The sequence below is a fragment of the Hyla sarda genome, chromosome 1 (assembly GCF_029499605.1).
Source record: "Hyla sarda isolate aHylSar1 chromosome 1, aHylSar1.hap1, whole genome shotgun sequence".
In the NCBI taxonomy this organism is placed as follows: Eukaryota; Metazoa; Chordata; class Amphibia; order Anura; family Hylidae; genus Hyla; species Hyla sarda.
Window position 1 is genome coordinate 309,533,303 of NC_079189.1, and position 72,089 is coordinate 309,605,391.

The 72,089-nt window shown below is 42.2% G+C and overlaps 1 protein-coding gene across 1 annotated transcript; it reads left to right on the top strand.

Annotated features, from left to right (window-relative positions):
- The first annotated feature begins 14,876 nt into the window (after positions 1-14,876).
- On the top strand, positions 14,877-42,182 carry TINCR (TINCR ubiquitin domain containing). Its single transcript, XM_056518252.1, has 4 exons — positions 14,877-14,970; positions 35,996-36,301; positions 38,134-38,204; positions 41,774-42,182. Exons 2-3 carry the CDS (start codon positions 36,039-36,041, stop codon positions 38,144-38,146), a joined length of 276 nt encoding a protein of 91 aa, XP_056374227.1. The 5' UTR covers positions 14,877-14,970; positions 35,996-36,038; the 3' UTR covers positions 38,147-38,204; positions 41,774-42,182.
- The last annotated feature ends 29,907 nt before the right edge of the window (positions 42,183-72,089 follow it).

Sequence of the window (72,089 nt, forward strand, 5' to 3'; positions counted from 1 at the left end):
ACAGGGCAATTCCATAAATATTCCCCTCCACCTAGTAATCTTGTAGCTGTCCAGGCTGACATTCACCCTCTCAATCATTCCAAAATTGTTGGCGATCATTTGTTAGGGGTGAGTTAGAGATCCCCAATTCCATCTGGAGTGGAGAGAGTTGCCTCTCCGAATCTATCACAAAGATAGCGATCCCTATTACATCAATCATGTCTAAATCAATGGATGTGATCGAACTCACCCCGATAATGGAAATGAAAAGCCAAATTGTACGAATCTCATCATCCAAGATAACTCATTTTTTAAGCCCAAAGACACTGTCCAGGAAAAGAACCATAGAAGAAAGAGGGGACAGAGAGGGGGAAGAAGAAAAAGGAACACAAAAGAAGAAAACAAAGTTAGCCCTAATGGAGTTCCATCTGATGCGGATATTCAAAAGAAGGGAATTTTTTTTTTGTCTAAACACATTCTGTCTATCCATGAAATAGAAGTCCTTGAAAAAGGACTTTGGTTTAGCCCTAGTAATGGGCCCAATGTATTTTAATTATATGTAGATTTAAATAGATATATCAGAAAACTAACTTTAAAACGCCATTATGCCTTAACCCCTTAAGGACACAGCCCATTTTCACCTCTAGGACGCAGCCCTTTTTTGCACATCTGACCACTGTCACTTTAAACATTAATAACTCTGGAATGCTTTTACTTATCAATCTGATTCCGAGACTGTTTTTTTGTGACATATTCTACTTTAACAGAGTGGTAAATTTTTGTGGTAACTTGCATCCTTTCATGGTGAAAAATCCCCAAATTTGATGAAAAAATTGAAAATTTTGCATTTTTCTAACTTTGAAGCTCTCTGCTTGTAAGGAAAATGGATATTCCAAATATTTTTTTTGGGATTCACATATACAATATGTCTACTTTATATTTTCATCATAAAATTGACATGTTTTTTACTATTGGAAGACATCAGAGGGCTTCAAAGTTCAGCAGCAATTTTACAATTTTTCACAAAATTTTCAAACTCGCTATTTTTCATGGACCAGTTCAGGTTTGAAGTGGATTTGAAGGGTCTTCATATTAGAAATACCCCATAAATGACCCCATTACAAAAACTGCACCCCCCAAAGTATTCAAAATGACATTCAGTAAGTGTTTTAACCCTTTAGGTGTTTCACAGGAAAAGCAGCAAAGTGAAGGAGAAAATTCAAAATCTTAATTTTTTACACTTGCATGTTCTTGTAGACCCAATTTTTGAATTTTTACAAGGGGTAAAAGGATAAAATTTATACTTGAATTTGTAGCCCAATTTCTCTCGAGTAAGCACATACCTCATATGTCTATGTAAAGTGTTCGGCGGGCGCAGTAGAGGGCTCAGAAGCGAAGGAGCGACAAGGGGATTTTGGAGAGTACGTTTTTCTGAAATGGTTTTTTGGGGGCATGTTGCATTTAGGAAGCCCGTATGGTGCCAAAACAGCAAAAAAAAAAAAACACATGGCATACCATTTTGGAAACTAGACCCCTTGAGGAACATAACAAGGAATTAAGTGAGCCTTAATACCCCACAGGTGTTTCATGACTTTTGCATATGTAAAAAAAAAAATGTGTGTTTCCCCCCAAATGTCACATTTTTGCAAGGGTTAATAGCAGAAAATACCCCCCAAAATTTGTAACCCCATCTCTTCTGAGTATGGAGGTACCCCATAAGTTGACCTGAAGTGCATTACGGGCGAACTACAATGCTCAGAAGAGAAGGAGTCATATTTGGCTTTTTGAGAGCAAATTTTGCTCGGGGGGCATGTCACATTTAGGAAACCCCTATGGTGCCAGGACAGCAAAAAAAAAAAAACACATGGCATACCATTTTGGAAACTAGACCCCTTGGGGAACGTAACAAGGGGTAAAGGGAACCTTAATACCCCACAGGTGTTTCACGACTTTTTCATATGTAAAAAAAAAAATATTTTTTTTACACTAAAATGCTTGTTTTCCCCAAATTTTACATTTTTACAAGGGATAATAGCAGAAAATACCCCCCAAAATTTGTAACCCCATCTCTTCTGAGTATGGAAATACCCCATAAGTGGACGTGAAGTGCACTGGGGATGAACTACAATGCTCAGAAGAGAAGGAGCATCATTGAGCTTTTGGAGAGAGAATTTGGCCATGTGCATTTCCAAAGCCCCCCGTGGTGCCAGAACAGTGGACCCCCCCACATGTGACCCCATTTTTAAAACTACACCCATCACGGAAGGTAATAAGGGGTGCAGGGAGAATTTACACCCCACTGGCATTTGACGGATCTTTGGAACAGTGGGCTGTGCAAATTAAAATTGTAATTTTTCATTTTCACAGACCCCTGTTTCAAAGATCTGTCAGACACCTGTGGGGTGTAAATGCTCACTGTACCCCTTATTACATTCCGTGAGGGGTGTAGTTTCCAAAATGGGGTCACATGTGGGTATTTATTGTTTTGCACTTATGTCAGAACCGCTGTAAAATCAGCCACCCCTGTGCAAATCACCAATTTAGACCTCAAATTTGCATGGTGCACTCTCCCTTCTGAGCCTTGTTGTGCGTCCCCAGAACACTTTGCGCCCACATATGGGGTATCTCCGTACTCAGGAGAAATTGCGTTACAAATTTTGGAGGCTTTTTTTCTTTTACCGCTTGTGAAATTTTAAAGTATGGGGCAACACCAGTATGTTAGTGTACAAAATGTTTTTTTTTACACTAACATGCTGGTGTAGACTTTAAAACGCCATTATGCCTTAACCCCTTAAGGACACAGCCCATTTTCACCTCTAGGACGCAGCCCTTTTTTGCACATCTGACCACTGTCACTTTAAACATTAATAACTCTGGAATGCTTTTACTTATCAATCTGATTCCGAGACTGTTTTTTTGTGACATATTCTACTTTAACAGAGTGGTAAATTTTTGTGGTAACTTGCATCCTTTCATGGTGAAAAATCCCCAAATTTGATGAAAAAATTGAAAATTTTGCATTTTTCTAACTTTGAAGCTCTCTGCTTGTAAGGAAAATGGATATTCCAAATATTTTTTTTGGGATTCACATATACAATATGTCTACTTTATATTTTCATCATAAAATTGACATGTTTTTTTACTATTGGAAGACATCAGAGGGCTTCAAAGTTCAGCAGCAATTTTACAATTTTTCACAAAATTTTCAAACTCGCTATTTTTCATGGACCAGTTCAGGTTTGAAGTGGATTTGAAGGGTCTTCATATTAGAAATACCCCATAAATGACCCCATTACAAAAACTGCACCCCCCAAAGTATTCAAAATGACATTCAGTAAGTGTTTTAACCCTTTAGGTGTTTCACAGGAAAAGCAGCAAAGTGAAGGAGAAAATTCAAAATCTTAATTTTTTACACTTGCATGTTCTTGTAGACCCAATTTTTGAATTTTTACAAGGGGTAAAAGGATAAAATTTATACTTGAATTTGTAGCCCAATTTCTCTCGAGTAAGCACATACCTCATATGTCTATGTAAAGTGTTCGGCGGGCGCAGTAGAGGGCTCAGAAGCGAAGGAGCGACAAGGGGATTTTGGAGAGTACGTTTTTCTGAAATGGTTTTTTGGGGGCATGTTGCATTTAGGAAGCCCGTATGGTGCCAAAACAGCAAAAAAAAAAAAACACATGGCATACCATTTTGGAAACTAGACCCCTTGAGGAACATAACAAGGAATTAAGTGAGCCTTAATACCCCACAGGTGTTTCATGACTTTTGCATATGTAAAAAAAAAAATGTGTGTTTCCCCCCAAATGTCACATTTTTGCAAGGGTTAATAGCAGAAAATACCCCCCAAAATTTGTAACCCCATCTCTTCTGAGTATGGAGGTACCCCATAAGTTGACCTGAAGTGCATTACGGGCGAACTACAATGCTCAGAAGAGAAGGAGTCATATTTGGCTTTTTGAGAGCAAATTTTGCTCGGGGGGCATGTCACATTTAGGAAACCCCTATGGTGCCAGGACAGCAAAAAAAAAAAAACACATGGCATACCATTTTGGAAACTAGACCCCTTGGGGAACGTAACAAGGGGTAAAGGGAACCTTAATACCCCACAGGTGTTTCACGACTTTTTCATATGTAAAAAAAAAAATATTTTTTTTACACTAAAATGCTTGTTTTCCCCAAATTTTACATTTTTACAAGGGATAATAGCAGAAAATACCCCCCAAAATTTGTAACCCCATCTCTTCTGAGTATGGAAATACCCCATAAGTGGACGTGAAGTGCACTGGGGATGAACTACAATGCTCAGAAGAGAAGGAGCATCATTGAGCTTTTGGAGAGAGAATTTGGCCATGTGCATTTCCAAAGCCCCCCGTGGTGCCAGAACAGTGGACCCCCCCACATGTGACCCCATTTTTAAAACTACACCCATCACGGAAGGTAATAAGGGGTGCAGGGAGAATTTACACCCCACTGGCATTTGACGGATCTTTGGAACAGTGGGCTGTGCAAATTAAAATTGTAATTTTTCATTTTCACAGACCCCTGTTTCAAAGATCTGTCAGACACCTGTGGGGTGTAAATGCTCACTGTACCCCTTATTACATTCCGTGAGGGGTGTAGTTTCCAAAATGGGGTCACATGTGGGTATTTATTGTTTTGCACTTATGTCAGAACCGCTGTAAAATCAGCCACCCCTGTGCAAATCACCAATTTAGACCTCAAATTTGCATGGTGCACTCTCCCTTCTGAGCCTTGTTGTGCGTCCCCAGAACACTTTGCGCCCACATATGGGGTATCTCCGTACTCAGGAGAAATTGCGTTACAAATTTTGGAGGCTTTTTTTCTTTTACCGCTTGTGAAATTTTAAAGTATGGGGCAACACCAGTATGTTAGTGTACAAAATGTTTTTTTTTACACTAACATGCTGGTGTAGACCCCAACTTCACCTTTTCATAAGGGGTAAAAGGAGAAAAAGCCCCCCAAAATTTGTTAGGCAATTTCTCCCGAGTACGGCGATACCCCATATGTGGCCCTAAACTGTTGCCTTGAAATACGACAGGGCTCCAAAGTGAGAGTGCCATGCGCATTTGAGGCCTAGATTAGGGATTTGCATAGGGGTGGACATAGGGGTATTCTACACCAGTGATTCCCAAACAGGGTGCCTCCAGCTGTTGCTAAACTCCCAGCATGCTTGGACAGTCAATGGCTGTCCGGAAATGCTGGGAATTTTTGTTTTGTAACAGCTGGAGGCTCCGTTTTGGAAACACTGCTGTAGGATGCGTTTTTCATTTTTATTGGGGGGGGGGGTAGTGTACATGTGTATATGTAGTGTTTTACTCTTTATTTTATGTTAGTGTAGTGTTTTTAGGTTACATTTACACTGACGGCGGATTACACTGAGTCTCCCGCTAGGAGTTTGAGCTGCGGCTGCTGCAGCTCAAACTTGAAGCAGGGAACTCACTGTAATCCGCCGCCAGTGTGAATGTAACCTGTACATTCACATGGGAGGGCAAAACTACAACTCCCAGCATGCACTGACAGAACGTGCATGCTGGGAGTTGTAGTTTTGCAACAGCTGGAGGCACACTGGTTGGAAAATACTGAGTTAGGTAATAGAACCTATTACCTAACTCAGTATTTCCCAACCAGTGTGCCTCCAGCTGTTGCAGAACTACAACTCTCAGCATGTACTGATTGCCAAAGGGAATGCTGGGAGATGTAGTTATGCAACATCTGGAGGCACGCAAGTACAACTCCCAGCATGCCGAGACAGCCATTTGCTGTTCCTGAATGCTGGGAGTTGTAGTTTTGCAAGATTTAGAGAGGTTCAGGCTGGAGATCACTGACAGTGGTCTCTAAACTGTGGCCCTCCAGATGTTGCAAAACTACAAATCTCAGCATGCTAAGACAGCAAACTGCTGTCTGGGCATGCTGGGAGTTGTAGTTTTGTAATATCTGGAGGGCTACAGTTTAGAGACCACTGTCAGTGATCTCTAGCCTGAACCCCTCTAAATCTTGCAAAACTACAACTCCCAGCATGCCAAAACAGCAAACAGCTGTCAAGGCATGGTGGGAGTTGTAGTTTTGCAACATCTGGAGGGCCACAGTTTAGAGACCACTCTCCAAACTGTCGCCCTGCAGATGTTGCTAGGCAACAGACTCCCGGACACGCGGCGCCATACTCACCTCCACCGCCGCCATGATCACAGCCGCCACCGGCTAAGTGACCGCCGATGCCGCTGCCGCCGCTGCTACACGGTTCCCCCCGCTGTGCCCGGACACCGATGGGTGGGCATAGGGGGGGGGGAACCGAACTTTAACCCCCCCCCCCCCGCCCCCAGTCTGCTATTGGTCGGTCGCTCTGTCGATCAATAGCAGGGATAGGAGGGGTGGCAACCCTGCCATCTCACTCCTATCTCTTCAAGGGGGATCGAGGGTGTCTTGGACACCCCCGATCCCCCTTATTTTATCGCGGCGCCGCCGTTGATGGGCAGGGGGAGAGCACTCCCCCTGCAAACACCATAGATGCCGTGATCAGAACTGATCACGGCATCTATGGGGTTAATGCTGCCGGGACCGGCAGCTGCGGTGGGACTCCGGCTGTGATTGACAGCTGAGTCCCACCCGCGATCTCCTGCGCTGCCCGCGGCAGAGCAGGAGATCGCTTGGACGTATGCATACGTCCATTTGCGCAAACGTGTAGTTCGCCTGGACGTATGCATACGTCCAATAGCGGGAAGGGGTTAAAAAGCTTACACGAAACTCCAGGAAGAATTCCTATTATAGTGGATAAGGAAGATAAGGTGTATATGGATGTAGAAGACCTACTGGGAAATATTTTAGAGGACCCTATTTCTACCACTCTTAAGCCACGCTCTACCTTATACCCTCTGGAAAGTCAAGGTCCCTTTTTAGAAACCTTTTATAACAATGTCCTAAAGAATTTTGGAGAAATGTACAAAAAAAGAGAAAAACATAGATATTCTTTAAATTTAAATGAGGAACAAAAAATAGCCCTAAAATCCCTTACTGATAACACTAATATAGTAGTGAAGGGGGGTGGGGGGATTATTATAATGGACTACGAAAATTATCATAAGGAGGCATATACATTTTATCGGATAGTAAGTACTATAAAAAACTGGAGAATAACCCAACTGATGTGTTTAGTAAAAATCTAAAATTAATCTTGGATAAAGCCCTTGAGGATCGTTGTCTATTAAAACATGAGAGGAATTTTATATATAACCCTAATCCTAGTATGCTTTATTTTATTTTTTGCCAAAGATACACAAGGATAGAAAAGAAAACCCTGGAAGGCATATTGTTGCCAGTATGGATTCTATCACTGGTGGTCTATCAGAATATATAGACCACCAGCTTCAGAGATTTGTAGTTAATTTGCCAGGATATCTTAATGATACTGGCCCTTTGTTAACAATATTAAAATAAGTTACTTGGGAAGATGGCTTTATATGGGCCACACTCGATGTAACAGCTTTTTATAGTAACATCCTCCATTTAAAGGGAATAGAAGCTGTGAAATATTTACTGGAGGAAGACCCCTTGATGCCAGATCAACAAAAAAAATTATTTTGGAAGCGATTAAATATACGTGAATGCACAATTATTTTATCTACGATGGGGAATACTACGTACAGATCTGCAGTACAGCCATGGGGCCTAAATTTTCCCCATGCTACGCAAACCTGTACGAAGGGGCTGTTGAAACGCAAATCCAAGACCCACGAATTATGTTCTATAGACGATTCATTGATGACATCATCATGATATAGAATGGCTCAGAAGAGTCCCTTTTAGGTTTCATAAGAGAATTAAATATAAATGATTGGGGTCTTACTTTCACCTCCCATGTTAGTTCTCGTGAAATTGTGTTTTTGGATCTCAAAATATATCTCCAAGATGGCTGTTTGCATACCACCACCCATTTTAAGGAGGTGGATGCGAACAGCTACCTAAATTATAACAGCTGTCATAATAAGAGTTAGAAAAATAATGTCCGTTATGGACAGATGAAGAAGATTAGGCGTAACTGTTCATCTGATTGAGTTTCAACAACAAATTTCTTTTCTATATAATCGTTTTAGACAAAAGGGTTACCTCAAACCTCTGATAGATGGGGCTCAAAAACGCGTTCATACTCTATCACAAATAGATTGCCTTACAGAGAATACCAAAAAAGTATTGACCACAGGAGATGAACAGGGTTATGATATAGCTTTCATCACTAGATATAATACTTCACACTCCGAGATAAAGAAAATACTTCGTACTAATTGGAATCAAGTTAAGGGAGATCCTCTTTTGAGTAAATATATGACAGATCAACCCAGATGCATCTTTAAGAGGAGTAAAACTCTAAAAAATATCCTAGCCCCCTCGAAAACAACGGGTAGGGTCAAAACAACTAAAAGTAAAAGATGGTGATTTGAGAGAAATTAGTGGGGTGTATAAATATGGCATCAATCGATGTAAATGCTGTGAAAAAATATGTAATAAAAGAAGGGAGGGTGAAGTTCCGGGTGCACTTAAACCTTATACTATCTGAGAACGTCTTAATTGCAGTAGCAGTTTTATTATAAATATGACTGAATGCCTGTGCAGATTACGCTATATAGGAAGAACCATAAACAGCTTGAGAGTACGTATTAATAAACATAGATCTAATATTAAAAATGGATACACATTACATAGTGTATCACACAAATCCAATTGACATTAGAGTGACTCCACTGGAGAAGATTGCCAACGGGAATTATACGATGCTCTGTAATAAGGAGATGTTCTGGATTTTCAGGTTAAATACTTTAATTCCTCAGGGCTTGAATGAAATTTTAGAACAAGTGTACTAGCCTAGATATCAGGTATATATATGAATAGGCCATGGTGCATATATGGTAATGAATTGTTGTGGATACACACACAAGATTATATATAATACTAGCTGAGTACCTGGCGTTCCTGGTTTTTCCTTCCTAATCCTTGTTGGGGAGGAAAATCAACAAAGGAGGAAGCTTTTGACTTCATATCCCATCCTCATATAGTGTTGTTATATCCAGTCCTCATATCCCATCCTCATATCTTGACCTCATATCCTATCCTCATATCCTGTCATCATATCTCGACCTCATATCTTGACCTCCTATCCCGTCCTCATATCCCGACCTCCTATCTCGACCCCATATCCTATCCTCATATCCTGACCTCCTATCCCCTCCTCCTTTCCCGACTTCATATCCTGTCCTCATATCCCGACCTCATATCCCATCCTCATATCCCATCCTCATATCTCGACGTCCTATCTTGACCTCATATCCTGTCCTCATATCCTGTCCTCATATCCCGTCCTCATATCCCGACTTTATTTCCTGACCTCCTATCCCCCCCTCCTCTCTCAACCTCATATCCCATCCTCATATCCTGTCCTCATATCTCAACCTCCTATCTTGTCCTCCTATCCCGTCCTCATATCCCGACCTCCTATCTCGACCCCATATCCTATCCTCATATCCCGACCTCCTATCCCCTCCTCCTTTCCCAACTTCATATCCTGTCCTCATATCCCGACCTCATATCCCATCCTCATATCCCATCCTCATATCTCAACCTCCTATCTTGACCTCATATCCTGTCCTCATATCCTGTCCTCATATCCCGTCCTCATATCCCGACTTTCTATCCTGACCTCCTATCCCATCCTCCTCTCTCAACCTCATATCCTGTCCTCATATCTCAACCTCCTATCTTGTCCTCCTATCCCGTCCTCATATCCTGTCCTCATATCCTGACCTCCTATCCTGTCCTCATATCCTGTCCTCATATCCCGACCTCCTATCCCGTCCTCATATCCCGACCTCCTATCTCGACCTCATATTTCGACCCCATATCCCATCCCCATATCCCGACCCCATATCCTGTCCCGTCTTTGTGAGATGGGGTGTGGCTTGCAAGCTGGACCGACACATTCACCAGGAGATGCGGAGCTTGTGGAGTAAGGTACTGGAAGTCCCATATACTTGCATGGGACTTAAAACAAAAACCCATCTTTTATATAAGGGTGTAGGTAAGGGTTAATTTAGTTATCATATATTTTTACCTGACATATAAGTAATATGTGCACCAGGTATTATTGAAATATATCCAGCCGTACGGAAGTTATGTGGGAACATACATTTCCCATTGATTTGCATGGGACTTTAAACAAAAACCCCGACCCTCACAAATGGGGGTAGTTAAGGGTTAAATTAACTATCCTATATTTTAAGTGGACATATAAGTAACATGTGACAAAGTATTTTCGAGATATCTCCAGCCGTTTGGAAATTATGCAGTAACATATATTTCCCATAGACTTGTATGGGACTTTAAACAAAAACCGCAACCCTGGCAAATGGTGGTGAATAAGGATAAGATGACCTATCCTGTGTTTGTTGTTGACATAAGTAACATGTGTGCCAAGTTTCATGTTAATATCTTTAGCCGTTTGGACATGATGCTGGAACATACCCACATACACACACACACACACACACACATACATACACACATTGGGGGGAATTTATCAATGCATATAGAGCTGTTTTGTGTCAATTTTTTTGGGCAAAAATATGCGCAAGTGTTTTTTTCCTTTTTTTTTTTTTGGATAGAATTTTTCATCACCTTTTCTGTGGTTAAGTTTACCATAGAGCATTTTCTACTGTAGAATCAATTTACTCACTGCGGTTTTTTTTGCGCAAAAAGAATGCGCAAATTGCATTTTCTTGCGCAAATATACACCACCTCGGATGACACGTACCAAAGTGTCTATTTTGGCACAGTAAGGACTGCTACTCCCATCATGGGACAGACTCTGCCCATGATGGGAGTTGTAGTCCAGGGGCTGAGGTGCAGATCGCACCGAGTCATTATCCAGAGACTCGCTGTGATCCGCATTTATTAACTGTAAAAGCCGGCGGTACATGCGGCTACACTGCACTGCCACCGGCTTCTATATACAGCTGTCATATTTCATAATCCCCGCCGCCGGGAGAGGGGAGCTCTGATTGGTGAAAAGCTATTAACCAATCAGAGCTCCCGTCACCCAGCGGGGATTATGAATTATAAGAACTGTATATAGGAGTAGGCTTGCAGCGCAGTGTAGCCGCATGTACCGCCGGCTTGTATAGTTAATAAATGCGGATCACAGCTGGTCTCTGGAGAATGTTCTGTTGCGATCTGCCCCTCTGCCCTTGGACTACTACTCCCATCATGGGACAGAGTCTGTCCCATGATGGGAGTAGTTGTAGTATCGCGGTGCTGCTTAGGGATGGCACTTGCACATCCCCCGGCTGCGGGACATTTAGAACTACTACTCCCATCATGGAAAGACTCTGCCCATGATGGGAGTTGTAGTCCAGGGGCCGAGGTGCAGATCGCACGGGTCATTCTCCAGAGACCCACTGCGATCCGCATTTATTAACTGTAAAAGTTGGCGGTACATGTGGCTACATCGCGCTGCCACCGGCTTCTATATACACTGTCATAATTCATAAACGCCATCGGGAGAGGGGAGCTCTGATTGGTCAATAGCTATCCACCAATCAGAGCTCCCATCTCCTGGCGGGGATTATGAATTATGACAGTGTATATAGGAGCCGGTGGCAGCGCAATGTAGCTGCATGTACCACCGGCTTTTTAATTTAAATACGGATCGCAGCAGATCATTCTGGAGATCTGCTGCGATCCGCATTGCATAATGCCGTTGACGGCGGATTGCGAAGGTCCTTCACGCATTCCGCCGTTTATAAACGGCATTCAGTTAACCCGGCGTCTCATGGGTTAACTGGCAGAAGTCCCGCTGTTTCCCGCAGGGGACAACTTCTGCAACAGTTGTCGATGGTCTGTCGATGGTCCTGGTCAGCGATCACTGTGATTGGTCCCTGTGGACCAATCACAGTAAATGAGCTGACTGGGGGGTAAAGTTCATTTCCCTTGCTCTGAACGCCACTAGAAGTCCGGGCAGAACAAGGGAAGATGACGCAGAGAGCTGCGGCGGGGACCGCGGCACTTACCAAGTACCGGCGCGACAGTGGGGACCGGCGGCAAGCTCTCAACAGCTGGAGGCACACGGGTTTGCGGCTGCAGCGGCGGGTAAGTGGAGGAGGCGGCGGCATCTGCATCAAAGGCAGCAGTGAAGCTCTTCATTGCTGCTTCTGGTAGTTTCAAAACTACAACTCCCAGCATGCCAAAGGCTGTCTGGGCATGCTGGGAGTTGTAGTTTTGCAACACCTGGAGGGCCGCAGTTTGGAGACCACTGTGCAGTGGTCTCCAATCTGTGCTCTTCCAGATGTTGCAAAACTACAACTCCCAGCATGCTCAGACAGTCCAGGCATGCTGGAAGTTCTAGTTCTTTAACATCTGGCCCTTCAGATGTTGCCAAACTACAATTCCCAGCATGCCTTGGCAGTCTGGGCATGCTGAGAGTTGTAGTTTTGCAACATCTGGAGGGCTATAGTTTGGACACCACTACTTAGTGGCCTCCAAACTGTTCTTCTCCAGTTGTTGCAAAACTACAACTCCCAGCATGCCCTTCGGCTGCCTGGGTATGCTGGGAGTTGTAGTTTTGCAACAACTGGAGGCACACTGGTTGGGAAACATTGTCTGTTTCCTAACTCAGTGTTTCCCTACTTGTGTGCCTCCAGCTGTTGAAAAAACTATAACTCCCAGCATGCACTGACAAACCGTACATGCTGGGAGTTGTAGTTTTGCAAAAGCTGGAGGTGCACGGGTTGGGAAACACTGAGTTAAGTAACAAACTCTGTGTTTTGCAACTAGTGTGCCTCCAGCTGTTGCTTAAATACAGCCCCCCCCCCCCATGATGGGAGTTTTAGTTTAACAACAATTTGAGGCTCCCTGTTTAGGAACACGCTGCATTATGTGCGCTCTTCCCACGGGAGAGCACAAAATATGTACTAACCCATATTTCTTGTTTTTCTTTTCTTCTCATTTCAGATATGTGAATGTGGAGGACTACGTCAGATTTGGTGGACTGCGACGATGACCAGCATTTTTTTTAATTTAAATAAAATGGTTAACGAGGGCTGTGGGGGAGTGTTTTTTTTAAGTAAATTTTTTTTTCAATGTGTCCGTGTTTTCTATAATTGAATTTTCAGGCTTAGTAGTGGAAGCCGTCTTATAGACGGAATCCATTACTATGCCAGGGCTTAGTGTTAGCCCCAAAATCAGCTAGCACTAACCTCCAATTATTACCCCGGAACCCACCGCCACAGGAGTGCCGGGAAGAGCCGGTACCAACAGGCCAAGAGCACCAAAAATGGCGCTTCTGGGCCTAGGCGGTAACAGGTTGGCGTTATTTAGGCTGGGGAGGGCCAGTAACAATGGTCCTCGCCCACCCTAGTAACGTCAGGCTGTTGCTGCTTGGTTGGTATCTGGCTGATACTGAAAATAGGGGGAACCCTATGCGTTTTTATTTTTTTATAAATAAATAAATAAAAACATTCAGTATCAGCCAGATACCAACCAAGCAGCAACAGCCTGACGTTACCAGGGTGGGCGAGGACCATTGTTACTGGCCCTCCCCAGCCTAAATAACACCAGCCTGTTACCGCCTAGGCCCGGCTCTTCCCGGCACCCCTGTGACGGTGGGTACCGGGGTAATAATCGGGGGTTAGCGCTAGCTGATATTGGGGCTAGCGCTAAGCCCTGGCATAGTAATGGATTCCGTCTATAAGACGGCTTCCACTACTAAGCCTGAAAATTCAATTATAAAAAACACAACAAATTGAAAAAAATGTATTTAAAAAAACACTCCCCCACAGCCCTCGTTAACCCTTTTATTGACATTTAAAAAAAACACTGTTCATCGTCGCAATCCACCAAATCTGATATAGTCCTCCGCATTCAGGTATCAAAATTTCCAAGAAAAAAAACAACAGAAAGTTTAGTACATTTTTTTGTTTCCAAACACGAGCAAAAACGCTAGAAAAAAATGCAAGAAAAACTGACAAAATGCAGGAAAAAGCTGGGACAGTTTTTCTGGCATTTTTGCTGATGGACAAAAAACCTCAATGGCCTCAAAGAAATAGAACAAAATCCCTACGTCCTCTTTTCCTGTGAGGTAGAGAAGGAGTGTACGGTAGAGCCAGGGGGGGGGGGGGGGGCGTTTCTATATTTGCACAAGATTTATCAAAGGAGTGTACAGCCTTAGTAAATTCTGAGCACGAATGTACAATAGACAAGAGTGTAAAGGGGTAGAACTGTGTCTACAATAGACAAATAATGATAAATTCCCCCCATTGAGTTTTTATATATATATATATATATATATATGTATATTGTTACTAACTATAGTTTAAACATACTATATACCTGTTAGCTAGTGCTAGACGATAATTTTATATTTATTTGTACAATACAGTTGTATTTTAATATCAAGCATTGTTTTAAATTGTATAGTTTATTGATAATGTTATTTTGTAATATTATGGCTTTTAAACAGTTTATAATAAGTAACGCTAACTGAGCTCTGTGTTCCTGATGCCGGACACTGGGGTCCTTATGCGTTCCACCTTTGCAAGAAGGGACATCAATGGAACGCAGGAGAACGGACCTGAACCGGAAGTCATGTGATCCAACATGCACTGGTCATGTGACTACATGCGAACCGTAAATACACAGGAACATGCAAAATGCCAGACGGGACACAGAGAACAGAAGCGGGATTTATTCCTAAATGTATATAAGTTGTGTATTTTTTAACATTTGTTATGCCTGACGAAGGAGGTGGAGGAAGTCATATTTTACCTCAGGAACGCGTCGCAATAAATACTATGATAATTAGCCTTGGATTTCCTGAAGCAAGCTCTTTGGACACCGTTTTTGATTGCCCTACTTGCAACCCGGTGGAATATTGATACGCTAACCTGGAGGGGGGTATGTGATATTTCTACTACATCCCCCCATTGTGGAGTAAGTTAATTTTCGTATATAGTGCATTGTATGTCTATTATGGTAATCCTCTGGGCGTTGGTATGTATTTTTACCTACTATATTAACTAGATATCCCATTAGGTAGATATCCCTTTAGGTAGGTAATTTCTCTCATTAGGTAGATGTCCCAGTAAGAATGTAATCCCCTCTAGTAGATTTCCAGTACCCTCATTCCACTCGTTTGCTGTTTTCAGGCCCACTTTATCCTCAGCTCTGTGCCCTGGAGTGGTGCATGCCTTATTCTGCGGACTGTGCACAATGAATTTACCTAATTCTGATGGCCTGCTGTTTAATAAAGGAAAAGTTAGTCCAGACAGGAACCCCTGCTTCTACACATACACTGCTCAAAAAAATAAAGGGAACACTTAAACAACTCAATGTAACTCCAAATCAATCACACATCTGTGAAATCACACTGTCCTCTCAGGAAGCAACACTGATTGACAATCAATTTCACATGCTGTTGTGCAAATGGAACAGACAACAGGTGGAAATTATAGGCAATTAGCAAGACCCCCCAATAAAGGAGTGGCTCTGCAGGTGGTGACCACAGACCACTTCTCATTTTCTATGCTTCCTGGCTGATGTTTTGGTCACTTTTGAATGCTTGCGGAGCTTTCACTCTAGTGGTAGCATGAGACAGAGTCTACAACCCACACAAGTGGCTCAGGTAGTGCAGCTCATCCAGGATGGCACATCAATGCGAGCTGTGGCAAGAAGGTTTGCTGTGTCTGTCAGCGTAGTGAGCAGAGCATGGAGGCGCTACCAGGAGACAGGCCAGTTATTTTTTTACATGACAAGCTGTGCTTTTGGCAGCCTTTATTTTACTATAAATATTTAGCAAAACAAAAAGTATTTATGGTATGGGTTTGATAAACAACTTGATAAAAAGAAGACCCCAAAATCCAATGTGGCGTTCCTTTATTTCTGAAGCTTGTGTGTGAGTCAAGCAGCACACTAGGGCCACATATGGGATATTTCTAGAAACTACAGACTCATGGTAATAAATATTCAGTTAATTTTCTGTTAATACCTGCTTTGTTGCAAAAATTTGCAAAAAGTTGAAATTTATTAATTTATTAATAATTTCTGTGAACCACCAAAGGTTTACAAAGTTTCTAAATCATGTTAGGAATTTCTTTGAGGAATGCAGTTTTTAAAATGTGGTGATATAAGAGAATTTCCAGCATCCAGGCCTCTCAAATGTACTTCATGAAAATTTCAAAATTTGCTGCAATGCTTTTAAGCGCTTTGATATTTTTAAAAGTAAAAGGACTTACCCCTACGGTGTCCATTTTAGGACATCGTCAGTCGTCAGCCATACCTCCGTCCTCCGTCAAGCAAAACAGCGTCCCGCCTTCTCCCTCAGACCAATCTCCGTCAGGCATCAGCCGCAACTCCCTCCTTTGTCATCCTAAAGTCTCTCATCCAAAACTCTATCATCCTCAAGTCTCTCATCCAAAACTCTGTCATCCCTCAGAAGAAAAACCTTCCTGCCGTGTAGCAGAGCCGAGTCGGTGTCGGCTCTCTGCTATACGAGTTCTACTGTACATGCTATTCAATGTCGGCTCTGCTATATAGTGCTGTGCAGTGTCGGCTCCGCTCTGCGGTAGGAAGTTGCAACGGAGGGAGAATCGTCTGAGGTATGACAGCTTTTTGGATTAGGGACTTTCGGATGAGGAAGTTGTGGCAAAAGGATGACAGCGATTGGTGTAAGGGAAGAGGTGGGACGCTGTTTTGCCTGACAGAGGACGGAGTTGCGGCTGATGACTGACTGCGATTAGTCCGAGGAAAGAGGCGGGACGCTGTTTTGCCTGATGGAAGATGGAGTTGCGGCTGACAACTGACAGCGATTGGTCCGAGGGAGGAGGCGGGACGCTGTTTTGCCTAAAGGAGGACGGAGTTGCGGCTGACGACTGACGGCGATTGGTCCGAGGGAGGAAGCGGGACGCTGTTTTGTCTGACGGAGGATGTAGTTACGGCTGACGACGGACAGCGATAGGTCCAAGGGAGGAGGCGGGATGCTGTTTTGCCTGACGGAGGAAAGGCACCGTATACGACACCGTATACCCCAAATAAATTCAACATAAAGAAGATATATTGTAAATGTGAATTATTAGCTAAATTATGTGGAATGACTATCTTTCTTAAAAGTGTAGAAAATCAAGGCAAACGTTTCCAAATTTTGCCACACTTTGGAATTTTTCACAAATTATAGCTGAAGATATTGACCAAAATTTATCACTAACATAAAGTTTTGCTGGTTGTTCTTTTTCGTTTAGTGACCTGAAGCTCTGTTCTACTCAATTCACCGTCACTGCCTTAAGATGACTGCTAGACTGTATTTAACCAGTTCATTAACCGGATGGACTCTCTCCTCATGCTCCAGAATGACTACATCTCCTCTGCATTCATCCCAGTTGAATTTTCCTGAATATTATACTACCTGTCCCTCCCTCCCCTATATGTTCCTTATGTTTCCTCCCTCCTCCTGTATCTGTCTCCTGTCAGTCAAACCTTGTTAGTCGCTTGTATTGTCCCTTACTGTTTTGTTCTCATATTTGATGCTTTCATGTTAAAGCGCACCTACTACAACAGACTGAGGTGTTGTCAGCTGGTCTGCGACAGACCCTGTGAATTACACCACTTGGCGACTTCTTCCAGAGGCTCTTGTGCATCTACAATCTGTTGAGTATTTTATGTCACTGCTGTCTGCACATGCCAGATCTTTTTATACAAGTCTTTCTTTTGTACTTAATTGTTTGCCGACGAACTTCTACTTTCTCACTAGCTTGCCTTTTCCTTTACTTTGCTTCTGAAGTTCTACTTTCTGTTTTTCTCTCCTTTTTCTCTATTCCTCTTTGTTCTCTCTCACTTTTTGTGGGTTTTTCTTCTCCCTACCCATTGTACTGCCCTCTAACTTTCCCCGCCCCTACCTACCCTTCCCTCACGCCCTTCCTTTGTAGCATCCCCTTTATTTTACTTTTGCCTACTTTTGAAGCCAGACCTCCTTTATTGGCATTTAGTGAAGTTTTATCTTTCACACTTATTTCAGTGGGGCCTCACTTGACACTGTATCATGACCTCCTTTAAGTTCTCCAGGCAAGCGGCATGGCCTCATCTCCTTGTTAAAGAAGGAAAATATGTTGGTGTTGTTTCTCCAAGAAACGCATTTCAAGACAGGTCAGATTCCCTCTCTCCCTAACTATTTTCCCGCTTGGTTTCACAGCGGGAGCACAAACTCATCATCTAGGGGAGTCTCCATTGCTCTACACAAAGACATCCGATTTACCTTTGATTCCAGTTATGAAAGTGGGGACGGCAGGGCTCTCTTTGTGAAAGGTAAGATTGGCGCTGTGACATACACCTTGGCAACTTCATATGCTCCAAATAGACGACAGGTCCTGTGGCTCCTCCGAACTTTGGAGAAACTTTGCTCCTTTGCTTAGGGCCCCATCATTTTTGGGGCAGACCCGAATTTGACTCTTGATCCTGCACATGACTCCTCCATGGGCAAGTCAGTTACTCCCTCATTAGCTCTTCGAACCCTTAGAAATAAATTACAAGAACTGGGACATGTAGACATTTGGCGCACCTTCCACCCCCGAGATAGGACTTACTCCTTCTTCTCTGCACCGCACCACTCTTCACAATGTTTAGACCATGTATTCTGCCATGACCGTATCCTACAGGCGGTTGATGCAGCGGATAATGGTGCTAGAACACTTACAGACCACTCCCCGGTGCATGCCATAATTTCCCCAGCTCACTTGCCTAGGAAAGACTGGACATGGTGCCTCAATGAGTCGCTTTGAGACTAATCTGAAACCCGATGTTTACATTCCAGTGGTATGGGAGACCCACAAAGCATATATGAGGGTATTGTTAATTGTTTTGGGCTCTAAAGTAAAAAAAGGAAAAGGCTGCTAAGATCTCTCACTTGCTGACCAAAATCACAGTCCTGGAGAGATGGTAGGCCATTGAGGGAGCTGTATTTGATGATAGTTAACTTATCTTGACTAGAAATCAATTGAAATATGCAGATAATGTCATTAGATTTAAACAGAAATTATTTTTACATGGAGATAAGGGAGGTAGGTTAATGTCCGCAATAATTAAAAAAACGTAAAGAAAAGACTTTCATACATAAAATAGTCAATGGGAATGGTCTTAATTATTTAAACACACCGAACTCCCCCCTCTCATGGCTCAAGGGCACAGGCAATCAACACCTTTCTTGAGTCCTTACATTTACCTGCTATTTCTACTGAGGATGGTCTAGACTCTAGAGCTTCTGAGACCCTGTACTGAGGATGAGGTCCTACTTGTCATCAACTCATTCCCTATTGGAAAAAGCCTGGGTCTGGACGGACTGAGCCTACATTACTATAAAGAATTCCAATCAGCTTACTAGTTGGTGCAACTTCTGACAGGCTCTCCCCTCCCCCCCACAAGCTTTGAAGGCTCATATCACTATTTTGCCTAAGTCATGCCCTAGCTATAGGCCGATCTCTCTTTTAAATCTTAACGTTAAGATCTGGGCTAAGCAACTCTCTTTACGGATGAGTGCCTTCCTTCCCAACATCATTCACCCAGACCAGACAGGATTCGTGAAGGGCAGGGAGGGGAAACATGCTCTGATGGTGATGCATGCTGTACATTATGCCCTACTTCAGGAACACCATTGCTCCTTCTCGGCACTGATACCAAGAAGGTATTTGATAGGTTAGCGTGGGACTACATGACATCTACAGTTAGCAAATTTGGCTTCCCACAGCCTTTCATAGAAACCATTATGACCTTATACCGATGCCCTAGTGCCAGTATCAGGGTCAAGGGCACTCTATCTTTTTCTTTTAGAATCCAAAATGGCACAAGACAGGGGTGCCCACTCTCTCCTTTGCTCTACAGCATAGTCATGAAAACTTTGCTCCAGGCATTGAGACAAGATGAGATTATACGTGGGCTAACCATTTCGGGATACACACACCTTACAGCCGCATTTGCGGATGACTTTTTATTACTAATAACTAACCCAACTGAATCTCTACCCAAAGTGCAGGCTATTATTGAGCATTATGGGTCCCTTTCTAATTTCAAAGTGAACTATACCAAATCCGAAATATTGAATGTATCTGTTCCCAACACTAGGCATTTAACTTACAAAGGACTTCCCCTTACCGCTGGCCCTCACCGGGTATTACATATCTGGGAATCACTATCCCTACCTCCTTGACTGATTTATTTTCACTTAATGATGTCCATTTGTTACATAAAATGAGGAAACAAATCATGAAATATTGAAGAACCTCCTTCAAACATATATAGTCTTGTCAATTCTATACATACTAAGACATTTTCCCAATAGCTCTATCAACAAAATATCTCTTACAATGGAGGCGGCTTTTTAATTGCTTTCTGTGGTCAGGAAAGAAGCCCAGGCTTCCTTACACTCTACTCATTCGATGGAGAGACAGTGGTGATATTGGTATGCAGAGCGTCTCGCAACTGTATAAAGTGAACCACCTACAAAGATGGATGTAAATTGTCTCCAACAAGAGCCTCCTACAAGGTAGTGCACTTGAAAATGCCCAGATGGGTGCCACACCAGTTTTGGCTGCTTGGAATGCCTCGCTAACGTTACGCTTGGCCCTTTCGCCTATCACAAATTCCCTGCTGAAGGGAACATTACTCACTAAGCTTCACTATGATGAGTACATATCACGACACACAGATGGACCCAAAATTATCCGACCAACTCTCCCATTCTCACAGTTCCCGATAGTATATGCGAGAAACTAGATACAATACACATTAAAGAATTGTGCATTAATCAAGAACCTCCCTCCCCCAGAGCACCTGCACTCACTTCTCCCTACAGCTCATTTTAACTTTATCACTATCTGATTAGGAGAGCATTTGCGGAGAAGCTCAAGGTGTGTGTCATAGCAGCGGATCCCAATTGGATGGAACGTGCGCTACAAACGACTTCCACAAAAAAAATCCAGCCTCTCTGTTTTCCGCTCTCATTTACTGGAAAGGGATGGATATTCCACCCCATTATTTTTGCTCTCTTGGGAGAGGGAATTAGGCATTTGATTATCAGAAAAAGAGAGGAATCTGGTCCTATGCAATTCACATGGTTTCTCGCGCTGCATCATTCTTCAAGAGAACCACTATAAATTGCTTACTCGGTGGTACAAAACACCAAAGCTCCTTTATCATTGGGGACTGACGGCTTCAGCCGCTTGCTGGAGATGTGGTGAAGGGACGTGCTCATGGCCACACATATGGTGGTTTTGTTCTGCTCTCAGGCCACATTGGCAAGTGGTGGGGAAGTTGATAGATACCATTGTGGGTAGCCAGATTAACCTTATTTCTTCTTTAGTACTGTTAGGCCTTCCAAGCAGGGACTGTCCTCTCCACAAACATTCACTGGTGGCACATCAAGTGTCTGCTGCTAAGGCACTGGTTCCTTTGCTCTAGATGCAAGCTGAACCCCCTCTCAATGGCTTCTCAGGGTTGCACATATTTGCAGGATGGAGGAATTGTCCATCTGGGGTAGTAGAGCATAAGATCAATACTATAAAGTGTGGTATCCATGGCTTGTGTACAAGGTAAGAGACTCTAGCTTCTTATAGATATAAATGACCCTCCTTTAACCCCTTAAGGACCCAACCAATTTTCAGTGTAGGACCCGGCCATTTTTTGCACATCTGACCACTGTCACTTTAAGCATTAATAACTCTGGGATGCTTTTACCTTTCATTCTGATTCCGAGATTGACTTATTCTACTGTATATTAGTGATAAAATGTTGTCGATACTTGCATCATTTCTTGATGAAAAATTCCAAAACTTGATGAAAAAATTGAAAATGTAGCATTTTTTTAAAATTTGAAGCTCTCTGCTTATAATGGAAAATGGATATTCCAAATAAATTATACATTGATTCACATATAAAATATGTCTACTTTATGTTGGCATCATAAAATTGACATGTTTTTACTTTTGGGAGACATCAGAGGACTTCAAATTATAGCAGCAATTTTCCAATTTTTCCAAAAAATTTTAAAATCGAAATTTTTTAGGGACCAGTTCAATTTTTAAGTGGATTTGAAGGGCCTTCTTATTAGAAATACCACATAAATGACTCCATTATAAAAACTGCACCCCTCAAAGTATCCAAAATGATATTCAAAAGATTTGTTAACCCTTTAGGTGTTTCACAGCAATAGCAGCAAATTGAAGGAGAGAATTCAAAATCTTCATTTTTTACACTCTCATGTTCTTGTAGACCCAGTTTTTGAATTTTTACAAGGGGTAAAAGGAGAAAAATCTTCCTAATATGTGTAACCCAATTTCTCTTGAGTAAGGAAATACCTCATATGTGTATGTCAAGTGCTCTGTGGGTGCAGGAGAGGGCTCAGAAGGGAAGGAGCGACAGTGGGATTTTGGAGTGAGTTTTTCTGAAATAGTTTTTGGGGGGTATGTCGCATTTAGGAAGCCCCTATGGTGCATGAACAGCAAAAAAATAGCCACATGGCACACTATTTTGGAAACTACACCCCTCAAGGAATGTAACAAGGGGTACAGTGAGCCTTAACACCCCACAGGTGTTTGACGACTTTTCGTTAAAGTTGGATGTGTAAATGATTTTTTTCCCTTAAATGTTAGTTTTCCCCCAAATTTAATATTTTTTTTTACAAGGGGTAATAGGAGAAAATGCCCCCCAAAATTTGTAACCCCATCTCCTCTGAGTATGGAAATACCTCATGTGTGGACATCAAGTGCTCTGCTGGTGCACTACAATGCTCAGAAGAGAAGGAGTTACATTTGCAAATTTTGCTGAAATGGGGGGGCATGTCGCATTTAGGAAGCCCCTGTGATGCCAGAACAGCAACAAAAAAAAAACACATGGCATACTATTTTGAAAACTACACCCCTCAAGGCACGTAACAAGGGGTACAGTGAGCCTTAACACCCCAAGGGTGTTTGATAAATGTTCATTAAGTGGGATGTGAAAAGGAAAATTTTTATTTTTTTACACTAAAATGCTGGGGTTACCCCAAATTTTTCATTTTCAAGTGGTATTAGGAGAAAATGTCACCATAAATTTGTAAGTACATTTCTTTGGAGTAAGGACATGCCTCATAGCTGGACGTTAGGAGCTCTGTTGGTGCACACCGGTCTCAGAGGTGCAGGAGTGCAGAAAGGGGCCTTGAGCTTCTGCACTGCTGCCTATGGAGCCAGAACAGTGGGACCCCCCTCAAGGGGCATTACATGGGGTAAATAACTGGGGTACACTGAATAACTAAAATGGGGTACAATGGGAAGTATAATCATAAAAAGGGTATACAGTCCTTAACAGAGATAACCAGGCACTGCTACTTCGCTATCCACTAATCCGCTAGACCTTCCCGGTGCTCACACAGAACAGTCCAAATACATATTCCGTAATAGGCAAGAAAGAAGTGGAGCACTCACCAGGTTAATCGATGTCAGCAAGCTTCTTTATTTCATATTAGCTTGGCAGCATACAAACATGCATGGGAGAGCGGACGGAAACAGAGGGGTGGGGGAGAGGGTTGTGCGATGGCCCGTATCTCGCAATCAGCGCTTCTTCAGGCCCCTAGTTAATCCACATCTACAGGTGTGTTATAAAGGTAAGGAATGCCATAACCATGGATACATAAAATGCACGTATGGTTTTACCCACATAAAAATATCCACATTCACATAAAATGGCGTATACCACAAAGTCTGACATGCAGGTTATAAATTGGTTAATTTTAAATGTGTAACCTCCTAGTTTTAATTCTTTAGACCTGGAATTGTAACTACAGAAGGAACACGACCGACAGGCATGATTGCCTATTGGTAGTCCAGACAACCAGTGCATTTTTTACTTATTTTGTTTTTTTTTTTCAATTTTTTTCTTTAGTTTTTTTTTATATAATTGCTAATGGTAGTGCTTCTTCAGTAAGTCACAATGGGGGCATCAGAAGTGAAATCCTGTAGGTCTTTATCTTGTGCAAAATAAACCAATTTTTTATTTTGCTTTTCTAACTGTTTCATTCATAGGTGTATTTGCAAAAACAAAAGTGAACCTATCATTATTTTTTTTCAGGTGGGGTTGTAATAGAGTTTTTCGATCTATTTTTATCTGCCCTACTTCTGGCTTCTACCAGGACTTTTTTTTTGGATAACCTCGTTCTTGAAGTCTCCCCTCTAGTTCAGTTACTTGCTTCTGATAAGTTGTTTTTTCTTTTTAAGCGTATCATCTGGCTAAAGGGGATGATGTTTTTAGTGGCAGTAGTGTCGGATAAGGCATAATGTAAAAGAGCATTTTTTGAAGTTGGTTTACAATAACCGGAGGTAATAATTTTACCATCCTTATGACTCACTAATACATCTAAGAATTTGAGTTTGGTATCTCCATAGTGGGATGTGAATAGCATATTTACCGTATTGAAAGTATTCAAATAGACTATAAATTCATCAAACTGTTCTCTTTTACCTGTCCAAACGATAAATATATCGCCCACATAACGTCATATGGTTTTTATGTATTTGACAAAAGGGTTAGTGGATGAAAAAAATTTTATTACGTTCAAACACTGCAAAAAAAAATATTAGCAAAGGTGCAGCAGATGGGAGTCCCCATCACTGTACCATTGATTTGTTTGTACCATTTTCCTTCAAACTGAAAAACATTATTAGCTAGAACTAATTCACAAGCTCCCACTACAATGTCAACAAAATCTGATGATCTTCCAGAACACAAAATAAACTCCCTTAGGGCCTGTATACCCGCATCCCAGGGGATGCGGGTATACAGGCTCTCTACATGAATATACCGATTGTAGTCCAGAATACAATCGGGCTTGAGGATCGGTGTTGTGGTACCTCGCACAGGGACAGGTGAGCTGCCGTTACCATGAATTGTGGTCAGCATAAGGACATCCCTCTTATCCTTATACTTGACCAGCAACAGGTTTCATGGGTAAGGGCACGGGACTCACCCTTGGGAATAGGTGTCAAAATTAAGAGGAAGGCCTCTCTGGTTTTTCCACACAGTCCCACAAGCGGACGTGGATCTGGCGGCAAGGGATGTGAACAGAGGGATGCTGGAATAAAAGTTGTACACGTACACGTGGTAACCCTTATCAGCAATGGGTGCACAAGATCCCAAACGAGTTTCCCAGAGTGGGGGAACAATCTGGGGGTTCAATACGGGAATCTCGTCCCTCATATACTCTAAACTTGTAAGTGTACCCGGAGGTACTCTCACAAAGTTTATAGAGCTTCACACCATACCGTGCCCGCTTCGAGGAAATATACTGGCGGAATATGAGTCTCCCCTTAAAACTGATAAGAGACTCATCTACCGAGAGTTCCCAGAGCGGTACGTAGGCCTCCAAAAATTTGGCCCCAAATGGGAGCTATAGCACTGCAAAAAAAAGTGAAAAAAAAAAGTTAACAAAGGTCATTTAACCCCTTCCCTAATAAAAGTTTGAATCACCCCCCTTTCCCCATAAAAAAATCTGTGTAAATAAAAATAAACATATGTGGTATCGCCGCGTGCAAAAATGTCCGAACTATAAAAATATATCATTAATTAAATCGCACGGTCAATGGCGTGCGCACAAAAAAATTCCAAAGTCCAAAATAGTGTATTTTTGGTCACTTTTTATATAATGAAAAATGAATAAAAAGCGATCAAAAAGTCTGATCAATACAAAAAACTTCAGAACACGGCGCAAAAAATGAGTCCTCATACCAGCCCGTACGTGGAAAAATAAAAAAGTTATAGGGGTTAGAAGATGAGAATTTTTAACATATACATTTTCCTGCATGTAGTTATGATTTTTTTCCGAAGTACGACAATATCCAACCTATATAAGTAGGGTATAATTTTAACTGTATGGACCTACAGAATAAAGATAGGGTGTTATTTTTTGTGAAAAATGCACTGCGTAGAAACAGAAGCCCCCAAAATTACAAAATGAAATTTTTTCTTCAATTTTGTTGCACAATGATTTTGTTTTCCGTTTCGCCGTGGATTTTTGGGTAAAATGACTAATGTCACTGCAAAGTAGAATTGGTGGTGCAAAAAATAAGCCATCATATGGATTTTTAGGTGCAAAATTGAAAGCGTTATGATTGTTAGAAGTGATGAGGAAAAAATGAAAATGGAAAAACGCTGAGTCCTTAACCCCTTAACGTGATATGAAGCGGGATCGCGCCGCGGCCGGGACCCGCGGCTAATACCACACATCGCCGATCGCGGCGATGTGCGGTATTAACCCTTTAGAAGCGGCGGTCAAAGCTGACCGCCGCTTCTAAAGTGAAACTGAAAGTATCCCGGCTGCTCAGTCGGGCTGTTCGGGACCACCGCGGTGAAATCGCGGCGTCCCGAACAGCTGATCGGACACCGGGAGGGCTCTTACCTGCCTCCTCGGTGTCCGATCGACGAATGACTGCTCCGTGCCTGAGATCCAGGCAGGAGCAGTCAAGCGCCGATAATGCTGATCACAGGCGTGTTAATACACGCCTGTGATCAGGATGAGAGATCAGTGTGTGTAGTGTTATAGGTCCCTATGGGACCTATAACACTGCAAAAAAAAAGTTTAAAAAAAAGTGTTAATAAAGGTCATTTAACCCCTTCCCTAATAAAAGTTTGAATCACCCCCCTTTTCCCATAAAAAAAATAAAACAGTGTAAAAAAATAAATAAATAAACATATGTGGTATCGCCGCGTGCGTAAATGTCTGAACTATAAAAATATCATTAATTAAGCCGTACGGTCAATGGCGTACACGCAAAAAAATTCCAAAGTCCAAAAAAGCGTATTTTGGTAACTTTTTATAACATTAAAAAATGAATAAAAAGTGATCAAAAAGTCAGATCAAAACAAAAATCACACCAATAAAAACCTCAGATCACGGCGCAAAAAATGAGTCTTCATACCGCCCCGTACATGGCAAAATAAAAAAGTTATAGGGGTCAGAAGATGACATTTTTAAACGTATAAATTTTCCTGCATGTAGTTAGGATTTTTTCCAGAAGTGCGACAAAATCAAACCTATATAAGTAGGGTATCATTTTAACCGTATGGACCTACAGAATAATGATAAGGTGTAATTTTTACCGAAATATGCACTGCGTAGAAACGGAAGCCCCCAAAATTACAAAATGGCGGGTTTTTTTTCGATTTTGTCGCACAATGATTTTTTTTTCTGTTTCGCCGTGCATTTTTGGGTAAAATGACTAATGTCACTGCAAAGTAGAATTGGCGACGCAAAAAATAAGCCATAATGTGGATTTTTAGGTGGAAAATTGAAAGGGTTATGATTTTTAAAAGGTAAGGAGGAAAAAGCGAAAGTGCAAAAACTCCTTAAGGGGTTAAGGGGTTAAAGTAACAGGAGCTAACAAAGAGGCTGCTGAATGGATGCTATATAAGGAAGTTGCAGAGAAGAGAAAAAGAAGATATAAGAGAACCATGTAAATATTCTTCACATCAGCTTATTGATGTAAATTATAAATCAAGTGATAAAAATGAGAAAATTCCTTAACTATTTCTGCAGTAGTGATGCAAATCGTACTATTATGAGAAATAATATTAGAAATGGATCTTAACCTGTTGGGGACGGGGGTGTACAGGTACGCCCTCGTGTCCTGGTACTTAAGGACGGAGGACGTACCTTTATGCCCGTGGGAATTTCGGTCCCCACTGCGTGCAGGACGGGGACTGGACCGGGGTGACTGCTGATATCTATCAGCAGGCAGCCAGTGGCAATGCCTAAGTGGGTCCTGAGACCCCCCCCATTTCGGCGATCTGGCCAATCGGGTCACTGATGACCTGATCGCCCAGAAAATAAGAAGGATCGGAGCTGTCAGAGACAGCTCCGACCATGCTAAAGAATAGGAGCGAGGTGGCAGTGTTGCCACCTCCTCCTATCCCCTGCCATTGGTCGGTCTGCCCACCGATCGAAGTCCAGGCAGAGCGGTGGGAAACCGAGCAGCAAGGGGGGAACATGGCTTACCAGACCAGTGGCAGCATCATCGGAGCAGTCTGGGCATGCTTGGAATTGTAGTTTTGCAACATCTGGAGGGCTACAGTTTGGAGAACACTACTGTTCTTCCCCAGTTGTGGCATAACTACAACTCCTAGCATGCCCAGACTGTCCAGGCATGCTGGGAGTTGCAGTCCTGCAACATCTGAAGGGCCAGATATTGCATAACTACACGCCCAGCATCTCTGACTGTCTGGCCATGCTGGGAGTTGTAGTTTTGCAACAGCTGGAGGCACACTGATTGGGAAATACTGAGCTAGAATCTGTTTCCTAACTCAGTGATTCCAACTCGTGTGCCTCCAGCTGTTGCAAAACTACAACTCCCAGAATGCACTGACAGACCGTACATGCTTGGCATTGTAGTTTTGCAACAGCTAGAGGCACACTGGTTGGAATCACTGAGTCTGTTTCCTAACTAAGTGGTTCCCCACCAGTGTGCCTACAGCTGTTGCAAAACTACAACCCCCAGCATGTACAGTCTGTCAGTGCATTCTGGGAGATGTAGTTTTGCAACAACTGAAGGTTTGGGTGCTCCCCCATGTGAATGTACAGGGTACATTCACATGTGCGGGGGTTTACTGTGGGCTGTGGCAAATTTTCCGCCGCAGCTCATACTCCCAGCGGAAAACTCATTGTGAACCACCGTCCGTATTAATGTACCCTAAAAACACTACACTACACTACCACATAATAAAAAGTAAAACACTCCAGATACATAAACACCCCCTTACACGTTCCCCCCCCCCTCCCAGATAAAAATGAAAAACGTCTCATACAGCAGTGTTTCCTAAACGGAGCCTCCAACTGTTGCAAAACAACAACTCTCAGTATTGCTGGACAGCCATTGACTGTCCTGGCAGGCTGGGAGTCTTGTAACAGCTGGAGGCACCCTGTTTGGGAAACACTGCTGTAGGGTTTTGGTGGAGACAAGCCCCATCCTTGTATCCAGGTCTGCCCCTATTGGAAATTCCTCATTTAGGTCTCAAATGCGCATGGCCCTCTCTCACTTCAGAGCCCTGTCATATTTCAAGGCAACAGTTTAGAGCCACATATAGGGTATTAACGAAATTGTGTTACAAATTTTGGAAGGCTTTTTCTCCTTTTACTCCTTAGGAAAAGGAAAAGTTGGTATATTATGAACAATTTTACACTAACATGCTGGTGTAGCCCTATACTTTTCAGTTTTACAAAAGGTAAAAGGAGAAAAAGACCCCCAAAATTTCTAACGCAATTTCTTCCGAGTACGGAAATACTCCATATGTGGACATAAAATGCTCTGCTGGCGCACAACAAGGCTTAGGAGTGAGAGCGCACTATGTACATTTGAGGCCTAAATTGGTGATTTGCATAGAGGTGGCTGATCGTTACAGCAGTTCTGACATAAACGCAAAAAAAAAAACACCCACATGTGACCCCATTTTGGAAACTAAACCCCTCACGGAACATAACAAGGGGTAGAGTGATCGTTAACACCCCACAGGTCTTTGACAAATTTTCGTTAAAGTTGGACATGAAAATTAAAAATTTGTTCCCCCCCCCCCCCCCTGAAATGCTGGTGTTCCCCCAAATTTTTCATTTTCACAAGAGGTAATAGAAAAAAAAGCCTCCAAAAATTTGTAACACCATTTTTTATGAGTATGGAAATACCCCATATATGGATGTAAAGTGCTCTGCGGGCAAACTACAATGCTCAGAAGAGAAGGAGTGCCATTGGGCTTTTGAAGAGAGAATTAGGCTGGAATTGAAGGTCATGTGCGTTTACAAAGCCCCCACGGTGCCAGAACAGTGGACTCCCCCACATGTGACCCCATTTTAAAAACTATGCCTAATGGAATGTAATAAGGGGTACAGTGAGCATTTACACCCCACAGGTGTCTGACAGATTTAATTTTTCATTTGCACAGCCCAATGTTCCAAAGATCTGTCAAATTCCAGTGGGGTGTAAATGCTCACTGCACCCCTTATAAATTCTGTGAGGGGTGTAGTTTCTGTGAGGGGTGGCACTCCTTCTCTTCTGAGCATTGTAGATCGCCCGCAGAGCACTTTTCATCCACATATGGGGTATTTCCATGGGGTTACACATTTTTAGGGGCTTTATCTCCTTTTACCCCTTGTGAAAATGAACACCAGCATTTTAGTGAAAAAAATCTGTTCTGACATCATGGGGGCTTTCGAAATGCGACATACCCCCGAAAACCATTTCAGCTAAATTCGCTCTCCAAAAGCCCAATGTTGCTCCTTTCCTTCTGAGCCCTCTAGTGCACCCACAGAGCACTTTACATCCACATATGAGGTATTTCCTTACTCGAGAGAAATGGGGATACAAGTTTTGGGGGGAATTTTCTCCTATTACTCCTTGTGAAAATGAAAAGTTTGGGGTAACACTAGCATTTTAGTGTTAAAAATCAAATTTTTTATTTTCATGTCCCATTTTAACAAAAGTTTGTCAATCACCTGTGGGGTGTTACGTTCCTTGAGGGGTGTAGTTTCCAAAATTGTATGCCCTGTTTTTTTTTTTTACTGTTCTGCCATCATGGGGGCTTCCTAAATGGGACATGCCCCCAAAAACCATTTCAGCAAAATTCGCTCTCCAAAATGCCATTGTCGCTACTTCCCTTCTGGGCCCTCTAGTGCACCCACAGAGCACTTTACATCCACATATGAGGTATTTCCTTAAAATTTCCTGTAAAATTAAAATTTTTCTTCTCCATTATGCTGCTATTCCTGTGGAAAACCTAAAGGGTTAACAAACTTTTTGAATGTCATTTTGAATGAGGGGTGCAGTTTTCAAAATGGGGTCCATTATAGGGGATTTCCAACATAAAGACCCTCAAATTCACTTCTTAACTGAACTTAACTGAAAAATTCTGATGTTAAAATCTTTGGGAAAAATTGGAAAATTGCAGCTATGCTTTGAAGCCCTTTGATGTCTTCAAAAAGTAAAAGCATGTTAACTTTATGATTCAAACATAAAGTAGACATATTGTATTTGTGAATCAATGTGTAATTTATTTGAAATGTCCCTTTTCCTTACAAGCAGAGTGCTTCAAAGTTAGAAAATGCTACATTTTCTAATTTTGGGGGAATTTTTCACCAAGAAATGATGCAAGTATCGACGTAAATTTACCACTAACATCAAGTATAATATGTCACGAAAAAACTATCTTGGAATCAAATTTGTAAGTAAAAGCATCCCAGAGTTATTAATACATAAAGTGATAGAGGTCAGATTTTCATAAAATGATCCCATCCCTAGAGTTATAATGGGCTCCGTCCCCAAGGGGTTAATTTAGATCTTGTTATTTTCTGGGCAGAATCCAATATAATAAATTTTCCTCTCATAACTAACTTAGACTCTAGTTTTCTCACAGAATCCCAATCCCCAAGAAGCATTTCATTCAGCTACCAGTGGTTTTAGGGGGAAGGCATGAAAGTGACATAAAGAAAAAAGTGGGGGCGTGGTCTCAATCACTACTTCATGGACTCTCGGAAGGTTTCTACATGGAGTAAATAAGAAATCTATTTTATAATATTAGTTATGTGGAGTCAAGTAGAAAGTATAATGCCTGTCACTTGGATAAAGTGTGCGCCAAACATCTAGTAATCTCAATTTAGCTAGAGAGCTCTTAAGATGGCTTACCCTCACCTGGGATTCAGGTTCTATTATAGTGTTTAAGAAACCTCCTTACAACTATAGTTCCTTTAGCAAATTGTCCAAACATGTCAACTTGGTGCGCAAAGATTAACGAATGAAAAAATCTCATAAGAAAACGTTACTTTCAGAAAGAGAAACCTTCCATTGGCATCTATTCTTTTTGCTAAGGAAGTACAGGGTACAGACCTAGAGACTCCAATGGTAACTCCACCAGCTGCCTTAGTCGGATATGGACTATGGAGAAAAATATCCAGAGCCAATTTAGAGAGGGCACCACATGGGAGATATACGAAAATCTGTGCAAAAGAAAATTGAACCAGTTTCCCATAACAACCAATCAGATAGCTTCTTTCATTATAAAAAAAAAAAAAAAAAAGCCTTTGAAAATTAAAGAAGCAATCTGACTGGTTGCTATGGGCAACTGCTCTAATTTTCCTATGCACGCTTTTCATATGTCTCCTCCCATGAGCACATTACTCGGGCATTTCATGGAAGCATAGATTTTTGCAACAACCTACCTCCATTTTCTTGGCCTCTTAACTGCTAAGAGAGCTTAGTTAATATGGGACCTGAGTGAATGAAATTGCCAGGGTGGTTCATTATCTCTATCTGCTTCTTTTCAAGAGACTCTACTCAAAAGCAGCTCTGATGGACATCAGCTCCAATCTCCCTGAGTTCCTTCAAATAGATTCTATTAATTTCCTCATAAAGTTTCTTACTGTTGAGTAGTGTTGAGCAGCATAGGCCATATTCGAATTCGCGAATATTCGCGAATATATGGACGAATATTAGTCATATATTAGCGAATATTTGCATATTCGGAATATCCTCGTTGTATTTTCGCATACGCGAAAATTCGCGTATGCGAAAATTATCATATGCGAAAATTAGCATAAATAAAAATTAGTATAAACGAAAATTCGCATATGCGAAAATTTGCGCGCCAGTCTCACACAGAGCCTTCTTTACACCACACAAGCTGGAAGCAGAGAGGGATGATCACTGTGATGTGTACTGTGGGAAAAAAAAAAATTGTGAATATTCGTAATTACGAATATATAGTGCTATATTCGCGAATTCACGAATATGCGATATTTGCGAATAAAATTTGCTTTGCGAATATTCGCGAGCAACACTACTGTTGAGACAGCTAAAAATTCTGCATTGAATTCTGCAAGAATTTATTGCTAAAACAGTGGGGCAAAAAATGATTTAGTCAGCCACCAATTGTGCAAGTTCTCACACTTAAAAAGATGAGAGAGTAATGTAATTTTTATCATAGGTATACCTCAACTATGAGAGACATAATGAGGAAAACAAATCCCTAAAATCACATTGTCTGATTTTTAAGGAATTTATTTGCAAATTATGGTGGAAAATAAGTATTTGGTCACCTACAAACAAGCAAGATTTCTGGCTCTCACAGACCTATAACTTCTTCTGTAAGAGTCTCCTCTGTCCTCCACTCCTTACCTGTATAAATGGCACCTGTTTGAAGTTGTTATCAGTATAAAATACACCTGTCCACAACCTCAAACAGTCACACTCCAAACTCCACTATGGCCAAGACCAAAGAGCTGTCGAAGGACACCAGAAACTAAATTGTAGACCTGCACCAGGCTGGGAAGACTGAATCTGCAATAGGCAAGCAACTTGGTGTGAAAAAAATCAACTGTGAGAGCAATTATTAGAAAATGGAAGACATACAAGACCACTGATATTCTCCCTCTATCAGGGGCTCCACACAAGATCTCACCCCCTGGTGTCAAAATAATCACATAAACGGTGAGCAAAAATCCCAGAACCACATGGGGGGACCTAGTGAATGACATGCAGAGAACTGGGACCAAAGTAACAAAGGCTACCATCAGTAACACACTACGCCACCAGGGACTCAAATCACGCAGTGCCAGAAGTGTCCCCCTGCTAAAGCCAGTACATGTTCGGGCCCATCTGAAGTTTGTTAGAGAGCATTTGGATGATCCAGAAGAGTATTGGGAGCATGTCATATCGTCAGATGAAACCAAAGTAGGACTTTTTGGTAAAAACTCAACTGTTTGGAGGAGAAAGAATGCTGAGTTGCATCCAAAGAACACCATACCTACTGTGAAGCATGGGGGTGGAAACATCATGCTTTGGGGCTGTTTTCCAGCAAAGGGACCAGGACAACTGATCCGTGTAAAGGAAAGAATGAATGGGGCCATGTATCATGAGATTTTGAGTGAAAACCTCATTCCATCAGCACGGGCATTGACAAATTTTCATGCAGAATTCAGTACAGAAATTATGCCGTGTGAAACCGGCCTTAAGGTTATGTTTACACGCCAAAATTTCTGCATGAATTTATAGCCAATACACATTAAGGGGATTCCGCTGTCCCATTCACACAGCAGAATTTATTTCAATTTAAACCCTTAAGGACTTAGGACGTACCTGTACATCCTAAGCTCGCTCCCGGTGTTAAAAACGGGTTCACGCCGTGACCCCGCATCACACCGGTTCAGTCCTGGCTGCTAATAATAGCCAGTACCCTGGGCTAACAGTGCGCGGCATCGATCGTTGTGCCGTGTGCTGTTAACCCTTCAGACGCGGCGATCAAAGTTGACCGCCGCGTCTGAAAGTGAAAGTAAATGCTTCCTGGCAGCTCAGTCGGGCTGATGGGGACATCGCCATAAAATTGCGATGTTCCGATCAGCTGGGACGCAGGCGGAGGTCTCCTTACCTCTCTCCGCGGCGTCCAATCGGGGTTTGATTGCTCCAAGCCTGAACTACAGGCTTGAGCAATCGAGCCCCTATCTCGCTGATACGTGCAGAGCTATGGCTCTGCAGGGATCAGCATAGGAGATCAGTGTGTGCAGTGCTATAGCTCCCTATGGGACCTATAGCACTGCAAAAAAAAGTGAAAAAAAAGTTAACAAAGGTCATTTAACCCCTTCCCTAATAAAAGTTCAAATCACCCCCCTTTTCCCATAAAAAAAAAACTGTGTTAATAAAAATAAACATATGTGGTATCGCCGCGTGCGTAAATGTCCGAATTATAAAAATATATAATTAATTAAACTGCACGGTCAATGGCGTAGGCGCAAAAAAATTCCAAAGTCCAAAATAATGTATATCAGAAGATGACAATTTTAAACGTATAAATTTCCGTGCATGTAGTTATGATTTTTTCCAGAAGTACGACAAAATCAAACCGATATAAGTAGGGTATCATTTTAATCGTATGGACCTACAGAATAAAGATCAGGTGTCATTTTTACTGAAAAATGTACTACGTAGAAGCGGAAGCCCCCAAAAGCTACAAAATTGCATTTTTTCTTCAATTTCGTTGAACAATTTTTTTTTTGCCATTTCGCTGTAGATTTTTGGGTAAAATGACTGATGTCACTGAAAAGTAGAATTGGTGGCGCAAAAAATAAGCCATCATATGGATTTTTAGGTGCAAAATTGAAAGGGTTATGATTTTTAAAAGGTGAGGAGGAAAAAACGAAAGTGCAAAAACCGAAAACCCCTCAGTCCTTAAGAGGTTAATTCCATTGAAGTGAACTGGCTTTAAATTCATGCAGAATTTTCAGGCAGAATTCCAGTTAGAATTCCATGCAGAAATTCTGCCATGTGAAGATAGTCTTACTGTTGCTTTGCTGCATTTTTGTATTTATTACTATAATTCTTTAAAAATCAGTCTTCCCTTTTCCAACTATTCCTAATAGAACAGCCAGGCTCATATTTCTGTTCAACCACTAATCTTCAACCAAGTGAACTCTCACTTGTGTGTATTATGTGTTTGTGTACAAAATGCTGATCCAAAGTGAATGTGGTTAAGATACATTATCAGACAAAGTCCATTGACTGGAATGGTACTGTTTAAGGAGAAAAAGTAGATTTAACATTTAACACAACTTCTAAAAGAGCAGACTGTATATAGATGCACAATAAGGAATATGAAAGAAAAACCTGCACATATTTTACATAGATGATTTTAGCATAGGGGATCCAAACCAGGTAGTGATCCAAACCAATCTACATCTTAAATGATATGCTAACACGATATGTACTGGTTTATTTTGTTTTAAAATATTAACTATATTTTTAGTGAAATTTAACAAGCAAACTTGACTTTGCATTAGGGCAGACGGTTGCTTCTGACTATGTAATTATAGTGTGAACCTGTATCTGTACAGGACTATGCATGCCTTGTACACATAAAGAATGCAGCCAATACCAGTCAGACAAGAAACACCAGGCATTAATTTATTCACATTTCTTCTAAGGCTAGGCCTCTTTTGTGCTTCAAAATGTCTACGGCATATTGATATGGAAAAGCTGAGAAGATTAAGTTTACATTGGGTCAAGTTTGAGATCTTAGTCCATGTACCTGAAGATTGTCAAATGTTTCCAGTGACTGTCAGGCCAGTGGACACTATAAAGGACCTTAGAGTCAATCTTGTAAAACAAGGAATCACCTCGTGGAAGAAGTATTTTTCCTACAATGGAAGAGAATTAGGAGAGTATGAAACTATTAGAGACCTCAACATCAAAAGTGGAGCTGTTATATTACTTGTTAATAAAAACGCAAGGTAGGCATTTTTATAAATTACAGATCTATTATTACAGCAATAACTTGTAATAGTGACCACTAATCTAATATATGATTGAGAAAATACATGTAAAGACATATTACATAGTGCAATTGTTAAGCTTGTAGTTGTATAATAAGCTATAAGCATAAAATGATTAGTGCTTTTATTCTTCTTGTTTCTAATGAATTGCTTGCCTCTAAAATACATCACAGAAGATACTCAGCATTGGGTGTTATTTTATTCTATTAAAGACAGTTAATATTTTCTAATAGTTTTCTGTAACTATTGTGCTTTTCGTAGGTAGTAGAAGGTTTAGATACAAAAAACTGTGACAGTATATACAAATGTAACTTTGTATGTAGACCTTAAAGGCGTTCTGTAGCAAAATATAACTTATCCCCTATCCAAAGGATAGCGGATAAGTTACAGATCGTGGGGGATCCAACCGCTGAGACCTCCACAATCTCCTGAACGGAGCCCTGGCAGTCTACTGGAAGGGGGCGTGCCGGACCCATCGTGATCTATAACTCATCACCTATCTTTTGGATAAAGGATAACTTATATTTCACTGCATTACTCCTTTAATTTGGATATTTTCTGAGTAAACTTCTTATTGATTTATGTAATATGGATTCTTACAAGGCATTTTTATATAATAATTTTTTACTGCCAGTCACATGTTTAACTCTTAGAGTAGAAAACAATAGAAAACAGTTTCTACACTACATATTATTTAGCAAGATATCGTTGGGGTAACTATATGGTTACAATGAAAAAGAGCCATATTAATGCATGACTGATAAAGCATATTAGGGAAAGAAGAAGGGAGAAGCGGTGGGTGGAGGGAGAGGAAAAAATATACAAGTATATGAAGACATGAGGAGTGATGTAAGAGCCTACAGTAGGCTTCAGAATAATACCTGCATAATTTGGTAGATAAATGAATAAAGTCTACATTTATTGACAAAGTCGGTCCTCCAATCTGGATGATGTCCATTTATTCCATTTATGTATGTATAAAGGATAAGAACTGTGTATAGCAGCTATACAATGTGCCATAATTCAGATATTGTTTGCATAAGTTTATTGATAGATGGAATGATGTTTTTTTCAAAACGTCAGTATTAGTATGTTTTCAGAGGTTGAACTATTGTTCTATCTGTTGCCTGTTACTGATGCCAGTGCTTTGTGGTGTGCAGTCACATATAAGGCACTGGGCAGCCCGCTTGATTGAATAGTAAGGGCGTCACTAATAGGTTGTAAGCCAGTATGGTGCACTATGCCTTATCTGTGTGCAACATGAGAATGGCTGGTCATCAGTATTTTGCCCTTGTGTGACCTGCCTCATATGAAATTGTGGCTGATCTACATCATGGTGGGAAAGGTGTTTAACCTGCCCTTGTACCAGTAAATATGTCTTCTTTTTTTTTTGAGTTATTTTTGTCCCATTTTCAGTGATTTTTTTTTCTGAAGGGAAATTGTAATGGATATTTTAATACTATGGGAGTCAACCATTCCACCTCTTTTCAATATGCTTGGCTAATGTGACAATCCCAGAAGATGTTTTTTTTAATGAGGAAAGGAACAGCGGCAGCATTTATCGGATTTAATAGAATGGCGCTCTTCCTAGAGGGTTTGTTCACGTGTGGAATTGCAGATTTTGAGTACCATACTAAAGTTAATGGAGAAAATCTGCAACAAATCTGCAGCATAGCTAGCTATGTGAACATTGGCTTCAAAATGGACTGATTTGGAAACAGAACTGGCAAGTGCTGTTCTATCTGGATTGATCTACAGAAACATTTAGGCCTTTTTTCCCATTTATCCAGACATAGTATTTAACGACGCAGGGGACGCACACCTGAGGCCTGAAGCAGCGCGGACCCGACCCCGGCAACAGGTAATTATGCAACCGGAGATGGGGGGAGGCAACGGGGCAGCGGCGCCGGCAATGGGTGCCGCTGCCCCTTCTCTCCCCCTGGCTGTCGGCGCCGCTGCCCCATTGCCTGAGGCGCTTCTCTCCCCCTGGCTATCGGCGCCGGCAATGGGGCGCCTGCACCGATAGTCAGGGGGAGAGAACGGGCAGCGGCGCCGATAGCCAGGGGGAGAGAAGGGCCGGCAGCAGGGCTCTAGACCCCAGGGCAGGCAGGGGCAGAGAAGCGGGCAGCACTGGCTGTCTCTGCACCTGCAAAGCCGCTGCAGTTCATTGATTTAAAGCGCCCGCTTTAAATCATTGAACTGCAGCGGCTTATCGGCGTATAACACGCACATAGACTTTAGGCCAAAAATTTTAGCCTAAAAAGTGCGTGTTATACGCCGATAAATACGGTAAGTAAACTCTGTAATAACTTTTATTTTAGTAATGATTACTGATTAAGTGTAGCCTGGTTGCTTTCTAAATCCCAAATAGGCTAAGTTTCTACTTGGTTTTTTGTGCTGCATTTTTTTGGATTAAAAAAACGCCTGAAAAAATGCCAGTGCAATGTCCTGCGTCTGGCATTTTTTCTGGCATTTTTTCATTTGTGTGGAAATTGCACTTTTGGCAGCAATGATGGAAAAATTTTTATTAAACGAAATGTATATATTTTATAACAACATTTTTATTATTTTTTAATAAAGTGTGTGTGTTTCACTTTTTTTTCTCTATTTTTTAAATTTTTTAGGTAGTACTACTACTCCCAGCATGGAACAGACTGTTCCATGCTGGGAGTAGTAGTACCTGTAGTAATAGACATATCGCCTGACACCATCTCTCAGTCCTGAAACCCGATGCGATCGTCCATAATATAGCAGAGATGCGGGCGGCTCTATTCATATTTCCCACCCAGAGCTGTGATTGGCCGGGTGGTTGCAGCCAATCACAGCTCTGAGTGAAACATCAATGAGCGGCCGGAGTACAGAGCAGGGATGCGAGCGATGTATACAGTCGCTCCATCTCTGCTATAGACAGGACGATCACAGCAGGTGTCAGTAGTGACATCCACTGTGATGTGTACTTAAGCAGGCACTACTACTCCCAACATGGAGCACACTCTGCTCCATGCTGGGAGCTGTAGTATCTGCATTAATAGACAGATCGCAGCAAGTGTAACTTCTGACACCCGCTGTGATCTGTCTATTAATGCAGGTACTACAGCTCCCAGCATAAAGCAGAGTGTGCTCCATGTTGGGAGGAGTAGTACCTGCAGTTGTGGTAAGATCACAGCGGGTATCACTACTGACACCCGCTGTGATCCCCCTGTATAATGTATAGACGAGGCCGGCCGCTCTCCTATGGTCCCCTGCACTGCCGTATATATACACATTCCGATTTCCCACAAAGAGCTGTGATTGGCTGGAACCATCTGGCCAATCACAGCTCTCTGTGGGAAATTTGAAAAGGTGTATATATACGTCAGTGCAGGGGACCATAGGAGGGCAGCAGCCACATCTATACATTATACAGGAGGATCGCAACAGGCGATCTGTCAATTAGTACAGATACTACTACTCCCATCATGGAACAGTGTGTTCCATGCTGGGAGTAGTAGTACTACCTAAAAAAAATGAAAAAATAAAGAAAATAAAGTGAAAAACACACACACACTACATTTTTATTATTGTCGGCTACATTTTTAGGTCCCCGCCCGCCCACATAAATTGATCCCTGTTTAAAAATTTATAAAAAATTTGTAATAAAAAAGATACAATTTTTTCCTTCACTACTGTATCTTTTTTATTAAGTTTTTTTAATAGTACCCTACGAAATTTTATTAAAAAAGGTATCTCCATCACTTTTTTGGATCGCTAAAGTCAAAAAAGAATAAAAACCGCCTGCAAAAACGCCAAAGTTAAAACCCACATATCGTTTTTCTTGGTGTTTTTTCACTCCCATAGACTTCTATAGGCGAAAAGCCATGCTTTTGACAATAAAAACACCAGTGGCTCAACATGCTGCGATTACCAACGATTTCAAAAACGCAAGAAAAGAGTGGAAAAACGCCAAAAAGATTAAAAAAGATGCCAAAGTGAAAAACGCCAAGTGGAATAAGAATTTTGCGATTTCTCATTGGTTTACAGCTAACATCTGGCCACAGCGTTTTTTGGCCAAAAAAATGCCATGTGGCAGAATTGGCGTTTTTCTTGGCGTTTTCACAAAAAAAAAAAAAAAACAAGTGGAATCCTAGCCTCATGCACAGAAACAATCTAACTAAAGTAATAACACAAATACAGCATTGAGAAAACATCTAGGTTGCAGAGAGACTAAGTAGGTGACAGTAGGTGAACATACAAAGCTTGAAAATCAAAGGCACACACAATAATATTTTATCAAGACATAAGACAAGAATAAAAAACATAGGTGGAGGAACACGAGAATTCATATAGTAAGTGTATCATCACATAAATAACAAGATGTTAAAGGGGTTATCCGCCATAAGGGGATTTTAGTACTTGAGAAAAAGAAAGTTATGTGTGCAGCTTAGGCTGCATTCACATCTCGTTTTGTACATACGGGCGCCGGATCCGGCTGGGGAGGGGAAAACCGGATACGGGTCAAAACTGAGTTGACCGGAGTCACCGTTTGACTCCGGTCAGCTCATTAAAGTGAATGGAGTCACTGGCTGATCCGGCTGGGGTACGGGAGAGCCCGGTTTTCCCCTCCCCCAGCCGGATCCGGTGCCTGTATGTACAAAACGAGATGTGAATGGAGCCTTACAACCAAAAAGTCCGAGGTATATGTGGTTAAAAAGGTCGACCCCCCGACCAAGTATAGAAAAAATATAATTCATTATATTAATCACACCTCAAGGATGTCACCAAACCAAATGGGACACAATGATGATAATTGGAGACAGTATGAGACAGATGTATATATATTTTTTCCCCTCAACTTTTGGGAATTGGGGTGAGTCCCTGATCCCCACAGCAGTCCTAGCCCTTCTCCCAAAAGTTGTAGATTTATTAATCATAAAATGAGATAAAATAGGCATTACATGCAGTGTTTAACGTGTTTCGGGCTCGTACTGAGCCTTTTCTCAAGATGCCCAAAACGCGTTGGACACTGCATGTAATGCCTATTTTTATCTAATTTTACCATTAATACATCTACAACTTTTAGGAGAAGGGCCAGGACTGGAAGTTTTTCTTTTGCTTTCAACTCTACTGCTGATGGCCGGGATCCAGTGGAAAATTGGAAATTCCAGGGCTGCTGACCCTTATATGCGATCAGAGATGTTGTACTCTTAGCATAACCAACTTTGGTGAGCGGAATTATCTACAATACATCACATTTTACACAATAAGATATTGCACTAGGATCGCGCTCTGATCCTCTTTTGTCTTCAAGCTATATCTAAGGGTGTTTTTCAATACCAGATATACATTAGATCATTGTTGATTCTTAGAGTTTTTGTAATATATATGAAATACATTTATTACATATATTAACTCATAATATTTTTTTTTTTTTTTTTTTTTTTTTTGCCACAGGTAAATATTGCTGAACATGCTGTTTATTCTATGGGATTATGCATTATCACCTACAAAAGAATTTTGTACACCTGGATATAGAAGACAAACTATGGTCTGAGGACATTATCAAAAGTAAAACACTTCACCGGATTTTGCTGCTGAAGGTTGGAGAAGTTCAGAAATATTCGAACTAGATCAGCAACATTCATAAAGTCAAATCAGCAAGGAAAGAAACATACCATGCATGCTAACATTTTTATAAACTAGATTGACATATGTTATCTTATATGCCTGTATACTTTGTTGTAGCAGACATTGCATGTGCCACAGAATACAACTCCCCCCCCACCTTCAAGTTCTTTCAAGTTGAACCCTTGCTAGCAACTACAATATAACATTGTAACTTATCAGTAGAAATTCCAGTTATTTCAGAAGATTGTGTGTATATATATATATATATATATATATATATATATATATATATACATGAATAGATAGTTATTGTTTTAATTTTATGTTTTGTTAGATCAGGGGCACTCAACTACTTTTAGTAAGAGTCCGCTTATCCTGCTCTGTAATCAGGTTAAAGGGGTACTCCGGTGCTTACACATCTTATCCCCTATCCAAAGGACAGGGGATAAAATGCCTGATCGTGGGAGTACCGCAGCTGATAGCTATCACGCCCCCTCCCGTAGGCTTGCATTGAGGGGCAGAGCGTGACGTCACACGGGGGCGGGGCCTGACGTCACACGCCGCCGGCCCTGCGGTCGACCGCAATCAGACCCTGAGCGAACACGCTCCGGGGACTGATTACAAACGGGGTGCCGCGTGCCTGATCCCGGGCGCCCCCAGCTGCGGGACTCCCACGATCAGGCATCTTATTCCCTATCCTTTGGATAGGGGATAAGGTGTGTAAGAACCGGAGTACCCCTTTAAGGTCTGGGCTGAATGCTCTGGCCTCTTTCAGTCAGTTGCAGATACAATGTTGCTTAGTCCTTCACTGATCACATTGGTTATTAAATCATTCTCACTAGAAAATCCTTTAAAGGGGAACTCCGGTGGAAAACATTTTTTTTTTTTTAAATCAACTGGTGCCAGAAAGTTAAACAGATTTGTAAATTTCTTATCTTTAAAAATCTTTACCCTTCAGTACTTATTAGCAGCTGTATGGTACAGAGGAAATTCTTTTCTTTTTTAATACATTTTTTTGTCTTGTCCACAGTGCTCTCTGCTGACACCTGATGCCCGTATCAGGAACTGTCCAGAGCAGAAGAAAATCCCCATAGCAAACCTATGCTGCTCTGGATGGTTCCTGACACGGACGGAGATGTCAGCATAGAGCACAGTGGACACTGGACAAGACAAAAAAGAAATTCAAAATGAAAATAATTTCCTCAATAGAATACAGCTGCTAAAAAGTACTGGAAGGGTAAAGATTTTTTAATAGAAGTCATTTACAAATCTGTTTAAGGCTGGGTTCACATCGCCTTTTTCCCCATACGGGAGCACATATGGCTGGGGGGAGCTGAAAACTTGCGCTCTCGTATCCCTGCATATGCGGTCCCGTAAGTAAATTATTATAATGAGCCGACCAGAGTGAACCGGTTGGCCCATTTTTCCCTGTATGCGGTTTTCTACCGGACCTAAAACCGTGGTTGACTACGGTTATAGGTACAGTAGAAAACCGCATACGAGGAAAAATGAGCCGACCGATTCACTCTGGTCGGCTCATTGAAATGAATTACAATCGGGACCGCATATGCAGGGATACGGGAGCGCATGTTTTTAGTTCCCCCATGCCGTATGCGCTCACGTATGGGGAAAAATGGGATGTGAACCCAGCCTAACTTTCTGGCACCAGTTGATTTAAAAAATAATGTTTTCCACCGGAGTACCTCTTTAAGACAATGATTCAACTGAATGCAGGGATATGCCACCTTTTCCCAGTTTCCTGCATCAGCTAAAGGTGGTTGTGGTCTAGACAATTGCTGAGAATCGACCAGGTGTGGATGAGGGATGTAGTATAATCTGCCTTATTACAGCAACTCTGCAGCAACAGGTCATATTCTCCCTGCCGTCTATAGAGACTTGCCGTAAGGAGGCTTCATGCCTTCAGATGGCCGTCAGCACAAACCACAGGGTCACATCAAGCTGTGTATAGTAATTTTGTGACAGGGAGCTAGCCGATCATTTCAGCTTTATGCATTACAGGAGGGTTAGACTCCACTAGAAGGGGTGGGGGTGGGGGGGGGGGGGGGGGGGGCAAATATATATATATTTTTTTCTACAAAAATTCACACTCTAAATAGGTAGGCTGAAGATTTGTGTGGACAAGTGTAGAAGCAGCACGCTTCACAATTTATAGGGAGGCTGGTAGAGACAACTGGCATCCGCAGTCCAGATTTGGACCACTGTCCGCTAGTTGAGGAGCCTTGTAGTAGAGGAAACTTCAATAAGTAAAAGGCGTTTAGCAACTAAGTTGCCTTTTATTTCTTTAAGGGTGCGTTCACACGCTATTACTAGCAGCAGGTTTCACGCTGCGGGAAACCTGCTGTGAGTTACGCTACCATTGATTTGAATGGGTCCACAGACAGTCTGCAATAGTGTCAGATTTAACTCAATGGTAGCGTAAAACAGTAAAAAAAAAACAAAAACTACATTTATCTTCAGTATTTTAAGGCCATGTCCACCGTTTTATGTCCCTTATTAACTGAAATTGAAAGTAAAATACAAACTTGAAAATGACTTTATGCTTTTATCTTCCTATTCTTTGCTAGCACTCAGGTGTGAACCTTTTTTGTTAATATGTAAATAAAGCTTAAGTGCCCAGGGGGCATTTCCCAGCATGGCAGGAGCCCAGGGTTAGCCAGATAATCTTCACTTATTCACCACCTTCATGCCTTCTTGCAATCCCTCCTCTTTGGCAACTATTTAAGGGGTATTCCAGGATATTTTTTTTTATTTGACTGTGCTACAGGGGCTGCAAAATGTAGTATAGTGCATAATATAGTGTCTGTACCTGTGTTTCATGGCTGGTCTTTCAAATCTTATGTTATCATTGCCCAGATGTTCATGTTTAGCAACATACAAAATAAGTGCTATCTCAACTTTTCTCAGGTTGCAGTGCGGCCCGTGACATAACATCACTAGCCAGATGTTGAAAGAGAGCCTGTCTGAGTTACAATGGGTAAAGAGAGACCGCTGGGTGGAAGTGAGATCATTCTCCACAGGGTTGCAGCACAGCACAGAATGCAAGGCAGCTCAGGTGCGCTGCAATGGGTAGGGTGACTGATGTGTGGGAGGGAGAAAATAGCCTCATATTTACAGACAATTTATCCTGGCACTGTAGTTAGAGGGAGGGAACTCCAACAGGAAATTGCCTTTTCACAAAAAGAAAGCTGTAGCATCATTATAGTGGATTCACAACACCATTTAGCCCCACGACAAGCAAAGATCCTTACAAAGCATGACAATTATTGTCTGGCAGGTAAGTACTAAAATCATTTTATAAATGGATAACCCCTTTAAGCTTATTCACCAAATGGAGACGGTAAATAAGAGAAGATGAGCTGGCTAACCCTGGACTCTGGCCATGTTAGGGAACGCCCCTGAGCACTTGAGCCTTATAAAAAGCTGGGCTTATTTTTACCCCTGTATAGCTGCTGACAAGTTCACTTTAATAACAATGTTTTCTATTAAGTATTACAAATATGTTTTTTTTTTCATTGTACATTATTATATGCTACATGTTTTGATTGTGGTTTTATTATATATGGCATATGTATATTTAAATATTTTTTTTAAATAAACTTTGTTAAACTTATTAAACAATAGACTCTATTAAGGTAATCACTGTCAAGAAGCATCTACAGTAGTGTTTTTCAACCAGGGTGCCTGATTGTTGTGACAAAGTTTTTTGTTATTTTTTTTGTTACTGTTGATAACTACACATTTTTCCAAACGTTTCCATGTTATAACAATGTTATATGGCAGCAGCTGTGCTGTAACATCTTAATATTCACACACACACCTTCCTAATAAATGTGGACACCTCCCAATAAATGTGTTCCAGAGTAAAGAAATTTATTCTGTAGAATGTGTGCAGGTTCAGCAAAATATGTGTAATTCATGGCTATTTTACATAATTAACCTGGCACAAACTACATTTTCTTTAAAGACTGCAGCCACCTTTCTTATTACTTGCGAAATTTGGTAAGTGATAAGAAATTATGCAATATTACTTGCAAAAACCTGGCATAAACTAATTAATACATGTGGATCTATATGGGGAGAGTTAGGAAAACCTGTGCAGAGGAAAAGTTGACCAGTTGCCCTTAGCAACCAATATGATTAAGCACCCACTCTTTTTAAGCACTGCAATGGACACAGACCGTGATCACCACTTGCTCTGCTAGAGGCTACCGCACACACAGCACTGCTGACAGACAGCCTCCCACAGTGCACTGTATATTTTTATATATCAGTATATACTATACACAGGAAGTAGGCTATCTGTCTGGGGCAGCACTTAAAGGGACTAGGGCATGGGCAGCCCTGTAGTTCCTGACACAAACAAGGCCTATGTCAGTTGTTACTGATGCCACTCAAATTATAAATGTAAATTACACAAAAGAGTATACATACAATGTGTCGCATCAGTAAGTACACCCCTCAGATATTTGTAAATATATTATTCTATCTTTTCATGTGATAACACTGAAGAAATGGTACTCTGTTACAATGTAAAGTAGTGAGTGCACAGCCTGTATAACAGTGTTTATTGTTGCTATCCCCTGAAAATAACTCAACACACCTTGGCTACAAAAGTGAGTAAACCCCTTAGTGAAAATGTTTAAACTGGGCCCAAGGAGCCAATTTCCCTCCTCATTGTCACATGACTCGTAAGTGTTACAACGTCTCAGGTGTGAATGGGGACCAAATGTTAAATTTGTTGTTTTTACCCTCACACTTTTCAATAATGGTCACTGGAAGTTCATCACGTCACCTCATGGCATAGAACTCTCTGAGGATCTGAAAGCCAGGGCTATAAGAAGATTGCTAAGACCTTGAAACTGAGCTGTAGCATTTTGGGTAAGATAATACAGAGGTTTCACAGGACAGGTTATTCTCAGAACAGAAGTTTAGTGCACATGCTCAGCATCATATGCAGAGGTTGTATTTGGTAAATAGGCATATGAGTGCTGCCAGCATTGCTGCAGAGGTTGAAGGGGTGGGGATCAGTCTGTCTTAGACCATACATCGCACACTGCATCAAATTGGTTTGCATGACTGACATCCCCGAAGGAAGCCTCTGCTAAAGATGAAGCACAAGAGAGCCCACAAACAGTTTGTAAAAGACAAGCAGACTAAGGACTGAAGGACTTATTTTGTTCAGATGGTATCAAGCATGTGTGGCGGCAACTAGGTGAGAAGTACAAAGACAAATGTTTCTTGCCTACAGTCAAGTGTGATGATCTGTGCCTACTGCTGGCACTGGAGAGCTAGATACTAAAGCAGAGCATGATCCCCTCCCTTAAGAGACTGGGCTGCAGTACAGTATTCCAAAAGGATAATGACCCCAAACACACCTCCAGGACGACCACTACCTTGCTAAAGAAGCTGAGGGTAAAGGTGACAAAGCATGTCTCCAGACCTAAATCTCATTGAGCATATGTGGGGCATCCTTAACGACACAGGACATAAATGTACGTCCTGGTGTAGTGGTACCTTACTTATATACATGACCGCGAGCAACGGGGACCCACCGATAATGGCAGACATCAGCGATCGCGCTGAGGTCCGCCATTAACCTCTCAGATGCCGTGCTCAATACAGATCACGGCATCTGCAGCAGTGCGGTCGGTAAAATGGATGATCAGATCGGCCGCCGCGGGGCTCTGGTCATTCATAATGGCGGACGGAGGTCCTCTCACCTGTTTTCGTCCATCTCCTGGGGTCTTCTGCTCTGGTCTGAAATAGAGCAGACCAGAGCAGAAGATCGTCGATAGCACTGATCAGTGCTATGCCCTATGCATTGCACTGAACAGCATTAGCAATCAAATGATTACTATAAATAGTCCCCTATTGAGACATTAAAAGTGTAAAAAATAATAAGTAAAATAAATTACAAAAATATTTTTAAAAAATTGAAAAATACCCTCCCCCAATAAAAATGTAAACTAACTAAAATGTCCAAACTATCAAAATATAATGTTATTGATCCCATACGGTAAACTGCGAAAATTAAAAAAAATAATCCAAAATAGTCCAAAATTGCTGCTTTTTTTTTGTCACATCATATTCCAAAAAAAAAATGTAAATTAAGAGTTTCATATATGCAAATGTGATATCAATAAAAAGTATGGATCCCGGCGCAAAAAAATTGCCCCCCGCTTATATGGAAAAAATAAAAAGTTATAAGTCTGTAAAAATAGAGGGATTTCAAATGTACTAATTTGGTTAAAAAGTTTGAGATTTTTTTAAAGTGGTACAATAATAGAAAAGTGTATAATCATGGGTATCATTTTAATCGTATTGAACCACACAATAAAGAAGAAATGTAATTATTACCGAAAATTGTACAGGTGAAAACAAAACCTTCCAAAATTTGCAAAATTGCGGTTTTCTTTTCAATTTCCCCACAAAAATAGTTTTTTTTGGTTGCACCATACATTTTATCGTAAAATGAGTGATGTCATTACAAAGGACAACTGGTGCAAAAAACTAGCCCTGATACTCGTCTGTGGATGAAAATATAAAATGAAATATGATTTTTAGATGGTGTGGAGGAAAAAACTAAAATAAAATTGTCTGTGTCCCTCCGCCGGCTCCCCCGATATGCCGCGGTGTCCCCGCGCCATATTGGGTCGGTCCCGGCGGCTATCAACAGCTGGTACCCGTGGCTAATACAGGACATCACCGATCGCTGTGATGCCCTGTATTAACCCTTAAGACGCGGCGATCAAAGCTGACCGCTGCGTCTGAAGTGAAAGTGAAAGTATCCCGGCTGCTCAGTCGGGCTGTTCGGGACGTCGCGGTGTCCCAAACAGCTTACAGGACACCAGGAGGGCCCTTACCTGCCTCCTCGGTGTCCGATCGACGAATGACTGCTCCGTGCCTGAGATCCAGGCAGGAGCAGTCAAGCGCCGATAACACTGATCACAGGCGTGTTAATACATGCCTGTGATCAGCATGAGAGATCAGTGTGTGCAGTGTTATAGGTCCCTATGGGACCTATAACACTGCAAAAAAATAAGTAAAAAAAAAGTGTTATTAAAGGTCATTTAACCCCTTCCCTAAAAAAAGTTTGAATCACCCCCTTTTCCCATAAAAAATAAAACAGTGTAAACAAAAAAAGAAAATAAACATATGTGGTATCACCACGTCCGTAAATGTCCGAACTATAAAAATATAACATTAATTAAACCACACGGTCAATGGCGTATGCGCAAAAAAAGCGTATTTTTGGTCACTTTTTATACCATTAAAAAATGAATAAAAAGTGATCAAAAAGTCTGATCAAAACAAAAATCATACCAATAAAAACAACAGATCACGGTGCAAAATATGAGTCCTCATACCGCCCTGTACGTGGAAAAATTAAAAAGTTATAGGGGTCAGAAGAGGACATTTTTAAACGTATAAATTTTCCTGCATGTAGTTATGATTTTTTCCAGAAGTACGACAAAATTAAACCCTTTATAAGTAGGGTATCATTTTAACCGTATGGACCTACAGAATAATGATAAGGTGTAATTTTTACCGAAATATGCACTGCGTAGAAATGGAAGCCCCCAAAAGTTACAAAATTGTGTTTTTTCTTCGATTTTGTCGCAAAATGATTTTCTTTTCCATTTCGCCGTGAATTTTTGCGTAAAATGACTAATGTCACTGCAAAGTAGAATTGGTGATGCAAAAAATAAGCCATAATATGGGTTATGATTTTTAAAAGGTAAGGAGGAAAAAACGAAAGTGGAAAAACTGAAAAATCCTGAGTCCTTAAAGGGTTAAAGGGGTACTCCGTTGGAAAACTTTTTTGTTAAATCAACTGGTGCCAGAAAATTAAACAGATTTGTAAATTACTTCTATTAAAAAATCGTAATCTTACCAGTACTTATTAGCTGCTGAATACTACAGAGGAAATTATTTTCTTTTTGGAACACAGTGCTCTCTGCTGACATCTCTGTCCATTTTAGGAACTGTCAGAGCAGCATATGTTTGCTTTGAGGATTTTCTCCTACTCTGGACAGTTCTTAAAATGGACAGAGATGTCAGCAGAAAGCTCTGTGTTCCAAAAAGAAAATAATTTCCTCTGTAGTATTAAGCAGCTAATATGTACTGGAAGGATTAAGATGTTTTAATAGAAGTAATTTACAAACCCCTTTAACTTTCTGGCACCAGTTGATTTAAAAAAAAAAAAAAAGTTTTCCACCGGGTGCCCTTTTAAGGCCAAAATGGTCTGTGTTTTTAAGAGGATTAAAGGGGAACTCCAGTGAAAACAAGTGGGAAAACAAATGTTTTAAAATCAACTGGTGCCAGAAAGTTAAACAGATTTGTAAATTACTTCTATTTCAAAATCTTAATCCTTCCAGTACTTATCAGCTGCTGTATACTACAGATATACTACAGAGAAAAGTGTGCAGTTCTTTCCAGTCTGACAACAGTGCTCTCTGCTGACACCTCTGTCCGTGTCAGCAGAGAGCACTGTGGTCAGACTGGATAGGAATTCACAAATTTCTCGGAAGTATGTGTGTAGTATACAGCAGCTGATAAGTACTGGAAGGATTAAGATTTTTAAATAGAAGTAATTTCCAAATCTGTATAACTTTCTGGCACCAGTTGATTTGAAAACAATTGTTTTCCACTTGTTGCCACTGGAGTTACCCTTTAACCCCTTAAGGACGCAGGGTTTTTCAGTTTTTCACTTTCGTTTTTTCCTCCTTACCTTTTAAAAATCATAATCCTATAAAAATTTCCACCTAAAAATCCATATTATGGCTTATTTTTTGCATCACCAATTCTTCTTTGCAGTGACATTAGTCATTTTACCCAACAATTCACGGCGAAACGGAAAAAAAATCATTGTGCAACAAAATCGAAGAAAAAACACCATTTTGTAAATTTTGGGGGCTTCCATTTCCACGCAGTGCATATTTCGATAAAAATTACACCTTATCATTATTCTGTAGGTCCATACGGTTAAAATGATACCCTACTTATATAGGTTTAATTTTGTCGTACTTCTGGAAAAAATCATAACTACATGCAGGAAAATTTATACGTTTAAAAATGTACAGGGTGGTATGAGGGCTCATTTTTTGTGCCGTGATCTGTTGTTTTTATCGGTACCATTTTTGTTTTCATAGGACTTTTTGTTCACTTTTTATGAATTTTTTAATGGTATAAAAAGTGACAAAAAATACTCTTTTTGGGACTTTGGAATTTTTTTACGTGTATGACATTGACCGTCCGGTTTAATTAATGATATATTTTTATAGTTCGGACATTTACGCACGTGGCGATACCACATATGTTTATTTTTATTTTTATTTACACTGTTTTATTTTTTTATGGGAAAAGGGGGGTGATTCAAACTTTTTTTAGGGAAGGGGTTAAATGACCTTTATTAACACTTTTTTTTAACTTTTTTTTTGCAGTGTTATAGCTCCCATAGGGACCTATAACACTGCATACACTGATCTCTTACACAGATCACTGGTGTGTATTAACATGCCTGCGATCAGTGTTATCGGCGCTTGACTGCTCCTGACTGGATCTCAGGCACGAAGCAGTCATTCGCTGATCGAACACCAAGGAGGCCCTCCCGGTGTCCTGTAAGCTGTTTGGGACGCCGCGATTTCACTGCGGCTGTCCCGAACAGCCCGACTGAGCAGCCGGGATACTTTCACTTCAGATGCGGCGGTCAGCTTTGATCGCCGCATCTGAAGGGTTAATACAGGGCATCACCGCGATCGGTGATGTCCTGTATTAGCCGCGGGTCCCGGCTGGGACCAACCCAATATGACTGCGTGACCCTGCGGCATATCGCGGGAGCCGGCGGAGGACGTAAATATACGTCCCTCGTCGTTAAGGGGTTAAGGATGCCCCATCTATGCTCCATGGGCTCAATGTTTTCCACCTGGAGTTCCCCTTTAAGCGAAAGGTTGGGAAACACAAGGTCTCCACATCCACCAGCTCTGATGGTGTCCTATAGGAGTAGAAGAGGACTCCAGTGGCAACCTGTGAAGCTCTAGTAAACTTAAGGCAGTACTGGAAAATAATGGTGGCCTCAAAAATATTGACATTTTGGACCAAATTTGCACATTTCCACTTAGGGGTGTACTCACACTGTTAAGTGCACAGGATGTGCACTCTCTACTTTACATTGGATCAGAGTGTCATTTCCTCAGTGTTGTCACATGAAAACATATAATCAGAGAAATGAGAAGCAACTTGCAGAGTCTTGTACCAACAAAGATGTCTAAATATGCCTGCAAAGGGTCCAAATTTTTAACCTGTTCGACACCATCAAGTATCCATCTTTTATCCGAGACTATGCAATTTGCTCCTCATCGCTCTGGTTCCTCTAATTAAATCCTGGCTCGGAGAACACAACTGGATATAGGCTGCGTCCAAAGCATTAGATTACATGCTGGATATGGTGTTGTGCCCTCACAGGCAAACGTGAGCGGAACATCATTAATATACCACATCATCCCTTAACCTTGGTAACGGCACTTAAAGGGCCCCTCTGCTCTATTTTCCTTTTGTTTATATGCTGGTGAATGAACAGATATCATAAAATATTTGTATATAAAATAGGAGTAGTGTACTCACCTATGTGAGATACTGTCATTTTTATTGAAGTTACCAAGTAATATAACTTTATTAAAGCAAAATATCTAGAATACCCCTATCCTAACCCTCCCATTAGAGGAAATATGAATGTTTAGCCGTGACAATTATTCATGTGTATGGGGAGGTCACCCTATGGCTATTTAAAGTATATGGCTACCTTAAGATGATAAATGTCTGATCAATCAATTTTTATTGCAGTTTTAAAAACATAAACAGGCAAGCACATAAAATCAAGGATGACAAATGTCATGGCGCCCCATGAGTAGAAGTGATCTCTTGTTAAGAGTTTTTAAACTAGAAACGGTAAGAGTTTGGCTTTATCTTTTTTAATCATGGTGTATGCTTGATGATTACCCCTGCAGGACACATTTTACAGGGGTACTTTGGTGGAAAAAAAAAATTTCAAATCAACTGGTGCCGGAAAGTTAAACTTCTATTAAAAATCTTAATCCTTCCAGTACTTATCAGTTTCTGTATGCTCCAGAGGAAGTTGTATAGTTCCTTTCTGTCTGACCACAGTGCTCTCTGCTGAAATCTCTGTCTATGTCAAGAACTGTCCATAGTGAGTGTGCCGTCTGCAAAGTCACCAAGAACGGGCACAAGGACGCCAGAGCACCCCTCCATTCCATCCAGAGTGAAAGGCCTAACCAGTTGGTCCCGTTAGACCATGTCAAGTTGTCTCCTACCTGGTCCAGGTACACTTATGCTCTTACCATGGTGGATCACTACTCCGAGTCAGTTGTCGTAGTGCCAAACAGCCAAAACCACGGCCCAGATGTTCTACTCTCATTGGGTGCAAATCCTTGGGTGTCCAGAGTCTGTCCTAACGGATCGAGGAACAACCTTCGAGGCCCAGTTCTTCCAGGAGCTGAGTCGGTTTCATACCTGCAAGAAACTCCGGACTACCCTCAAGGGAATGGGCTCTGTGAGCGCATCAATCAAGTTTTTATCCACATGCTGCGAGCTGCATCATTGTCAAAGCGTGAAGAGTGGCCCCAGTTGGTCCCGTTAGACCATGTCAAGTTGTCTCCTACCTGGTCCAGGTACACTTATGCTCTTACCATGGTGGATCACTACTCCGAGTCAGTTGTCGTAGTGCCAAACAGCCAAAACCACGGCCCAGATGTTCTACTCTCATTGGGTGCAAATCCTTGGGTGTCCAGAGTCTGTCCTAACGGATCGAGGAACAACCTTCGAGGCCCAGTTCTTCCAGGAGCTGAGTCGGTTTCATACCTGCAAGAAACTCCGGACTACCCTCAAGGGAATGGGCTCTGTGAGCGCATCAATCAAGTTTTTATCCACATGCTGCGAGCTGCATCATTGTCAAAGCGTGAAGAGTGGCCCCAGTTGTTACCTGAATTACTGGAAATTTACAATAACACAGTTCACTGTTCTACGGGCTACACCCCGTTCTACTTGATGATGGGTCAACACAGACAACAGCCAAAAGACCGGATGTTTGGACTACAAGTTCCCTTCAACAACTCTCCATCCATCCATGGATGTCCCCATGTTCTCTCCCAGCCAGCCTGCAATCTTCGGTATCATGCCATCTCAGGGGCTGGTGCAACCAACTCTAGTCACCCCACCGGCTCCAGTCCTGTCACCTTTGGCACCAGTCTACCTTCCGGTCTCCATGTCTACTGTATCCTTGCCAGCCAGTCCGAGTCCAGATAGTCCAGAATCGGCTCCAACTCTGGAAATGGAGGCCTATATCCCTCGAGGCGTGCCAAGAGCTCCCGAAGAGGGACGTGTTCCTGAAACCCAAGAGGGGGTGCTGCGTAGGTAACAACGGTCCACGCAAAGTCAAATACCAGCCAGATACAAAGATTAAAGTTTAATACAGAGTAAAGTCGTGTACTACACATAGTCATAAGTACACATAAAGTCGTGTACACATGTCTCATGTACATTAGGGCTGTAGCACTCACCACAACACAGTCCATACAAATGTCTTATATGTCTAATGGGATTTTTCTTGTGTCCACATGCTCAAGATACTTTGCTGGCCAGAAGGTATTCCAGTTCCCACAAACGCACGTAATTCACAAGTCAGAGGTAACAAAAATAAATAAATGTCTAGCATAAGAAAATATCTAGCATAAAAATAACTAGTGTTCTTTGGAGAAGTGTGTAATGCCAAGAAACCTCAGTAGCCAAGGCATTGGGCAGAAAGCCTCCGGCAACCCAATCCACCAGTGTTATGTCTTAGTAATGTATAAAGTGTTATTATGCATAGTCAAATGTCATTAAATGTATAGTCATACTCTATAAGTCATGTCATACCATAGTCATAGGTATGTTGTCATTATTATACATGATCCTTGTTCTCCAGTAAACCTTATTCTCTGTTATACAAATCTACCAGAACATGTATGGACATTGATACAGAGATTCTATCTTGTGTTATCAGTTCTTGTCAACAAAACAGCCTGGAAATGGACGTTGGATACAATGCTCCATGACTGCATGTGGCCCCACGGCCGTTTCGCTCCTCAAAGCTTTCCAGGACAGACATCGAGGGCGGCTTTACTTAAGTAGGGGGGTTTGTGATGTCCCAGTACAGTATATCATTCGACAGTCCTATCAGCTTGATTCCCAGTACGTCCTCAGGGCTCACCTGCAGTGTTCTCTCATAATGTTATTAGTTGTACTTTGAATGTAAAGGACCTTTGATATGGTGATGTGGTTGTTAGTCACATGATAATGGTTGTCACATGTTAAAGTCACATGTTTTTTTACCCAGAGAGCACCAGGTGACCAGATGACCCACATCTGGCCTAGCTGTAAAGACTGTACCAGCTGTCTACCTCAGTAAAGCTACCGTTACTTCGCCACATGTGCTTACCTGACTGTACTGAGTGTATATGTGTCTCTGTATGAGCGTACATGTATACCTGATTGTACTATGCATGTATGTGCAGGTGTCTCAGTACTGAGAGTATGTCTGTACCTGACTGTACTAAGTGTGCGTGTGTCTCTGTACTAAGCATGTGTGTACCTGACTGTACCAACATATGTGTGTACCTTTGTGTGCATGTGTCTCTACTGAGCATGCATTTCTTAGTGTCTTTGTACTGTGTGTACATGTAACACCTGACTGTACAGAGCGTGCATGTGTCTCTGTACTGAGCATACCTGTGTACCTGACTATACTGAGAGTGTATCCCTTACTGTACTAAGCATACATGTGTACCTGTCTGTATTGAACATGCATGTGTGTCTCAGTACATGCATGTGTGTCTCAGTACAGTCAGGTGCACACATACGCTTAGTAGAATCTGCATGTGTCTCTGTACTGAGTGTGGGTGTGTCCCTGACTATGTCTATCCCTTACGGGGTCACTGCAGACTGACTGTAGGGGGAGATGTTTACACTGGACTGTTAATTAGGGATGTCCCGATACCGTTACTAGTATCAGTATTGGGGCCGATATCCGGCATTTGCATGGTATCAGGGACTCGTTTAATGTCCCCAATACATTGTCCGATACCTGCTGCATTGTGGCCCGGCTCCGCTGCCCTGTTTTTCCGTCCGCATCAGGGCGTCCCATGTTGGAGCATATGACACACACGTAACTCCACCTCCACCCCTGCGCCCAGCGTAACGCTACAGAGGAAGCAGAGTGACGTGTATGTCACATGCTCCTCCATAGGATGTCATGATGCGGAGGGGACAAAGAGAGAATGGGGCAGCGGAGCGGCAACACCCGAGGATAGTCGCAGGTGAGCGCTGTCTACAAGGGGGATTGCTGTCTACAAGGGGGGGGGGGTCTGCTGTCTGCAATGGGGACAAGAGGGAGTGCTTTCTACAAGGGGGGCCTGCTGTCTACAAGGGGGGGCCTGCTGTCTACAAGCGGGGGCTGCTGTCCACAAGGGGGGAGCTGCTATCTACAAGGGTGGGCTGCTCTCTACAAGGGGGGCATGCTGTCTACAAGGGGGGGCCTGATATCGACAAAGGGGGGCCTGCTGTCTACAAGGGGGCAGGCACTGTCTACAAGGGGGGCCTTCCTTCTACAATGGGACAAGAGGGGGGGCACTGTCTACAAGGGAGGGCTGCGGTCAACAGGGGGGCTGCTACTAATGTCTGCAGGGGGTGCTGCTGTCTACAGGGGGCTGTTGCTTATGTCTGCAACTATCTATACTACCTACAAGGGGATACTGCCTAATATTAAATACAATCTTATAGCAGAATCACCTGCACTGACTTCAATTTAACTTCAATTTACATACAGTGAAGTGACCTGGTTTCTACCGCTGCTCACCATGTGAACGTCAGCACAATCGCCAAAGCAAATTCCCTGTTCTGTCCAATGGAGAAGAGAGAAATCTTGGCTCATGCTACAGCAGCCACCTCATTGCACACAACAAGAACCCACATATCAGCATGGTAAGCAGTGCCAGAAACCAAGTCACCCTGCTGTCAGATTCCCTTTAAAATAAAAGTACTCGTACTTGGTATTGTCGAGTACTAGAATTAAAGTACTGGTATTTGTACTCGGTCTTAAAAAAAAATGGTATCAGGACATCCCTACTGTTAACCATGGAACAGATCTGATAAAAGGTCATTCACTGGTATTGCAATATGCTGCAGATTTTTTACCTGGAAAATCTATAGCAGATTCTTCCTATGTGAATATACCATTAATCATTATCAGCTGTACTTTACCACTGTTTAGTCACCAACAAGATGGCGTGGCACAGTGGAATTTCTCCCCCTCCTCTTGCACAGACACAAGAAGAAGGGAGGTGTGAGGTCACCAGCAGGGAGACAAAAAGTTTAATGATTATTTTTCATATTTTCTGACAAGTGAAAAAAATTATTAAGATTTCCAAAAGTATTCAAAAAATGTAAACAAATGTATTTAACCACTAATGAAAAAAATAATAATAATTTGGTGACACATTTCCTTTAAGGAGAAATATGTTCCATATGTCCACAGCGTAGAAATTAGACTTGTGCACTAGAAAAATTTTCGTTTAATTTCGTTTCGTTTTTTCGTTTTGGAAAAAAATTTCGGTTCGGCAATATTTTCGGTTTTGATTTTTCGGATACATTCGGTATTCGGGTATTCGTGTTGTTTTTTCGGATACATTCGGTATTCGGGTACATTCGGTAAATCTTTAGTCTTTTTTTGGACTTTAGCGATCCTAATAAATAATGGAGATACCTTTTTTATTAAAATTTCGCAGGGTATCATAAAAAAATCATAATAAAAAAGATACAGTGGTGATGGAAAAAATTGTATCTAACGAAATGTATCTTTTTTATTATGAAATGTTTATTCATTTTTAATCAGGGATCAATTTATGTGAGCGGGTAAAGCACTAAAAATGTAGCCGACAATAATGAAAATGTAGTGTGTGCGTGTTTTTCACTTTTTTTAAAAACATTTTTTAGGTAGTACTACTACTCCCAGCATGGAACACACTCTTCCATGATGGGAGTAGTAGTTACCTGTACTAATTGACAGATTGCAGGGGTCCCTTGCAATCCTCTTGTATAATGTATAGATGCGCCGGCTGCTCTTCTATGGTCCCCTGCACTCACATATATATACACATATTCATATTTCCCGCAGAGCTGTGATTGGCCAGATGGTTCCAGCCAATCACAGCTCTCTGTGAGAAATAGAAATATGTGTATATATACGGCCGTGCAGGGGACCATAGGAGAGCAGCCGCCGCATTCATACATTATACTGGAGGATCGCAGCGGGCGTCAGGAGTGATACCCGCAGTGATCTTCCCTTTACTACAAGTACTACTACTCCCAACATGGAGCACACTCTGCTCCATGCTGGGAGCTGTAGTACCTGTATTAATAGACAGATCGCAGCGGGTGTCAGAAGTTACACTCGCTGCGATATGTCTATTAATGCAGGTACTACAGCTCCCAGCATGGAGCAGAGTGTGCAGAGTGTGCTCCATGTTGGGAGTATTAGTACCTGTAGTAAGGGACAGATCCCAGGGATGTCACTCCTCCTGACACCGCTGCGATCCTCCTGATGTGAATGTCGGGATCAGCTGTTCTCAGGGCTACAGAGCCGGGAGAACAGCTGACGCTGAGCCGTAGGTATATATCGTATATCTACTGCCCAGCAAGAACTTACAGTGAGCCTGCAATGTGTATACAGTATACACATTGCTGGCTCACTTAACCCCTTGCTGAGCTGTGCGCTATGCGCAAGCCCAGCAAGGGAAGAGTTAACTTACACTGCTGGACAGTGTAGGTTAACCCTTTGTGCGGTATACACTTTATACAGCTATCTATAGATAGCTGTATACAGTGTATACAGAAGACGAAGTCCAGCTTACTTCCCTCGAGTCCCGGGCCGGGTTCCTGTAGCTCCGCCCCCTAGTGATGACGTCATTAGGGGGCGGAGCTACAGAAGGGAACAAGGCTAGTTTATCTGAAGCTCTGTTCACATTGTACGTTTTGTATAATGTGAACAGACCCTTCTGGCAGTGTCTACCCAGACAGGGAGACTCCAGCTGTTGCTAAACTACAACTCCCAGCATGCCCAGACAGCCAAAGGCTGTCTGGGCATGCTGGGAGTTGTAGTTTTGCACCAATTGGTGGCTCCCTGTTTGGGTAGACATTGCATCATGGGTGCTCTCCCCAGCGGACAGCGCCAAAAATGTCATAACCAATTTTTTGTGTTTTTTTTTCTTCTCGTTTCAGATCCGTGTATGCAGAGGATTACTGCGGATTCGATGGATTACGGCGGATTATTTTTTTTCCCTTTAATAAAATGGTTAACGAGGGCTGTGGGGGAGTGTTTTTTTAAATAAAATAATTTTTCCAATGTGTTGTGTTTTTTTTTTATTTTTATTGAATTTTCAGGGTTAGTAGCGGAAGCTGTCTTATTGACGGAATCCATTACTAGGCCAGGGCTTAGTGCTAGCCCCAAAAACAGCTAGCGCTAACCCCCAATTATTACCCCGGTACCCACCGCCACAGGGGTGCCGGGAAGAGCCGGTACCAACAGGCCCGGAGCGTCAAAAATGGCGCTCCTGGACCTAGGCGGTAACAGGCTGGCGTTATTTAGGCTGGGGAGGGCCAGTAACAATGGTCCTCACCCACCCTGGTAACGTCAGGCTGTTGCTGTTTGGTTGGTATTGTGCTGAGAATGAAAATACGGGGAACCCTATGCGTTTTTTTTTTTAATTTAAATAAAAAAATAAATAAAAAAAACGCATAGGGTTCCCCGTATTTTCATTCTCAGCCAGATACCAACCAAACAGCAACAGCCTGACGTTACCAGGGTGGGCGAGGACCATTGTTACTGGCCCTCCCCAGCCTAAATAACGCCAGCCTGTTACCACCTAGGCCCAGGAGCGCCATTTTGACGCTCCGGGCCTGTTGGTACCGGCTCTTCCCGGCACCCCTGTGGCGGTGGGTACCGGGGTAATAATTGGGGGTTAGCGCTAGCTGTTTTTGGGGCTAGCACTAAGCCCTGGCCTAGTAATGGATTCCGTCAATAAGACAGCGTCCACTACTAACCTTGAAAATTCAATTAAAAAAAAAAACACAACACATTGGAAAAATTATTTTATTTAAAAAAACACTCCCCCACAGCCCTCGTTAACCATTTTATTAAAGGAAAAAATAAATAATCCGCCGTAATCCATCGAATCCGCAGTAATCCTCTGCATACACGGATCTGAAACGAGAAGAAAAAAACACAAAAAATTGGTTATGACATTTTTGGCGCTGTCCGCTGGGGAGAGCACCCATGATGCAATGTCTACCCAAACAGGGAGCCACCAATTGGTGCAAAACTACAACTCCCAGCATGCCCAGACAGCCTTTGGCTGTCTGGGCATGCTGGGAGTTGTAGTTTAGCAACAGCTGGAGTCTCCCTGTCTGGGTGGACACTGCCAGAAGGGTCTGTTCACATTATACAAAACGTACAATGTGAACAGAGCTTCAGATAAACTAGCCTTGTTCCCTTCTGTAGCTCCGCCCCCTAATGACGTCATCACTAGGGGGCGGAGCTACACGAACCCGGCCCGGGACTCGAGGGAAGTAAGCTGGACTTCGTCTTCTGTATACACTGTATACAGCTATCTATAGATAGCTGTATAAAGTGTATACCGCACAAAGGGTTAACCTACACTGTCCAGCAGTGTAAGTTAACTCTTCCCTTGCTGGGCTTGCGCATAGCGCACAGCTCAGCAAGGGGTTAAGTGAGCCAGCAATGTGTATACTGTATACACATTGCAAGCTCACTGAAAGTTCTTGCTGGGCAGTAGATATACGATGTATACCTACGGCTCAGCGTCAGCTGTTCTCCTGGCTCTGTAGCCCTGAGAACAGCTGATCCCGACATTCACATCAGGAGGATCGCAGCGGGTGTCAGGAGGAGTGACATCCCTGGGATCTCTCCCTTACTGCAGGTACTAATACTCCCAACATGGAGCACACTCTGCTCCATGCTGGGAGCTGTAGTACCTGCATTAATAGACATATGGCAGCGAGTGTAACCGCTGCGATCTGTCTATTAATACAGGTACTACAGTTCCCAGCATGGAGCAGAGTGTACTCCATGTTGGGAGTATTAGTACTTGTAGTAAAGGAAAGATCACTGCAGGTATCACTCCTGACGCCCGCTGCGATCCTCCAGTATAATGTATGAATGCGGGGGCCGCTCTCCTATGGTCCCCTGCACGGCCGTATATATACACATATTCCTATTTCTCACAGAGCGCTGTGATTGGCTGGAACCATCTGGCCAATCACAGCTCTGTGGGAAATATGAATATGTGTATATATACGTGAGTGCAGGGGACCATAGAAGAGCAGCCGGCGCATCTATACATTATACAAGAGGATCGCAAGGGACCCCTGCAATCTGTCAATTAGTACAGGTAACTACTACTCCCATCATGGAAGAGTGTGTTCCTTGCTGGGAGTAGTAGTACTACCTAAAAAAATTTTTTTTAAAAAGTGAAAAACAAGCACACACTACATTTTCATTATTGTCGGCTACATTTTTAGTGCTTTACCCGCTCACATAAATTGATCCCTGTTTAAAAATGAATAAACATTTCATAATAAAAATGATACATTTCATTAGATACAATTTTTTCCATCACCACTGTATCTTTTTTATTATGATTTTTTTATGATACCCTACGAAATTTTTATAAAAAAGGTATCTCCATAATTTTTTAGGATCGCTAAAGTCCAAAAAAGGAATAAAAAGATTTACCGAATGTACCTGAATACCGAATGTATCCGAAAAATCAAACTATCTATATCCTTTTTATTATATTTGTTATCAGAATGAATTCTTCACGTTCGTTTACAGATAACGAATGCATTCGTTATTTACAGCGTTATGGGTTGGGAAATAACGAATGTATTCGTTACTTTGCTATTCGTATTATCGTGGCTATTCGGGAATGTTCAAAATATGTTTTCGTGCATTCGGTTCGGTCCGAATGCACGAAAACGGTAAAATTCGTTAATTTAGGCATTCGTGCCGAACCGAATTGCACATGTCTAGTAGAAATGTGGTACAGGCACAGGGCTAATATTCCTCATGAACCAGTGCTTCTCAGTGTCCTCTGGCCCCAGGTTCTTCAACAATGAGAAACAAAATATTTTATTATATGATGGCACGGAGTAGGATACTATTACTGTTTTGTTGTAGAAGTGGGTTGTTTGGGGGGGGGCACAAAGGAGACATTATTTTCTACGGCATAAAAAGGGCATTTTTACACTGTAGGGGACACAAAGGTAATCATTTCTACTGTGCGGTGGGCAGAAAGAGGATGTTGTTACCATTGTTACTGTCTATAACTACATATAGCGGTGATTCTAGCTCAACACAGGCTCTGCAGAATGTGTAAGAGGTTACATTGCTGTTACAATCAGCGACTCTATCTTCATTCCCTTTCCTTTTCTTCTCTTTGTGGCTCAAATCACCATGAAGGCTTCTTCCAACCATGGCTCGTCTCTATAGAACCTGCTAGTCAAATATTTTAGGCTCTGGACTTTTCCAGCAACATTTCTTACCTTTTCCTTACTCTCAGCGCTCCAAATAATACATCCCTTGGTCCCTGCATAGTATGAGTAGGTGAAAATATAGCAGATAGCCAGCACTTGCATATGGTTAAAAGCCAACGTTTATTGTAGATCCATTAAAACTTCAGCAAACACAGACAATATGAAAAAGGCAATTTACATACAGAGATGGAATACAGACATGTATTAGGCCATGTGGCCCTTACTCATGGTCTAAGAGAAGGCCTGCATGACCAATAAGTAAGGTCCATTTTATTCCCCGTAGAACATTTCCCCCATTAGGTAGATGCCCCCAGTAGGTAGATATTCTCTTCATTAGGCAGATGGCCTCCCTCCTTAACAATACTGAGTGTATGCATCTCCACTCACTTTACATTATTTAGGGCCCCTAATTTTGTGCCTCTAAGAATTTTGCACATGGAGAAACCACCCTCTTTAGCCCCATCCCCAGATTCACAAGCCACATAAAAACAAAGACATGAACCCTTAAAGGGGTACTCGGTGGAAAACATACTGTCCAGAGCAGCATAGGTTTGATATGAGGATTTTCTCCTGCTCAGGACAGTTCTTGATATGGGCATCATGTGTCAGCAGAGGGCACTGTGGACAAGACAAAAAAGAAATTCAAAAAGTAAGAATTTCCTCTGTAGAATATAGCTTTTAAAAAGTACTGGAAGGGGAAAAGATTTTTTAATAGAAATTATTTACAAATCTGTTTAACTTTCTTGCACCAGTTGGTTTAAAAAACAAAAACAAAAAAAATGTTTTCCACCGGAGTACCCCTTTAACACAGTGACCTTTGATGCACTCTGACTGGCTGCAGTTTCAAAGTAATCATAGATAGTACTTGGGCCAGGAATGGGGGCTCATAATCATTGGAATGATCCCCGTTCCTTATTGATAGATGGCTCTCTGTGCATAGGGAGAGATCCGTCAATCTGGGCCTTTACTGAAGATTAATAATAAATTAACAATATAAAAATTAATGTAAAAGTATTCATAGCCGTTAAAAACTGTTCTTTATACTAATGCTGCTCTTTTCTGAAGCATACAGTATACTATTCTTTTGTGCTTTATTTTTATGAAGCTTCCCAAAATAGAGATTTATTACTCATCATTTGTGTTAAATGATGAAAACTTACTGCAGGGTTTTTGCTCAGTGGTGTCAATGGAGAAGTCAAAATCTATAGTGTTGTGGATACAAGGCAAAAAAAACAAAACTGATTTTTGAAAACAATGGAGGGATTTATCTTTGATGGCTGTGTATTTTGCTTTTAATTGTCACAAAATTTTTAGCAGCACACAAACTACGCAAAAATTTGGGACTTTTTATATACTCGAGTATAAGCCGACCCGAATATAAACCGAGGCCCCTAATTTCACCCCAAAATCCCAGGAAAAGTTATTGACTCGAGTATAAGCCTAGGGTTTGAAATATATCATCCCCCCCTGTCATCATCCAGACCCCCGTCATTAACACCCTCATCATCATCACCCTGTCATCATCCCCCCTTCATAATCACCCTGTCATCATCACCCTGTCATCATCCCCCCTTCATAATCACCCTGTCATCATCACCCCTTCATCATCACCGCCTGTCATCATCCCCCTTCATCATCACCGCCTGTCATCATCCCACACCCCCCCTTCATAATCCCCTTGTCATCATCCCCTTGTCATCATCCCACACCCCCCCCCTTCATCATCCCCTTGTCATCATCTCCTTGTCATCATCCCCACCCCCCTTCATCATCCCCTTGTCATCATCCCGTTGTCATCATCCCACACACCCCCTTCATCATCCCCTTGTCATCATCCTCTTGTCATCATCCCCTTGTCATCATCCCCACCCTCCTTCATCATCCTCTTGTTATCATCCTCTTGTCATCATCCCACACCCTCCCTTCATCATCCCCCTGTCATCATCCCACACCCCCCCCCTTCATCATCCCCTTGTCGTCATCATCATCACCGCTTGTTAATGTCTGATACAGTGGTCTTCAACCTGCGGACCTCCAGATGTTTCAAAACTACAACTCCCAGCAAGCCCGGGCAGCCATCAACCTCTGGAAGTCCGCAGGTTGAAGACCACTGCGGCCTTCGACATCATCCAGCCCCCTCTCACCCCCTTTAGTTCTGTACTCACCTCCGCTCGGCGCTGGTCCGGTGCTGCAGGACTGTCCGGTGGGGAGGTCGTCCGGTGGGATAGTGGTTCCGGGCTGCCATCTTCACCGGGGGGCCTCTTCTCCGCGCTTCGGGCCCGGAATAGAGGCGTTGCCTTGACGATGACGCAGAGGGACGTTGGTAATGAACGTACCTCTGCGTCGTCGTCAAGGCAATGTGACTATTGCGGGGTCGGGCCCGAAGCGCGGAGAAGAGGCCCCCCCGGTGAAGATGGCAGCCCGGAACCACTATCCCACCGGACAACCTCCCCACCGGACAGTCCTGCAGCACCGGACCAGCACTGAGCGGAGGTGAGTACAGAACTAAAGGGGGTGAGAGGGGGCTGGATGATGTTGAAGGCCGCAGTGGTCTTCAACCTGCGGACCTCCAGAGGTTTCAAAACTGGGAGTTGTAGTTTTGAAACCTCTGGAGGTCCGCAGGTCGAAGACCACTGAGGGCGGAGAGATCACTCGATTATAAGCCGAGGGAGGGTGTTTTCAGCACGAAAAATCGTGCTTAAAAACTCGGCTTATACTCGACTATATACAGTATCTATATTATGTGCTGAATTTATTAGATTTGAAGTTTTAATGTATAAATCACATTCTGATGCTACAGAGGGGGTGGTTTATTATCAAGCTTAAATGAAGGCATTTTAATTGATATACTATATGTAGAGATGAGCGAATTTTTGAAGAATTAGATTTGGTCGATTCACCGAATTAAAAAAAAAATCGTTTTGATCCGAATAAATTATCGGTGAATTTTTTTTAGTAATGTATTTTAATGATGCGTTTAATAAAGTGTGTGTGTTTCACTTTCTTTTCTCTATCTTTTAAATGATGAGAGTAGTAAGGGGGGGCCATTTATATGGATACACCTTAATAAAAATGGGAATGGTTGGTGATATTAACTTCCTGTTTGTGGCACATTAGTATTTGTGAGGAGGGAAACTTCAAGATGGGTGGTGAGCATGGTGGCCATTTTGAAGTCGGCCATTTTGAATCCAACTTTTGTTTTTTCACAAGAAAAGCAATGATGTGCTTGGTTTTAACGTAACTTTATTCTTTCATGAGTTATTTACAAGTTTCTGACCACTTATAAAATGTGTTCAGTGTGCTGCCCATTGTGTTGGATTGTCAATGCAACCCTCTTCTCCCACTCCTCACACACTGATAGCAACACCGCAGGAGAAATGCTAGCACAGGCTTCCAGTATCCGTAGTTTCAGGTGCTGCACATCTCGTATCTTCACAGCATAGACAATTGCCTTCAGATTACCCCAAAGATAAAAGTCTAAGGGGGTCAGATCGGGAGACCTTGGGGGCCATTTAACTGGCCCACGAAGACCAATCCACTTTCCAGAAAACTGTTCATCTGGGAATGCTCGGACCTAACACCCATAATGTGGTGGTGCACCATCTTGCTGGAAGAACTCAGCTTCAGTGCATAAAGAAGGAAACACATCATCATGTAGCAATTTCGCATATCCAGTGGCCTTGAGGTTTCCATGGATGAAGAATGGCCCCACTATCTTTGTACCCCATATACCACACCATACCATCAATTTTTGTGTTCCAACAGTCTTGGAGGGATCTATACAATGTGGGTTAGTGTCAGACCAATAGTGGTGGTTTTGTTTGTTAACTTCACCATTCACATAAAAGTTTGCCTCATCACTGAACAAAATCTTCTGCGTAAACTGAGGGTCCTGTTCCAATTTTTGTTTTGCCCATTCTGCAGCACCTGAAACTACTGATACTGGAAGCCTGTGCTAGCATTTCTCCTGCGGTGTTGCTATCAGTGTGTGAAGAGTGGGAGAAGAGGGTTGCATTGACAATCCAACACATGGGGCAGCACATTGAACACATTTTAGAAGTGGTCAGAAACTTGTAAATAACTCATGAAAGAATAAAGTTACGTTAAAACCAAGCACACCATTGTTTTTCCCAATAAGTTTGATATGTCATATGACCCTCTTCCTATTGAAAAAACAAAAGTGTGATTAAAAATGGCCAACTTCAAAATGGCCGCCATGGTCACCACCCATCTTGAAAAGTTTCCCCCCTCACATATACTAATGTGCCACAAACAGTAAGTTAACCATTCCCATTTTATTAAGGGGTATCCATATAAATGGCCCACCCTGTATTACCCGCTGCGATCTTCCTGTATAATGTATAGATGCGGGCGGTGGCTTTCTCAAATCTAGATAGTACGTTTGGATCGGGTGTCAGGAGTGACACCTGCTGTGATCTGTCCTTATCTGCAGGTACTACTGCTCCCAACATAGAGCACACTCTGCTCCATGCCTAGAGCTGTAGCACCTGCATTAACCCTTTAAGGACTCAGACAATTTTATTTTTACACTTTAGTTTTTTCCTCCTCCCCTTCAAAAAATCATAACTCTTTTATATTTTCATCCACAGATTAGGGCTTGTTTTTTGCGCGACCAGTTGTCCGTTGTAATGCCATCAATCACTTTACCATAAAATGTATGGCGCAACCAAAAAAATACTATTTGTGTGGGTAAATTAAAAAGAAAACCACAATTTTACAAATTTTGGAAGGTTTTGTTTTCACGCCGTACAATTTATGGTAAAAATGACATGTGTTTTTTATTCTCTGGGTCAATACGATTAAAATGATACCCATGATTATACACTTTTCTATTACTGTTGCGCTTAAAAAAAATCGCTAACTTTTTAACCAAATTAGTACGTTTAAAATCCCCCTATTTTGAAGACCCATAACTTTTTCATTTTTCCGTATAAGCGGTGGTATGAGGGCTCATTATTTGTGCCGTGATCTGTACTTTTTATTAATACCATATTTGCTTATACAAAACTTTTATTACATTTTTATAAATTTTTTGGGGAATAAAATGTTATAAAAAAGCAGCTATTTTGGACTTTTTTTTTTACGTTCACGCCATTCACCGTACGGGATCCTTTACATTTTATTTTAATAGTTCAGATATTTACACACGCGGCAATACGAAATATGTATATAAAATAATTTTTTTACACTTTTTTACACTTTTTGGGGGTAAAATAGGGAAAATTGGACAATTCACGTTTTTATTGGGGGAGGGGGGTTTTCAAATATTTTTTTACTTTATTTTTTTACTTTTATTTTTACACTCTTATAGTCCCCATAGGGGTCTATTTATAGCAACCATTCGATTGCTAATCCTGTTCAGTGCTATGTATAGGACATAGCACTGATCAGGGTTATCGGTCTTCTTCTGCTCTGGTCTGCGGGAAGGCAGATCAGAGCAGAAGACTCCCGGAAGACAGTGGAGGCAGGTGAGGGGACCTCCGTCTGCCGTGCAGGATGATCGGATCGCTGCGGCAGCGCTGCAGGCGATCCGATCATCCTGTTAAGTGACCGCGATGCTGCAGATGCCGTGATCTGTATTTATCCCGGCATCTGAGGGGTTAGTGGCGGACAGGATCGCGGGTGTCCGCCATTACCGGCGGGTCCCTGGCTGAAACAACAGCCGGGACCTGCCGCGCATGATGCCGGCATCGCTCCGATGCCCGCGGTTATGCTCAGGACGTAAATGTACGTCCTGGTGCGTTAAGTACCACATCACCAGGACGTACATTTATGTCCTGCGTCGTTAAGGGGTTAATAGACAGATCACAGCGATGCAATCATCCTGTATAATGTATAGATGTGGCCGCTCTTCTCTGGTCCCACTGTAGTATGAGTATATGCTATATATATACCTATTATTCATATTTCCCGCAGAGAGCAGTGAGTGGCTGGAACCATCTGGCCAATCACAGCTCTCTTCGCGAAATATGAATAAGTTATGTGAATTCTATTCACATCACTGGCCAGCCGGATTATAGTGCAGAGATGCGAGCGCAGGAGAAAGCCGCTCCATCTCTGCAATAGAAAGGATAATCGCATCGCGTGTCAGGGGTGACACCTGCTGTGATCTGTCTATTAGTACAGGTACTACAGCTCCCATCATGGAACAGTCTGTTCCATGCTGGGAGTAGTAGTACTACCTAAAAAATTTATAAAATAGAGAAAAATAAGTGAAATACACATACACACACACTTTATTAAACACAATATTAAAATACATCACTAATAAAAAATTTGTTTTTAATTAATTATAAAAAATATATTGTTTTTACATTTAAATGGCCCCTTTCTACGTTTTTATTATTGTCGGCTACATTTCCCTACCGCCCACATAAATTGATCCCTGTTTAAAAATTAACATAACATTTTTTTAAATAATTTTTTTACACACCCAAGAATGGAGTCTAAATTGTAGGCTGCTTCCACACTATGAATATTCATCCGTTATTAAACATCCATTTTCTGTATTGTATAATTAAAAACGGATGTACATGTATAATAACGGAGGAATTAACGGGTGCTAACGGCTGAATAATGTCCATCAAAATAACGGGCATATTCATCCGTTAAGACTCGTTATAACATCCGTCATGTACCGTTATTTTATGGCCGTTTTAACATCTCTGCCTACAGACTCCCGCAGCCGGGACTACTACTACTCCCATCATGGAACAGACTTGTAGTTCCCCGGCTGCGGGAGTCTGACGGTGGCTGGGGAGGCTACATTAGTATTTGTACTACTATTCCCATCATGGAACAGACTCTGTTCCATTATGGGGGTTGTAGTACATGGGCTTAAGGATTGATCGCACCAGGTCTCACTTCTGAGACCTGATGCAATCAGAAGTTATTAAACAGGGGAGCGGGCGGCATGCTCCGCTCCCCTGCGATGTACAGTGTATTTTTATTTTCATTTTAAACTACTTATTTGATCCCCAAATGTATGCCCCCCCCCCCCACGCATATTTATAATAATTCATTGGTCCCAGAGTGTGTAACACTCACGGTGGTAGTAGTAGTAGCGCTGCTGGATGTGGATCCTTCAACCTGTGTGGCTGACACGGGCCGTATCGGGGAGCAGAGTCTAAGGTGGGGCTGGTCTTCACCAGAGCGCGCCGCAAGGCAGGATGGGCTTGCTGCGGCAGGCGACACCCAGTTTGCTACCCCGATACGACTCGACCACACAGGTTACTGGGCAAGACAAGGTACAGAAGAATGAGGCACAGGTGTAGTCAGATTTCCGAGCTCTGGCGCGCGCGCGCCCTAGGGAACGGGTACACGCGCGCCGGAGCAGAGAAGCAGAGGAGGAGGCAGAATGAACATGTGGTATGTGACAGTCTGGGATTCGCATGCGGGTGCGTCCCACGATGAGAATCCCAGCACCGCCGGCTGCAGCAGAAGACGGGGCCATAGCGGAGGCAGGCAAGAAGGGGGAAGGTGAGCGCTCACGATCGGAGTGCCGGAGCGCTCACCGTAACAGTACCCCCCCTTTGGTCTCCCCCTCTTTTTAGAGGACAAGAATTTCTGAATGAGGTCACGGTCTAAAATGTTGTCCTGTGGCTCCCAAGACCTCTCCTCTGGCCCAAATCCTTCCCAATCCACAAGGAAAAAATGTTTTCCTCTGATAAACTTGGAGCCCAGAATTTCCTTGCCGATATAAACATCAGAGGTACCAGAGATGGAAGTAGGAGAAATTTATTTTTTAGAGAAGTGGTTATGGATAACAGGTTTCAAGAGGGAGACATGAAAATAATTTGGGATCCGGAGAGATGGCAGATGGAGAGAATAAGCCACGGAATTTAAACATTTCTTGCTCTTGTAAGGACCCAAATAGCGAGGGCCCAGTTTATAACTGGGTACCGTAGAGCGGATATATTTGAATGACAACCATACTCTGTCTCCTGGAGAGAATTCGGGAGGAGAACGCCTTTTCTTGTCCGCTTGAGCCTTCATACGGGACATTGCATACAAAGCGAGTGATGAGTCTTTTGCCAGATAGAGGCGAAATTCTGCACTTGTTCATCAGCCATGGGAACTCTGGAGGAAGAAGACAAGGGAAGAGGAGGACCAGGATGGAGTCCATAGGCCACAAAGAAAGGTGAAGTCCCAGTGGATTCAGAATCCCTATGATTGTAATAAAATTCTGCTCAGGGAAGTAAATCGGCCCAGTCGACTTGACGAGCAGTAACAAAATGGCGAACATAGTCTCCCAACACCTGGTTCACCCTTTCAACTTGTCCATTGGATTGGGGGTGATAAGCTGAGGAAAAGTCCAGTTTAACTTGGAGACATGAGCAGAGGGCCCTCCAGAACTTAGAGACAAACTGGACTCCACGGTCGGATACAATATGAGAGGGCAATCCATGAAAGCGAAAGATATGGCAAAGGAAAAGCTTAGCAAGCTGCAGTGCAGATGGTAATCCTGGCAGAGGTACAAAATGAGCCATTTTAGAGAATCGGTCCACTACAACTCAAATGACCGTATTGCCAAGTGAAGGGGGGAAGGTCAGTAACAAAGTCCATTGCAATATCGGTCCAGGACAGCTTTGGAACTGGCAAGGGATGTAGAAGACCTGCAGGTTTGGAACGGGGGGGTCTTGTCCCGGGTACAGACCGAACAGGACCGGACAAAATGAACGACATCCTGTTTTAAAGTAGGCCACCAATACTGTCAGGAGATGAGCAGCAAGGACTTACATATTCCGACATGACCGGCCAGAAGAGAGGAATGACCCATTTCAAGACTCGGAGTCTTAAACGGGGAGATACGTAAGTCTTTCCACGAGGCAGGTGCTGTAGACTCACGGGTGCTGCAGAGATAAGTCGATCAGGAGGAATATTATGTGGATGGTGAGATTCCTGGTCTTGAACATCTGAGGCTCTAGAAAGAGCGTCAGCTCGAAGATTCTTCTCTGTTGGACGGAAGTGAATAAAAAAGTCAAATCTGGAGAAGAACAGAGACCATTGAGCCTGCTGAGGGTTGAGACGATGGGCATTCTGAAGATTCTTGTGGTCAGAGTAAATAGTAAGCGGATGTAAAGAGCCCTCCAAGAGATGACGCCATTCTTCCAAAGCCAGCTTTATTGCCAAGAGTTTGCGATCTCCAATGGTATAGTTTTTCTCCGCTGGTGAGAAGGTCTTAGAGAAAAAAACTCAGGTTACAATTCTTCCTTTAGAGGTCTTTTGCGTTAAAACTGCACCTGCTCCAACTGAAGAAGCATCTACTTCCAAATGAAATGGCTTGCTTGGATCGGGTCTAGATAAAACAGGAGCAGATGCAAAGGTGGACTTTAACAGTTTGAAAGCTTCAGCATCTGGAGTCCAGACCTTCAAATTACCAGTCTTCTTGGTGAGAGAAACGATGGGGGCTACCATGGTGGAGTAGTGAGGAATAAAT

Bases quoted from the DNA above. Each gene is read 5' to 3' on its own strand.
- TINCR (XM_056518252.1), top strand. From the start codon at position 36,039: ATGGAAAAGCTGAGAAGATTAAGTTTACATTGGGTCAAGTTTGAGATC.